The sequence below is a fragment of the Carcharodon carcharias genome, chromosome 7 (genome assembly GCF_017639515.1).
Source record: "Carcharodon carcharias isolate sCarCar2 chromosome 7, sCarCar2.pri, whole genome shotgun sequence".
Lineage (NCBI taxonomy): Eukaryota > Metazoa > Chordata > Chondrichthyes > Lamniformes > Lamnidae > Carcharodon > Carcharodon carcharias.
The window spans coordinates 74,843,916-74,904,863 of NC_054473.1; the positions used below are offsets into that span (position 1 = coordinate 74,843,916).

At 43.6% G+C, this 60,948-nt stretch overlaps 2 protein-coding genes across 2 annotated transcripts in view; both read left to right on the top strand.

Annotated features, from left to right (window-relative positions):
- Positions 1-4,234, top strand: part of tatdn2 (TatD DNase domain containing 2) — a 7,174-nt gene extending 2,940 nt beyond the window's left edge. The window contains exons 2-4 of the mRNA XM_041191634.1: positions 464-591; positions 2,279-2,462; positions 4,094-4,234. Of these exons, the coding sequence (XP_041047568.1) occupies positions 464-591; positions 2,279-2,462; positions 4,094-4,234 (453 nt within the window). The remainder of the gene's footprint in view (positions 1-463; positions 592-2,278; positions 2,463-4,093) is intronic.
- Positions 4,235-30,954: 26,720 nt separating this feature from the next.
- Positions 30,955-59,977, top strand: ccdc174 (coiled-coil domain containing 174). Its single transcript, XM_041192614.1, has 11 exons — positions 30,955-31,093; positions 43,896-44,000; positions 44,833-44,933; positions 46,679-46,737; positions 49,477-49,654; positions 50,478-50,573; positions 53,916-54,052; positions 55,200-55,294; positions 57,339-57,489; positions 59,090-59,245; positions 59,598-59,977. The coding sequence occupies exons 1-11, from the start codon at positions 31,052-31,054 to the stop codon at positions 59,876-59,878; spliced, it is 1,401 nt and encodes a 466-aa protein (XP_041048548.1). The 5' UTR covers positions 30,955-31,051; the 3' UTR covers positions 59,879-59,977.
- Positions 59,978-60,948: the final 971 nt, after the last annotated feature.

Below are 60,948 nucleotides of genomic sequence, written 5' to 3' on the forward strand. Positions count from 1 at the left end.
CATCGTATAGCTTAAACTTCAGGTTGAAATTCTGAACCAATGGTGTTTGGGTTTTTTGTCATTGAGGGAAGCAAAGAATGATCTTGCATTTATATACTGTCTTTAACTCTTCAAGATGTCCCAAAATATTTTATAACCAACTGATTGGCTGACAGCTTTGCATTTAAAATAACAGCAATTTGTGCACAACAAAGTCCCACAAATAGCAGCTGAGATTTAGTGTCTTTACTGCTGGTCGAATGATAATTGACGGCAGGAGCACTGGTACATCTCCCCTGATCTTCAAATAGTACCATGGGCACCAGTTCCATTTGCCTGAGCAGGCAGGTAAAATTGCAATTCAACATTTTGTCAAAAAACAGCCTCTCCCACAGTATGTGGTTGGGGGTGGGGTCAGAGGGACAGTGGGAAATAGATATTGGAGCTTAATGATTATCAGTAAATGCATTCTTGTTTTTTCCAGGTCTTTGAGAGACAGCTAAAGCTTGCAGTGGCATTAAAGAAACCTCTTGTGATACATTGCAGAGATGCTGACCAAGACCTCCTTGAGATAATGAAAACTAATGTCCCAAAGGACTACAGGATTCATAGGTAAAATGATGATTCTACTTGGGTTTTGACTTTGTAAGAGGGATTTTTTTAACCTCTTGTTTAAAACCATAAGTGTGTGCAGGTTCCCAGGATGTGTGAGGATTTCAAAATGATCTCTAGCCTTCCAGCCCTTGTTCTTTAAAGTGCTTTTTACGCATAGAGCCTGTGTACTGGTTGATGAGTTTTCAGTTCAAGCACAAGGGAAGTTTGTCTGAAAGGATGCTTCTGCAGTGATCTGTGTGGTCCAAGCAAACAAAGAATGAGTGATCCTCCTGTTGGAAATTAAGTCACTGAAAAATTTCCTAGCTAGCCTCCACAATGGTCAGATTGATTATTTTGTTGTTGTTGATTTCTGTGGACAATGTGTGTGGTTATTGGTACTGCCTGGTAAATGTAAGACATCTTGTACCATGTTGGGCTATTAACTATTCATCCTTTCTATTGTGGAATAATTTTTCCGAATATCTTAACTACATGAGATTCAGATAGTTTGGTTTATTTGTGTTCATGTTACAATGCTCCTGTCACACAGACAGCAAATATCTATTGTAATGCTATCCAATTGCTCATTTATCTATATGATAATAGAGGATTTTGTTTTTACTCTGCCTTACTTCACACAATGGATTTACAATTCTCGCAGAAGCTGGTATGGCACTTTTCAAGGCGTTTTTGTTCTACTGTTCAGCCTGACATTATCAGTAAATTGTGGTAATTTCATGTTACGTAGTAATCCATATACCTCCTGCATATTGTGTTCTCTGCCCAAGCCAAGAACTGGTCCAGCTACTGGGTTTGTAACCCCAAGATTGAAAGTTCAAATCTCACAATGGTAAACTATGAAACTATGTAACTTCATCTGAAACAGATGGAAACGGGTTTGTACTTGAAAGAGTTACAATTTGTGAGAACACAGGTGAGTTTGAGTTACAGAAGTACAACAGCATGCTCGAGGAACAGCATCTTAACTTTCAGTTAGGCATTTTACATCTTTCCGGATCAAGTTCAACAATTTAAGGCATTAACTTCTACCCCATTTTACTCTTTGCTGTTTTAGTTTTATTGTCTTGGTTTTTCTCTGTTTTTCTGCTTTGGGCAGTAGCTGTTCATGATTGTGACATTCACAACTCCTGTAAACACGTTTTTTTTGTTCCTTGTTCCATTGTCACTCCCTCTGATCTCGCATCATCTTCTGTTGTTTAATCTCTCCTGCCATCTGCCCACCCTATTACAGACCTTCACTTATGTTCCTTCCTCAACCAGCCCTTTTCCCTCCCCCTTGTATATATTTTTCTATTCCTGGTCATCAACCTGAAAGATTAACTCTGTTTGTCTCTCCACAGATGCTGCCACATCTGAGAATTTCCAGCATTTTCTGTTTTTATTTCAAGAACCATACTCCTGAATCAGCTGGCTATTAGCAACACTATTGTAGTATCAGTCCATCTTTCATAAAGTAAATTTTGTCCAGTAAAGTAATGGTGAGCTTGACCAAAAATAATTTGTTTTATTTTTCTTTTCCATTCGCTGGATAAACAAGTTGGCTACCTGTTCCAAGATGTCTGTGTTGCAGGTTTCCAGAAGATACAAAGAATGAACTGGCTGATTTCCTGCCATTAAATATTTTAATAAAACTAAGAGAGCATGGCATTGTTTTAATTTTAGGTTTTGATCTTTCATTCTGCAGGCATTGCTTTACAGGCCGTTATGAAGTGATTGAACCATTTCTACAGGAATTTTCAAATTTGTCAGTTGGATTCACAGCCCTGTTAACCTACCCAACTGCTGCTGTGACCAAGGAAGCAGTAAGAAGAATCTCAATAGAGAGAATTGTCGTAGAGACTGATGCACCGTACTTCTTACCTAGAGGGGTTAGTTATGTTCTGTTTCTATCATCTCCTAACATACTGATGTAGCGATAGTTCCAAGAGGATCTAAGCAACTGGCATTGTAGTATATGTAAATCACGTAATTACATTAGCTGTGTGAAAACTACGAAAGACTGTAAAATACACACCAATCGCGACTCCTCAGATACTGAAGCAGTCCATGTCCAAATGCAGCAAGACCTGGACAATATCCAGGCTTAGGCTGACAAGCGGTAAGTAACGTTTGTGCCACACAAGTGCCAAGCAATGACCATCGCCAACAAGAGAGAATCTAACCATCGCCCCTTGACGTTCAATGGCATTACCATCGCTGAATCCCTCACTATCAATAGCCTGAGGCGAGGTTACCATTGACCAGAAACTGAACTGGACTAGCCATATAAATACAGTGGTTGCAAAGAGTAGATTAGAGGCTGGGAATCCTGTGGTAAGTAACTCACCTCCTGACTCCCCAAAGCCTATCCACCACCTACAAGGTACAGGTCAGGAGTGTGATGGAATACTCTCCACTTACCTGGATGTGTGCAGCTCCAACAACACTCAAGAAGCTTGACACCATCCAGAACAAAGCAGCCCACTTGATTGACACCCCATCCACAAATATTCACTCCCTCCACCAACCGATGCACAGTAGCAGCAGTGTGTACCATCTACAAGATGCACTGCAGGAACTCACCAAGGCTTCTTAGACAGCACCTTCCAAACCCAGGACCACTACCACCTAGAAGGACAAGGGCAGCAGATGGGAACACCACCACCTGAAAGTTCCCCTCCAAGCCACTCACCATCCTGACTTGGATATATATCACCATTCCATCAATGTTGCTGGGTCAAAATCCTGCAACTCCCTCCCTAACAGCACGTGGGTGTATCCACACCACATGGACAGCAGCAGTTCAAGAAGGCAGCTCACCACCACCTCCTCGAGGGGAAATTTAGTATGGCCAATAAATGCTGGCCCAGCCAGCAATTCTTAAGAACATGAAAGAATAAGTCCCATTTAACACATTCCTTCGAACAGACCACACGGCAGTCGACTTATTGAACAATCCCCACACAACCACAGGTGTGACCTCACTTCCAGTAAGATAAAGATCTGTGAAATTCTCCCCTGCCTCCCACAAAACATCATAGATGAGCTATTGGAATTGGCAGTGGGTTGAGAAGGCTGTCTACTAACCTTTTTGCCATACCCTTAGTTGGGGTGAAGGAGAATTTAACCTAGGTCTTCCTGGTCTTTGTAATTCAGAATCTCACCAATCAGTTGACTACTTGGCCATGCTGTCCCAAGTGACAGTATTCACTTGAGTTCTAAGAAATTGCACACTTCAAAGGTGGGGAAACAGTAGGCCCATTAACCCTAAGCTACTGTACACTTTTTAATCATCTGCTAGAGTAAGATTTCTAGAAACCCACCTGAATGCCTGGAGCTGGGATATGATGCAAGTTCCAGGAAGATCAAGAGGGAGGAACTTTTGTGTCACAAAGTTGGAATTGTTTTAGAACTTGTAACTCTTCCCACCTTTTGAATGAGATACTGTTGTGCCTAGTTTACTTTGTAGTAGTGAAAGTGGGTATTTAACCTAAAAACAGTGTTTATTTGAATGTTTCAGGTCTCCAAGATGGCCTGTTGCTATTCCCATCCAGGACTTGCCTTGCACACTGTCATGGAAATTGCCCGACAGAAAACTATGAAACCGTCCACAGTTCTTTCTATACTGAGAAAAAATACCCAAGATATATATAAAATATAAATAATCAACCAAATGTAATCCCAGTTAATTGTCTTTTATAAGACTCATACAGTTTAAGATAATTGGAAACTTGATGAATGCTCAATGTTATTTTCCAGGTTAAATTTATCATGATTAACTTAGTTTACATATTTTATTGAGTACTGCATGTTTCATGTCAGCTCAATACTGGATTCTGCAATGTTTATTGGAATGGTTTCTAAATTTAAAAGATGATGGGGTTAAATCTCTGAAGCATTTATCAATTTTGCAAATCAAGATTTTAAATGTTAACAAGAAGTTGATATGAGTGACAAACCTCAAGATTTGTTTCTGGCTAAAAGTTTATCATCAGTTAATTTTAGTTGCAAACCAGTGATAAATGTTACAATTCATTCTTAAATTTCAACCCTGTCTCAGTTTTTATTGAAGAATTGGGTATGAAGAGACTTGATTGGGCTCTAGCCTGCCTTGCCACCAAGCAGTAGAGAATGACCATTCCTGCCATCTAGACCAGTGATAGGCAGTGAGTGGGCAGCATGAGTGGCCCTCCTCCATTTCAGTGAGCCGCAAAATTGAAATCAGGCACGTGCACTAATCATGACTCCATGAATAAGATTTAAATACATTTAATACATGCTGAATATTTCATTAAGTTATAGAAAATGCTTAATCACTCATGTATTAAAAGAACTGTCATCAACATCAAATGGTAAAAACAAAAGAAATATTTGCGAATCCTTTTTGGCTACTTCTTCCTCTCTACTTTTTGTGCTTGATTCTCCTTCTTTATCACGCTACTTCAACACAAAGCGACCCATTATATAATTAGGGGCAAATTAAATTACCAGCAAAAGTAACATAAAAATGTGCAGCTCCCATGCAATTGGAGTTGTAACCACGATGGCCTCCTGGGACAGGGTAATTTTGCAAACTCTGCTTGCATACCTAGAATTTACAGAGTGTGCCGTTTGAACTGTAGCACTGCTTTGGACACAGAGGGAGCGCACGATTCAGAGTCACCTCACTCCACTTTGCTTTGTGTGTATATCAGTTTAGTAATACTGGATGGAAAAGAGGTACACGGATGGAAGCCAGCGGAATCTGGCAACCCTGTTGTTGTCAGCAAAATGTTTCGTGGGCCAAACTCAGAACCCTGATGGGCTGCAGGTTTCCCACCACTGATCTAGATATTAGATGAGGATTGGTTCGAACTAGTCTCTAATGGCCTCATTATGATCAAATAGTTTACCAGTGCTTATGTCCAAGACTCCACACACACACGCGCGTAATGGGTACAAAACTGGTCCCCAGAAGTTCAAAATAATCTCACTTTTACTTTCAAAATGAGTCTGAAAGCTGCAACGAGTGTATTTCTTGCTGCTCTCCATGTGACTGGTGGATTGATACATTGTTGCTTGGCATCTGACTATAGCAGTAGATGTAGCACCGTGATTATACACTTGCATAATAGTTACGAACTCCTTACGAATATAATGATATAGCATCCTTCTTTTAATAGAATATAATGTCCCTATAATCATCATTAACTTTATATATATCTAACTCAAGATTGACAATCAAATTTTAGAATTAAACTGAACGCGTTGAGAGTTTGTTATAGCTTGTTTTCTTTTGTCAAAACGTTATTCACAGTATCTCTTAGGTGGTAGGACATTGTGCCTCATCTGATGGATTTGTTATTCATCGCCCCCAGTGATGATAGGTGTGTTGCTCCTGGTATTGTAGGAGATGTGCTTGATGTTGCTAATGCTGACATTGATGTTTCACTGCTTGTTGGTGTTGGCGATGCTGTTGAAGTTGTCTTGCTGATTAGTGATGTTGATCGTGTTATTGATGATTTTTTTTCTGCTTCAGCTCAGGTGTAGGTCGAATATGGACTGTGTTCCTTACCATTTGTTTACTGGTTTTTGTTCTCCATGACATATGACCTTGGAGTCTCAGCTTCATCAACAACTTATGCTGGATTTCAGGTTTTTGTGATTGGATCCTGTATATATACAGTTTGTCCTTTCAACAATCCAGCAGGGATTTGGCATGTTTGTTGAAGTGTTGACTTCTTTCTACCTGTGCAACAGTGAGTTGTCTTGCTTCCTCCTGGTCACTTGGAGGAAGTATCCTGCTTGGTAGAGTTATCGTATACTGTCATCCATTCAACAGCTCAAAGCGATTTCATGTCAGGCTTGAGTGGCATAGATCAGAGTGACAATAAAGCATAGTTTGGGTCTTCCTTCTGTGTCTCAGCATTTCATGAGGGTTCCCTTGATTGTCTGGACATCTCTTTCTATAAATCCGTATCCCCTTGGGTAATGAAGTGATGATGTTGAACCCATACTATTCAATTAATTCCTTAAATTCTCTAAAAGAGAATTGGGTTCCATTGTCACATTCTGTATTATTTCATGAATCTCTTGCTCAGCAAACTGAACTCTTACTGCCGAGATGATGATTGTAACTCTCAAATCGTTCACCTATTGGATAAAAGGAAACTTTGAGTAGTATCAGCAAGTATGAGGTACCATTCTTGATTATGTGTGAATAAATAGGCTCCCACAGTATTCCATGTCCTGTGTGGTGCTCCAGCAGCTATCATCTCTTTCTACTGTGTATTTTTGACCTTCTGGCATTTTATTGATGTCTTTGTAGAAGCCCATACATTATGCAGCTGATCTGGCTCTGAGCTTACACTAGTACATTCCCATGTGGCCTCCTTGTATCTTCTGGAGAAGTTCTTGCATTTTAGATATGATTATTCTGGATCCAGCTGGCAGAACACCATCTTCTAGAGAGATGTCTAGACCAATACTGCTGTATTGTTGGCTGTGTTTGCTGTATCGTATCAGACCATTGCTGGATCACTTGTTGAGAGAGCATTTATAACTCTTCATCTTTGCTGGTCTCATCTCTAATTTGACTCCATTTTGGTGGTGTTATATTCACTAGGTGATGGATCTCTATCTGGATCCTTTATCTCATGTACTAGACCAAACCAAGGAAACTCCTCAACTCTTTTTCTTATCTCTTGTGGAGCTTCCAACTCTGAGACGGCTATGACTTTTTCAGGATTTGGTTTGACTCAGGTGTGTGCACTATTCTGAAGAACAGGCATTCTGTCACCTTCGCAATACATTTGTCTGCATTTCGCTTGATCCCAGCTTTCCTGGTTCTCGCCTTAGCTTCACGTAGATGGTAGTCATGATCTTCTCCACTGACACCATTGATCTGGTGCTGACTGCTCCTTTACATCATCCATATGTCTCATCTATTTTCTGCTGGAACACATCCTGGCTCACTTTAAGGCCAAAAGGTCAATGCTGGAATTGGTATCAGCAAAGAGTTGCCAACAGCGAAGATTCCTTGTTAAGCTTCACGTTCCAGTAGCCATTTCCGGCACCAAACTTGCTGAAAACATTTGCCCCTGCCTGCACTGGCATGATTTCTTCCAGGGTTGGAATAGGGTAATGATTCCTCTTTATTGCTTGATTTAAGATATTTGGGATCCAGGCAAATTCTTGGCCATCCATTTGGTTTTTCTCGCACCATGATGGAATGCATCCAATCTGTAGGCTCTGTGACTCCGGCAATCACTTCCTTTTCTTCCATCTCTCTTGGAGCTCTCTTACAAGCTTTTCTTTCAGATCTATTGGTATTTTATTTCGAGGATGAATCACTGGTTTCAACACAGGGTCAACCGTGATGTAATACTCAAAATCTTCAGAGCATCTAACCATCTCATCAAAACACTCTGGATACATTTCTACCAGATCTTCCTTGCTTATGATCAGAGGATGCTTTCCAATGGGTGTTTTAGCTTCAACACCCAGTTCCACCGCCTTCACTTCATGTTTTACTGAGATAAGCTTCGCAGCTGCTCAACCCAAGGATAGCTGGGCCATCTTTTTCAGTGGCGTACAGTTAACATCTTTTCCTTTGTGTGTCCCTCTGATTTGGATTGTTCCTAGCTGTTGACTCTCCGTTCCTCCATTATGCAGTTAGCATGACATTTCTTGGTTTCAGAGCATCTTTTCTTAGGTAGCTGTTTTCTTTCAAATTTTCAGGAAAGATCTTTTGGGGCAGAATTTCATGCATCGTGTCTGGGCTTGCACCTGAACCAATCGGGCGTAAAATAGCATGAGAAGATGTCAGGCGAGCGTCCCGAAGTCATCCCCCCAAACGCACAATCTTCAGGTCGGCAGGTGCGCGCGTGTGTTGGAGTCGTGTCCGCCATCAATTAGAAGGCCATTAAAAACCCAATTTTTACAATGCCCGTGCGATTTCACACTCGTCGCACGGGCAGCTGGGCAGCCCACATTTTGCAAAACCTTATCCAAGGCTGGGATAAAAAGGGTCAGCAGCATTGCCAGTGTGAGTAGCGAGGAGTTTAGGAGATGGTTTGCAACTGGTTGCTTATTTGCACATGACAGCTTCATCTCTGTTCTGAGCTTTATTCTTAGCATTTCTAGGCTTCATTTCAGGACTCATTGATTTCTTTAAGGCCCCCGGAGGATTTTGACTGTGTGGACCCTTCTGGGTATCAAGCAGCCTTCTGTTACTCTCGTAATGGGGGTTGTGGTCTCTGCTGGAGGCACCTCTGAAGAGGAAGAGAGGGGCAGAAGGGAGAGGAGGCCAGGTATTCCAATCCACCCCCCAGGGAAGTTTCCTGTGGGAGGAGAGGTGCAGGCACAAGAGGTGCAGGGCAAACAAGTAGTCCAAGGCGGAAGGGGCTGCAGAAGATGCCACTATCCTGCTGCCAGGGTTTACAGGCAGCAATTCAGCTACTTCCATATGTCCAAGGTGCTGTACTGAAGGACACTCCACCTCTCCAGAGAGACTGTGACCTCCATTTGTACAAGATTGGGCCTGTGTGGGTGGAAACCCCATGCCAGCGGCTCTGAAGGTCACAGTAGCCCTCAACTTCTATGCCTCCGGCTTTTCCAGGGGTCAGTGGAGGATTTTTGTGGGGTGTCCCAATCGGCTGTTCACAATTGCATCAATTGACAGAAGCTCTGTTCAGGTGGGTAATGACATTTATTTAATTTCCGTACCAGCCAAGCTGAGCGAGCCAGTGGGTTGGCAGCGATTGCTGGGTTCCCCTGCATCTAGGGTGCAATCAACTGCACACGTGGCCATCAACACGCCAGCGGGTCAGCCGGGTGCCTTCGTCAACAGGAAGGGATTCCATCCCATGAAGGTCCAGACAATATGTGACCACAATATGCAGATTCTGCAAGTCTGTTCAAGCTACCCTGGTGCTGAAGCTATTCAGCGCTCCAGCCTGAATGGATGGATGGCTATTGGGTGACCAAGATTATCCGTTGAAAAGGTGGCTTATGACGCCTCTCCACCACCCAAGAACAGAGGCAGAGCAACGTTATAATAGGAATGATGCCTCCACAAGGGCAGTGATGGAGAGGACCATAGGTCTCCTGAAGATGAGCTTCCGATGCCTGGACCATTTAGGGGGAGCACTTCAGTACCCCTCAGAATGGGTGTCACTGATAATGGTTGCATGTTGTGCTCTCCACAATCTGGCACTGGCAAGGGGCTACCCACTGGAGGAAGAGGATCTTTTGGCAGCTCCACAGGCCACAGAGGATGAATCCAGCAGTGAGTCAGAAGAGGAGCACATTGAAGAGAATGTTGAGGGCATGGAGGCAGATCTCTGTATCCTTCAGGGAGGCAGGGATGCCTTGATCCAAGGCTCCTTCAGCTAGGTTGTCAAAGGTCTGCTTCCAACTCATGGCAGGGCTGCTGCCTCCATCCTTCATTCTGAAATGACCCTTTCATTTGAACCGAAAATCCACTCATTGCCTGTGCAATAAAGTTTAGAGCCACTCACGTCCACCATTACATTACTGGTATACACTGCACCAAAAAAATAAAAAGGAGAAGCATACTCAGGCCATTAAGACAAAAACAAAATTTGTGTCACTTTCACAATCCAAACAAATTAACATAACCACCTCTGGTCTTCATTCCCAGACCAGTAAACATAAACGAAAGATTACAGAACAGAAGATCACCTGTGAACAGTCCCTCTTGTGCTCATAGTGTCTTAAACTTGCAACTGCTACGTCTTGGTGCACCCCCCACCCCCCACCCGATACCCCTCCTGGCCTCACTGGCAGCAGCATTGGAGGCAATCTGCTGACTCTGGTGTCTTGTTGGCCTTGATAACCTTGGCAGTCGTCGTCTGGCCAGTGGAGACTATGCTGGCCCTGCCTGGGGTTGGCATCTCCCCAGTCATCACAGCCTCATTAGATGCCACGAACACTGGCGGAGGGGCTGAGAAGAGCCCACAAAGATGACAGGCAGCTCTACGCCAATGTGAGGTTGCTCTAGACCTCCCTGCTCGTCATTGATGGACAAGCACCGAACTGGGATACAGGGTACCTCATCCATCTCCCACATTGACACTGATCACCTGAGGTCATTGCTTGTGTGAGGGTTTGCAGATCCAAGTGCAACCCCAGGAACCCCCGACTCTTTCCCTGGAGCTGCATCTCCGTGAGAGTCATCATCCTCTCAATGGAGGAGGCAGTGTGCTCGGCCATGAAGGTCAACACCAGTCCTTATGCCGTGCATGGACTCCTTCACAACAGAGATCATGGCACGGGTACCCTCATGGATCTCTGCCGGGTGTCTGCCAGATCCTCCTGGACATCCAGCATCTGTCGCCAAATGGACAAATACAGAGGCTCATCATTTGTCTTCGACTCAGCATCATCCTAGTCTCCAGCAGTCCTCCAATTGCCAGCGTCCTGGGCACACTCTGCCTTTGTCTGGTCCTCAATCGAGTGTGAAGTACCCTTACCACTGTTCTCGACATTCTAGCTGAGGATCTAATGCCCACTGAGGTGCTGGTATCTGTGCTGATGCCTGGTTCAGAGAGTGAGTGACGCAGATGCAGCTGAAGACTGGCAGTCCTCTGGCGTCAGGGGTTCGCTCTTTGGGGCCCTGAGAATGAGTGCGTACTGGTGAATCTAAGGGAGGACCACGACATGTTATTAGTTTAAGTCATCACACTGTCACTGTGCATGCCAGGCACCCTGGTGAGACAATGGAGATTTGCATCATGGCGCCATCCTCTTTTAATGATCAGGCTTGAAGCTCCTATTAATGAGGAGACTACACAAGACTTTGCACCTTCCAAAACACTCACCCCTGTGTACTGCATTCTTACCTTTGTCTGAAACCCCAGCCTCTTCACGATTGGCTGACCGGGGTGCGTGGCACCTCTCCAGTTCCAAGGCACCCTGCTCAAATCCAGTTAGGATAGGAGGTTTGGGGGCCATTCGCCTGTCCTTGACCCCTCCATGTTGTTACGGCTCGTCGTCTCCTGAAAGGTCAGAGGAGCATGGATTAGTCCACCCTCTACCTGCAGCACCATTGCAACCTGGCCAACCCCAGCTGAGGAACATCTTGCAGGGCAGATCCAAGTCGTGGCCCTTGAGTCACAAGGCACTCAGTCCAAGCAGTCAGGGTTCACCCCCTTTGCCAGCTCCAGCGTCATTGACAGTTGGCACTCAGACTGTAACACCCCTGAGCTCCACAGGGGGATGGCCAGACCATGCCAACACGGTACTCACCCTTACTGAGCACAGAAGGTCGTTAAACCTTTTTGTGGCACTGCACCCAGGTGCACTGCACAACGTCGTGGCTGCTGGCTTGGGCTGCCACCTCCTCCCAAGCTCTTTTTGTCGGGTGCAATGGCCGCCTCCTTCCATCTCTGGAGACAAGGGTGTCCCTTTGGCGGCCATCTCTTCCTGGAGGATAGCAAGGCACTCGTCTGAAAACCTGGTAGGGGGGGGGGGCAGCGCTGAATGCCCACCTGACCTGTCCTCCCACCTGGCGTCTCCAGCCACATTTGAGGCCATGGCTTCGGTCTTCAGCACCAAGATACGCTTGTTCCTGACAGCCTTCAAGGAGCTATTTTAAACCGCCCGTCAGGTCGTCATTGGAACCAGTGGCAACAGGCCCCTGCCCCAGCCCCTGCCCTTCCTGACCATTGGGAAGATGCGTTTCACACTGGGCAGGCCTTAATTGGCCAGCCAGTGTGAAATCGCGGTCAGGGACCCATTTTCCAACTGGTCACGGACCCGCCGACTGCATGCACCCGCCAAGGGTAAAATTCATGCCCTGGTATAGTCTGAGTGGGAAGGACAGTATCAATTTTCAGTATCAATTTTCAGCTTCAGATTTATGGTTGCAGACTTATTTCTCACCCTCTTCCTGTTCTGAATGATTGTGTGAATTTCTTTTCTCTGGAAATTCACATCCAGCCATTTCATGCTGGATGGTTGTATGGTTCCTATGTCTGTTGTGTTGACAAACTCATCATCATCCTCCAGGTTATGGATTTTTAATTTCTTTTCCTTATAATTTTCCCTGTTGCTCTGACTCTAACTCATTTCCCACCTTTCTTTATCTACACTTTTCCCAGAGATTGGGCTTCATGCGGACTGTGCAGTTTGACCCTTTTGCAGGACATTTCCTTTTTGCTGTGAATTTGTGGTCATCCACAGCTCTTGCACATCTTTCTCTCTGGTGTGCATTTTTTGTTACTGATTCACTGTGTCAGCCCTACTGCCTTTCCCTTGACTTAACTGAAGGCTAGCCATTTGGGTAATCAGCATCTTCATCTGTCTACTCATGTCATGTGTTCTGGCATTGTCTACAGCCTGCAATATTGTGAGCTTGTCCTTTCCAATTAAATCATTTTGTACTCCAGGGTGAACAGAGCCCCAGATGAGCTGATATATCAGCCTTTCAGCTGTTTCCTTGAATTTGCATTTTCTGGCTGCATTTTTTTCAATCTTGTTAAGAAATTGTCTATAGGCTCACCTGGTTCCTACCTCAGACTTTGAAAATCATATAAGTAGATCCAATGATTTGACTTTGGCTGGAGATATGTGCTCAATTTTTCAAAAATTTTGTCTGGATTTTTAATGTCATATTCAATCAAAAAATTAACACTATATTTTCTGCCCACAAATGGATGTAACTGACCCTTTCCTCTTCGTGAGTGCCTTTTAAAAAGCTAATGAATGTCAGTCTGCACTTTTGTGAAAACTACTCAAGTGACTCTCTCATCAGCTTCCCAGTTCATTATGGGCTGTAGTTGTGTGTTCATTGCTGCAGCGGCCATTTATCTTTTGCATGATTCACTCAGTTTCCCTCTCTCCGAAACTAATTCAGGCTGATTTTTCTTGGTACTAATTCAACATTAAATCTGTTTAAAATGTTTTAGTCTTACTCGCAGACACGTGCTGCCACCATAATATATCCTCTGGTTCCCAGAAGTCTGAAATAAAGACACTTTTAGACTCAAAGAGCTTATCAAATGTATTTCATGCTGCTCTCCATGTGGCTGGAGGTTTACTGATACAGTGTTGCTCAACACCTGACTGCAGTGCAGCAGTAAATCTGGAACCCTTGGCTGTACATTCATATAACAATTAGTTTCTAACTCCTTACAAATAAAATAACAATAACAGTTTCCTTCCACACAAAATAAAATGACTTTTCAATTCATTATGTAGTATTTTCACCTCTATTTTTAGTACATGCTCATAATGTTGTATGCTACTGCTGGATGCTTTATGTGCTAAAGAGTAAACATGGATGCTGGCTTAGCATGTAAGGTATGAAGGGAATTTGCATTTTTAGATAGATGAAGGGAGATTTGGATTTCAAAGGGATTTTAGTTGGTTTACAGCTAGCCAAATAAGCAAGGCTAAGGAATATGTTTATTTTTTTCCAAAGGTTACTGACAAATAGTAGCAACATGAAAGTTTTTATACTGAGGATAATACAGTTTCAAAGACATATCAATCAATAGAATTTGCATATTAAGAAAATAGAAACATATATAAAGGAGAATGAGAATATGTGTCGTGAGAAGGCATTGTGAGATCTAACAGAAGTGAGTGAAATAGCCTTAGATGAAGCCTCCAGTATTTGGGCATAAGTCTGCTGTCTACCAAAACTGAAGCTGGAGAACAGCCATTTGAAATTCCACTGTCTAGGGTATTGTGTTAATTTTCTGGATTTGTTTAAAACCTAAAATCTACTTTTGGACCATTGCCTTATAGAGGGTGTAACTGGGAGTCAGGTTAATTAGGAATTTTAGGAGTTATTATAATAATTGTAGTCCTATGTATGTGCTTGAAATCTTTTCTTTTGCTAATAAATATTTTAATTTAGTTCTTTAAAAAAAAATTCTAACAGGGTTATTACTTCTGAATTCAGTGCAAGCATTTCGAAATAAATGCAAATTGCAAAATCATTGTGATAGCATGATCAGGTTTCTTTCATGGATTTGGTCTGCCTGGCACACATCATCTGCTGCATCATAACAGTGCTGGGCATGGCAAAAGTTCAATTGTTAGGTAATGAGTTGAATTTTTTGGGGTTACATTCGCATCTGTCTTGCATTATATCTTGAATTGTTATATTCTGTTCAAGTTAAGAACACATATGTTTCTTGCATAGTTGGAAGTGACCTCTGTGCATCTGCCCTGATGCTGCTCTTTGCACCTTATTGTTTTGTAGTGGGCCAAGAAAGTGAACCTTTTCATCGGATACATTTTTAACTTAAAAGTTGGCAGCTGTTCTATTTAGATACATCATTGTCCATTTGCTGCTTGGGTAGATGGATACAGAAGTAAAATATTGATAAGTGGGTGAGTAATATGTTAGTGTACTGAAAGTCCAATTGCACAATGTAGTTATTTACTATTCCTACATAATTGAGCTGGTGTAGGTATTGAATGGAGGCCCATTATTACTTGCAGGAAGGGAGAAAATGATCAGTAAATGTGTCAACTTTGGCAGATAGCTCTCCTATATCCCTTGGCAGCTAGAATAGTATTTGTTGTACGTGTGAATACAAATTGGCTGCTCATCCCTTGGCATAGGCAGGGAAGATGTAAAAGAAGGAAGAGAGCCACTTTATATTTCAAGCAATAGTTACTGAAGATTTATACTCCAGAACAAGCTGCACCCTTAGCCAAGCTGTTCCAATATAGCAGCAACACTGGCATCTACCCGACAATATGGAAAACTGCTCAGGTATGTCCTGTCCAGAAAAAGCAGGACCAATCCAACTCGATCAATTACCGCCCCATCAGTCTACTCTTGATCATCAGCAAAGTGATGGAAGGGGTCATTGACAGTGCTATCAAGCAGCACTTACTCAGCAATAACCTGTTCACTTACGTTCAGTTTAGGTTCCACCAGCGCCACTTAGCTCCTGACCTCATTACAGCCTTAGTCCAAACATGGACAAAAGAGCTGGACTCAAGAGGTGAGGTGAGAGTGACTGTCCTTGACATCAAAACAGCATTTGACCTAGTGTGGCATCAAGGAGCCCTAGCAAAACCGGAGTCAATGGGAATTGGGAAAAACTCTCCATTGGTTGGAATCATACCAAGCACAAAGGAGGATGGTTGTGGTTGTTGGAGGTCAATCATCACAGTCACAGAACATTGATGCAGGAGTTTCTCAGAGTAGTGCCGTAGGCCTACCAACCAGCTTCAGCTGCTTCATCAATGACCTGTCCTCCATCACAAGGTTAGAAGTGGGGGTGTTCGCTGATGATTGCACTATGTTCACCATTCGTGACTCTTCAGATACTGAAGCAATCCATGTGTATATGCAGCAAGACCTAGACAATATTCAGGCTTGGGCTGCTAAGTAGCAAGTAACATTTGGTCACAAAAGTGGCAGGCAATGACCATCTCCCCATGATATTCAAAGGCATTATCATTGCTGAATTCCCTACTGTCAACATCCTGGGGGTTACCATTGACCAGAAATTGAATTGGATGAGCCATATAAACACTGGCTACAAGAGCAGGTCAAAGGCTGGAAGTTCTGTGGAGAGTAACTCACTTCCTGACTCCCCAAAGCCTGTCCACCATCTACTGGGCACAAGTCAGGAGTGTGATGGAATATTCTCCATTTGCCTGGTTGAGTGCAGCTCCAACAACGCTCAAGCTCAATACCATCCCGGTTAAAGCAATCTACTTGATTGGCACCCCATCCGCCTCCTTCAACATCCACTCCCTCCACCACCGATGCAGAATTGCAGCAATATATACCATTTACAAGATGCATTGCAGCAACTTGCCAAGAGACCTTCAACGATACCTTCCAAACCTGTGATCTCTACCACCTAGGACAAGAATAGCAGCTGCATGGGAACACCGCCACCTGCAAGTTCAGGTTCAAGCCACACACCACCCTGACTTGAAAATATATCGCTGTTCCTTCGCTGGCTCAAAATCCTGGAACTCCCTCCCTAACAGCACTGTGGGTGTACCAATACCGCTTGTACTGCAGCCATTCAAAAAGGCAGCTCACCAACACCTTCTCAAGGGCAATGGGGGATGGGCAATTAGGGTTGGCCTAGCCAACGATGCCCACAATCCATGGAAGAATTAAAAATAAGAACAATTCTGTGTACACAGAATTTAAATGCAACAATGAAAATGGCGAGGCTTGGAGAGTTCTGAAGCAATAGTTTTTGATGCTGACGTCCTTTCATCTACAAAAGATGATGGACAAAGAGCAAACTATCCAATTTAGGTGGACTGTATTCATGTGACACACCTTTGCTGATGGCTTAATTAGGCCAACCCTTGAGAGACAGATTCTGCAACAAGTCTTACACTTGAAGTTTCCAAGTGTCATTGTGGGTTGTACCAATGGCTTTAAGGGACTGAATAATCACAAGAACACAAAGTTCCAAATAGCATCTGGCATCAGCAATCTTGAACAAACAACCACCGTTTTCTCATAACATTATTGGGATCATATAACACAGAATTAAGCTATTAAACCCATTGTGCCTGTGCCAGTTTTTTTTGGAAGAACTATCTAGTTAGTTCCATTTCCCTGTCCCTTTCTGCATATCCTTGTAATGTTTTCCTCTTCAAGTACTTATTCAACTCCTTTTTGAAATTTACTATTTGTCCACTTCCATCACTGTTTTAGTTAGTGCACTTCAGATCATAACAGTTCACTGGGGAGAAATTTCCCAGTAGCATTTTCTAGCAGTACTACGGAGACCTAGATAATTTTTTTTTTGGAAAAATATACTTTATTCATAAAATATCTGGAAGAACATACCAAACCATTTCAAAATCACTATCACAAAGGTACAATCAGGTTCAACTTTTACAACATGTATCATAAGGTGCATCAATACAATAAATGAATATTACAATCATTTGCAGACATTCATTTTGAGCTGTACAGCAGGTAGACAGCACAATCTGTTTAAACTTCACCATTTGTTTAATTGTTAGTGTTTTATCCATTCTTTATACTCATCTTTTAGGTGATACTCTACCAAGGCACAATTTTGAATAAAAGCAGGGGAGTTCTCCCTGGTGTCCTGGCCAATACTTATCTCTCAATCAACATAAAAAAATCTGGTCATTATCACATTGCTGTTTGTGTGAGTTTGCTGTATGCAAATTGGATGTTGGGTTTCCTACAGTGGCTACAGTTCAAAAATACTTCATCGGATGTAAATGTCCAATGGTCGTGAAAAATGCTTTATAATTGCAAGTCTTTCTTTTCATCTTTATTAACAGCTGATATCAATACCATCAAATGTTAAATTTCCCCATATGGATGGCGTTTTGATTTGCACCTAAGCTAAAACAAAATGGAATAAATGGTAACAATAGGTAATTATAATGACCGTTCCTACAGTCCTCTGTTGCCATTGATCTTGTGCAACTGAGAACCCAATCCCATACAGTGGTGGTGTTCCCCACGTCTGCTGGCTTGTCCTTCTATTTGTAGAGGGTCACGGGTTTGGGAGGTGCTATCGAAGGAGCATTGGTGAGTTGCTGCAATGCATCTTGTATATATGGACACATAGAAAATAGGAGCAGGAGTAGGTTATCCAGTCCTTCAAGCCTCCTCTGCCACTCAATATGATCATGGCTGATCCTCTAGCTCAATGCCGTACCCCCAAGCTCTCCCCATACCTCCTGAAGCCTTTAGAGCATGAAATTCATCTATTTCCTTCTTAAATATATTCAGTGACTTGGCCTCCACAGCCTCTGTGGTAGAGACTTCCACGGGTTCACCACCCTCTGAATGAAGACGTTTTTCTTCATCTCAGTCCTAATGGCCTACCCCGTACCCTGAGATTGTGACCACTTGCTCTAGACCCCCCATGCAGAGGAAACATCATCCCTGCATCCATTCTGTCCAGCCCTGTCAAAATTTTGTATGTTTCAATGAGATTCCCTCTCATTCTTCTAATCTCCAGTGAATACAGGCCTAGTCGGCCCAATCTCTCCTCATACAAAAATCCTGCCATCCCAGGAATCAGCCTGGTGAACTTTTGCTGCATTCTCTCTATAGCAAGTAATTCCTTTCTTAGGAAAGGAGACCAAAACTGCACACAATACTCCAGGGTCAGAACTTCCCGGTCAGCGAGCAGGGGGGTGGGAGGCAGGACCTACTTGCCAACACGTAAAATGACGTGGGATGACATTGGGCAGAAGTGATAAATGTAATTAGTGGACCTGCCCGTCCAACCTGAAGGTTGGTGGGGAGGCCAGGAGCCCTGGCAGGCATTGGAAAAAAACATGAAACCTCATCCACGGGCAGGATGAGCTTTCATGTAGGTTTTCAAAAATATAATAAAGGTGTTACTAAAAGTGATGGACATGAGGGGACATGTCAGGGAAGTTTCTTTTTCTGTTAATATTTTTTATTGTGGAGCTGAACTCCCTGAGGCAGCACTTAGCCTCAGGGAGATGAGTGCGCTCTTTCATGGGCATGCGCATAGCACTTTCTTGCAGACGTCACGCTGGGCGGGCCTTAATTGGCCCTCCCACGTAAAATTGGGGATGCCGCGCCCATTCCTGAACTCCCCCCCCCCCCCCCCCCCCCCCCACCAGATGGGGGGAAATTTCTTCCCCAGGTGTGGTCCCACCAAGGCCCTGTACAGCTGCAGTAAAATATCCTTGATCTTGTACTCAAGTCCTCTCACAATGAAGGCCAACATACCATTTGCCTTCTTAAATGCTTGCTGGATTTGCATGCTTGCTTTCAGTGATTGGTGCACAAGGATACCCAGGCCCCTTTGTACATCAACATTTCCCAATCTATCATCATTTAAATAATACTCTGCCATTCTGTTTTTCCTACCGAAGTGGATAACTCCACACTTGTCCACATTATACTGTATCTGCCATGTATTTGCCCACTCTCTCAACCTGTCTAAATCACCTTGAAGCCTCTTAACACCCTCCTTATTGCTCACATTCCCACCAAGTTTCATGTCTTCAGCAAAGTTGGAAATATTACATTTCGTTCCCTCATCCAAAACATTGATATATATTGTGAATAGCCCAAGCACTGATCCGTGCAGTACCCCATTAGTCACCACCCGCCACTCTGAAAATGACCCATTTATTCCGACTCTCTGTTTCCAGTCTGCTAACCAATTCTCAATTCATACCAATATGTTACCCCCAGTCCCATGTGCATTAATTTTACACACTAACCTCTTATGTGGGACTTTATCAAAAACTTTCTGAAAATCCAAATTCACCACATCCACTGGTTCTCTCTTATCTATTCTGCTGCCACTATGTGTCTGTGATGGAGGGAGTAAACGTTTAAGTTTATGGATGAGGTGCTGTTCAAATGGACTACTTTGTTTTGGATAGTTTCAAGCTTCTTGAGTGTTGTTGGAGTTGTACTCATCCAGGCAAGTGGAGAGTATTCCATTGCATTGCTGACTTATGCCTTCTTTATGCTGGACTAAAGGATTAAGCTAAAAATTCCCAAGTAAAAGCCTCAAAATTCCCAGTCTCCGACTTGTCCTTGTAGACGCATTATTTATATGGCTGGTCCAGTTCAGTTTCTGGTCATTGGTAACCCACCCTGGATGTTGACAGTGGAGGGCGGTGAGGGAAAGGGGCGGGGCGAGGAATTCAGCCATTAAATGTCAAGAGGAGATTTTTTTTTTTATTCATTCATGGGACGTGGGCTTCGCTGGCTGGGCCAGCATTTATTGCCCATCCCTAGTTGCCCTTGAGAAGGTGGTGGTGAGTTGCCTTCTTGAACTGCTGCAGTTCATGTGGTGTAGGTACACCCACAGTGATGTTAGGAAGGGAGTTCCAGGATTTTGACTTAGCGATGGTTAGATTCTCATTGCTAGACATGATCATTGCCAGATTTCTCCTAGCCTTTCTCTTTTACACAACTTCCTTTGAGTGAGGTTTTTTTAAATATATTCGCTCATGGGGCGTGGGCATCTCTGGCTAAGCCAGCATTTATTGCCTTTGTTCAGAGGGCATTTTTTTAAAAGAGTCAACCACATTGCTGTGGATCTGGAGTCACATGTAGGCCAGACCAGCAGACGTCTTTCTTAAAGGACATTAGTGAACCAGGTGGGTTTTTACAACAATTGGCAATGGTTTCATGGTCATCATTAGACTTTTAATTCTAGATATTTATTGAATTCAAATCTGTGGTGAGATTCAAACCCAGTTCCCCAGCACATTACCCTGGGTCTCTGGATTACCAGTCCAGTAGCAATACTACTAAGTATGCCACCACCTCCTGCATCAAATTTGCACTATCACATGCTGTGATTCATATTAGCTCAACATTCAAAGTGACAGAATTCTTTTCCCTCAAGGTTTTAAGCATTTGTGCAGCCAAATGTGGGATTAGTTGCTTTATGCAGCTAATGCAAACTGAATTTTTCATTAAATAGATATAGCTGCACTGCAATAATGTAGATTGAAGCTGAACATGAGATGGCAAGGGCTCTGACAAGATCGTCCCATGTTCTGTGCTACTTTCTAAAATAATACTTGTTACTTTGTGTCTGAATCCATTTTTAGGATTAATTTCTTAGTATAGAAAATAGAGAAACCAAGCTCAGTTGTAATAGCACTGTTTTCTGAATTAAGTTTAGATCCCATTGTTACGGACTTGGGGCTTTTTCTAATTTGTTTGTAACTATAAATAGATCCTGGTTTTGAACATTTAAAATTGGCCTCCCAGCTAAATTTTCTGAGTTTTGTCATGATGCCTAGGGTGCAGCATAACACAGTTTACAGAGAGAACCAGGGTTTCTCTGTGTTTCTCTCTCCACAGATGCTGCCAGACCTGCTGAGTTGTCCAGCATTTTCTGTTTTTACTTCAGATTTGCAGCCTCCACAGTATTTTGCTTTCATGACACAATGTTTGGAGATTTACTTCAGAGAATTGCCTCTGTTATTGGGAATGGTTAATCAATGTGATCAGATCAAATTTAGGTGGCCATTACCTTTGAGATAATAACCAGATAATGACCAGAATTTTCCTGTTGGCATGGGGTGGTGGTGGTGATGGTGGTGGTGGGTTGGGGGACGGGATTGGGGCGGGGGCGGCTTGCACGCCCAGGCGTAAAATGATGCACGGTAATGTTGGGCGAATGTCACCACGAGCCATCGCAATGTTTGGGAAGGTGGGCGTGCTGTAAGTTCGGATGCGCGTTCGTCATCAATTAACAGGCCAGTTAAGGCCCTTGAGGCGCCAACTGATCTCAATTTTTCGCAGCCCATGCGATCTTCAGGATGTCGCATGGGCGCAACAGGCATGCGGGTAGGAGACATTTGTATAAACCTCATCTTCAGACGGGATAAGAGGAGTGGGGTAGCGAAAGTGATGTTTGAGGTACTTAAGCATGAAAGTAACTTTTACTTGCCTGAGTGAGCAGGAAGACTTCAAAATTCATACCAGCTGCAGGGACAAGAGTAAAAGCCTTGGTCAGGACTTGACAGCAGAGATCATTTCTGGGGCCTGCAGCTTTCAGGAAGCCTTCCCTTAGCCTGGGAATGGGAGTTATGCTCCCCACCGGTGGCACCTCCTCTGAGGAGGAAGGGAGGGCTAGAAGGGGGAGGAGGCCAGGAGTCTGCATTCAGCCTCCAGGGGAGCCATCTTTGGGAGGAGAAGCGCAGGTACAAGGGGTGCAGGGCCAACAGGATGTCCATGGCGGAAGGGGCCACAGAAGATGCCAATATCCTGTTGCCAGGGTTTAAAGATGGCAACGCAGCTACCTCCATATGTCTGAGGTCCAATGCCAAAGGAGGCTCCGTCTCTCAAGGGAGACAGTCACCTCCATCTGTCAGATGATTGGTGCTGAGATCTGTGTGGGTGGGCACCCCATGCCAGTGGCTCTAAAGGTCACAGCTGCCCTCAACTTCTATGCCTCCAGCTCTTTCCAGAGGTTGGTGGGTGAGCTCTGCGGAGTCTCCCAATCAGCTGTCCACACTTGTGTCAAGCAGGTTACAGACGGTCTGTTCAGGCGTGCGTTGACCTACATCTACTACCGATGGAATGATACCAGTCAGGCAGAGCGAGCCAGAGGCTTTGCAGTGATTGCTGGCTTCCCCCACATCCAGGGTGCAATAGACTGTACACATGTGGCCATCAAGGTGCCAGCAGGTGAGCCCGGTGCCTTCGTCAACAGGAAGGGCTTCCACTCCGTGAACGTGCAGATAGTGTGTGATCACAGGATGCTGATTCTACAAGTCTGTGCAAGGTACCCAAGCAGCTCCCACGACGCTTACATATTCAGACACTGCCAGGTGCCGAGGCTCTTCAGTGCTCCAACCCGGCTGAATGGATGGCTGCTGGGTGACAAAGGCTATCCCCTCAATTTCAGAAGCTGAGCAGTGGTATAATAGGAGCCATGTTTCCACAAGGGCTGTGATGGAGAGAACAATTGGTCTTCTCAAGATGTGCTTCCGATGCCTGGACCGCTCAGGGGATGCACTCCAGTACCCCTCAGATCGTGTGTCGCTGATAGTGGTTGCATGCTGCACTCTCCACAATCTGGCACTGAAAAAGGGCGATGCAGTGGACGAGGGAGACATGGACACAGTTGCTCCGGATGCACACGATGAAACCAGCAATGAGTCCGAGGATGAGCGTGCACAGGAGAACGCTGAGGGGGTAGACACTGACCTGGGCATCCTCCAAGGAAGCAGGGACACTTGGGAGACTTTAATCCAAAGAATCTTCAACTAGCCCACCACAGATGGACCTTCAACACACACCAGGGCTGCAGGCTCCACGCTCAATACCTGAGTGCTAAATCAGCCTGGATAATAACATTAACTAAGGCCCTTGTCAATAAAGCTCAGTGTCAAACAACTCACTCATAACATCCTAGCTTCCCATACACATGCAGAAGTAAGGAATCACCCTGAGGCATAGCAACATATCAAAATTTATTGAGTAAACACAAGTAAATTCATGAAGTAAAGCAAAACAAAAACGGTGTTGGACATCATACCAAGGCTTCAAGTAAGTACTATGGGCCAACACAAAAGCACCAGTGAGAAACCCGTGGTGTGCCTAAGGTGCCTTAAGTTTATGCTTATGGGTGCTATGTCTAGGTGCTGTCCCCTCGCTGGCACTGGCATCTGAGACAGCCTGCTCACTCTGCTTTTCTGTTGGCTTCAATGACCTTAGAAACATAGAAAATAGGAACAAGAGAAGGCCATTTGGCCCGTCGAACCTGCTCCGTCATTCATTATGGTCATGGCTGATCATCCAATTCAATAGCCTGCTCCCGCTTTCTCCCCATACCCTTTGATCCCTTTCCCCCCAAGAGCTATATCTAACTCCTTCTTGATCCCTGCAGTACCCCACTAGTCATTGCCTGTCATTCGGAAAAAGACACGTTTATTCCCACTCTTTGTTTCCTGTCTGCCAACCAGTTTTCTATCCATCTCAATACACTACCCCCAATCCCATTCATGTAAAATTTTACACGACGTCCTCTGGCCTGCGGAGCCTTTGATGGCCCTGCCTGGGAGGGAGCGGCCAGTTCCATAGCTGGCTTCTCCCCAGTCGTTGCAGCCTCATCAGCTGCCACGGTCACTGGTAGAGGGGCGGAGGAGCTGCTGCCCTCATCCAAATTGCCCTGAAAGGAGCCCGCAGAGACAACAGGCAGCTGCTGTGCTGACGTGTGGCCACTTTGGACCTCCCTGCTCACCCTAGGTGGATGGGCACCGAGCTGGGATACTTGGTGCCCAGACCATCTCCCTCACTGACCAACTGTGGTCAATGTCGCTGTGAGGGCTTGCAGGTCTGAGCACAACCTGAGGAGGACCTGATTGTTCTCCTGGAGGTGCCTCTCCACAAGAGTCGCCACTCTCTCCATGGAGGAAGCATGGCGCTCAGTCATGAGGCTCATTGCATCAGTGATGCTCCGTGTGGAGTCCTCCAGCACAGGCACCATGTCACGCATAGCCTCATGTATCTCTGCCAGATCATCCCGCATACCCTGCTGCACGTCCAGCGTTTGCTGCCTCAGGGACGACTCCAGAGGCTCATCATCAGCCACCGACCGAGCAAGTACCCGGACCCCAGCAGTCCTCTCACTGACGGGACCCTGGGCACCCTATGTTCAAACCTTAAGTTTGAACCTCAAACATCTGCCTGCACCTCAAGTGAGTGCGGAGTGCCCTCACCTCCGTGCCTCGGGACACTAGCCGAAGATCGATTTCCCACCAAGATGCTAATCTGCACTGATGCTTGCCTGGCTGAGATGGTGTGATGCTGAAGAGTGCATTTATTCGGGGCTTGAGGGGTGAGAGGTGGGCCCTCTGCTTCCTCTTCCTGGCTCTGCTCTGGTGATGCTGAAAGGAAGAGAAAGGACACTTGATTAGTTACAGTAAGACAATGTCAACTTGCATGCCACTCCCCCACATCATTATGCGTTCATGCTTCCATAATCAATGGTAAACCCATGTTGCTAACTTCAATCACAGAGCATTCAGCAGTGCCATGGCTTCTGTGACACACATGGTGACCTGACTGCTCCTCATGGCACCCCAGCCTCACCGCCACCAGTGGACCTGGGGGCATGGTGCCTCTCATGGTCCATGGCCTGCTGCTCGTAAGCCAGGATGGCCAACTGGGCCTGCCCTCCGCTAGCCCACATTTGTTCCGACGCATTGTGCGCAGCCTTTTCCTGAAAAGGAGAGGGGAGCATTGATTAGTCCAGCCTAAACCTGAATTCCGATCGCATCCCTGCCAACCCAGCCAGAGTGGGACATTGCAGGACTCCAGTTCTTCGTCACCCCACAGCTGCCGCACACTCACACAAACAAGCCAGGGCTGACCCCACCCCCATTGGCCAAATGCTGCCTTGTGCTAAGCAAGGAGGCACAAGCATGTGGAGTGCAAACACCAGAAGATGGATTGGTGCCCCGTCACCTGCAAGCTCCCCTCCCAGCATGAGAGCACCCTGACTTCGACATGCTTCCCAGTTCCAGCACTCTGCTTAGGTGCAGACCCTTGACTTTCACCCACATTCTATACTCTGGGTGTCAGTGTCACACATGCTGCGGATGCAGAACCCATCCTTGCTCAACCCTCTCAGGGTGAACTGGGCATGGGCAATCTCTGCTGTCACACCCTGCGAGGGATCCATGCCATGAGGGACTCAATGATGTTACCGTACTCAGAGTTGGTGGGGGCATGTGGGTGTGGGGGTGGTCGGGGGAAAGGCTGACGGCTGCATTAAGTGACTTGAGGCAACATGGTACTCACCCTTCCCAAGCACAGGAGATCATTGAATCTTTTGGGGCACTGGAGCCATGTGGGCCGCACAACATCACAGGAGCTCACACTCTCAGCCACCTCCTCCCACGCACGTTTGGTCAGGTGTGGGGGGAAGCCTTTGCCTCCCGTCCCTCGGAAGAGGGACCTCCCACCGCACTGCCACCTCCAAGAGGGCAGCTAGGCACTCGGAGAAACGAGGGCCACACTGTCCTGCTAGCCTACCTTCTGGCCTGACCTGCCCCAATGTCCTACCTTCTGGCCCTGTGTTACCTCCATTGCCCCTCTGCAGAGCCCTTTGCCCAACCATTGTGAGCAGCCTTTCTAAAGCTGCCAGGCCTTCATTTATACAGGCTGCCGGGCCACCATTGGACCCAGTGGGCTGAGCATGCCCTCCGCCGCCTGCCCACTCTCGCTATGCATAGGAGTCGTGAAGTACGCTGGGCTGGCCTTAATTGGCCCGCCCACATAAAATGGCAGCACAGACCCAATCACAGGCGGCAATCAGGTCCATGCCCTCCCGCGCCAGCTCCCGACCGGCCTGCCTGATATGGGGAAAATTCTCCCCAATGTGGTTTTGGGTGTTGTAGGAAAAACCCATCTATTTTGTTTCATTAAAAAGAATTATAAATTATATATTGCACAAAGGGCATCACAATTAATGTACTTTGTTGTTGTATGATAGGGAAATAAAGCAGCTAATTTGCCCACATCAAGGTCCAGCAATAAGTGTCGATGACCGGTTCATCTGTTTTAGTGTTTTTTTTTATTCATTCACAGGTTGTGGGCTTCACTGGCAGGAATAGCATCTATTGTCCATACCTAGTTGCTCTTGAGGTGGTGGTGATCTGCCTTCTTGAATTGCTGCAGTCCATGTGGTGTAGGTACACTCGCAGTGCTGTTAGGAAGGGAGTTGCAGGATTTTCCAGGAAGGTGCTGTCGAAGGAGTCTTGGTGAATTCCTACAGTGCATCTTGTAGATGGAGCACACTGCTGCTACTGTGCGTTGGTGGTGGAGGGAGTGAATGTTTGTGGATGTGGTGCCAATCAAGCGGGCTGCTTTGTCCGGGAATTCTTGAGTGTTGTGGAAGTTGCATTCATCCAGGTAAATGGAGAGTATTCCATCACACTCCTGACTTGTGCCATGTAGATGGTGGACAGGCTTTGGGGAATCAGGAGGTGAGTTACTCGTCACATTATTCCTAGCCTCTGACCTGCTCATGTAGCTACAGCATTTATATGATTATTCTAGTTCAGTTTCTGGTCAATGGTAACCCCAGGATGTTGTTAGTAGGGGATTCAGTGATGGTAATGCCATTGAATATCAAAGGGAAATGGTTGGATTCTGTCTTGTTGAAGATGGCCGTTGCCTGACACTTGTGTGGCGCGAATGTTACTTGCCACTTGTCAGCCCAAGTCTGGATATTTTCCAGGTCTTGCTGCATTTGGACATGGACTGCTTCAGTATCTGATTGGTGCTGAACATTATGCAATCATCAGCGAATATCTCCACTTCTGACCTTATGATGGAAGGAAGGTCATTGATGAAGCAGCTGAAGATGGTTGGGCCAAGGACACTACCCAGAGGAACCCCTACAGTGACGTCCTGGACCTGAGATTGATCAAGCAATAAGTGTTGGCCAATACCTGTTCTTTTTTTGAACAATGCTATTGGATCTTTTAAATCCACCTGAGAGGGCAAGACAGGGCCTAGCTTTCCCTCTGTAGTGTACTTAAACGTTAGTCTAGATTCTGTTTTCAGGTCTCTGCAGTGAGACTTGAACTCCACAATCTCTGGACACAGGTGAGAGTGCTATCACTAAGCCTCTTCAAACAGTACACTGGTCACACATTTATCAAATTAAGCCACAGTCTTTGAACAAACATTTTTTAAATTCATTCTTGGAAATGGTTGTCACCAATAACACCAGCATCTATTACCCATCCTTATTTAACTTTAAGAAAGTAGAAAGTCACCACCTTGAAATTCTAAGGACCATGTGATGAAGGTACTTCCACAGTGTTGTTAATTAGGGAGTTCCAGGACCTTCACTCAGCAACAATGAAGGAATAATGATGCATGTCCAAATCTTGGAGGTCTGCGACTTTGAGGGGAACTTGCAGGTGGCAATGTTCTCATGCACTTGTTGCCTTTGTGCTTTTAACTGGTAGAGGTCAGAGGATTGGGAGGTGTTGTGGAAGAAGCCTTGGTGAGTTACTTCAGTGCATCCTGTAGATGATACACACTGCAGACATGGTATGCCACTGGTGCAGCAAGTGAATGTTTAAGATGGTGGATGGGCTACCGATCAAACAGACTGCTTTGTCCTGGATGGTCAAGCTTGTTGAGTACTGTTACAACTGCACCCATCCAAGCAACTGGGAAGTATTCCAATACACTCCTGACTTCTGCCTTATTGGAGAGGTTTTGGGGAATAAAGATGTGAGCCACTCACTGCACAATACCCAGCCTCTAACTTCCTCTTGCACCACAGCATATGTGGCTGGTCCAGTTCAGTTTCTGCCCATAGTGACATCAATTTTGATGGTGGTGAATTTAATGATGTCAGTGCCATTGAACGTGATGGCTCAACTTTTGTTGAAGATCATACTTATGTGGTGTGAATGTCACTTGCCATTTTTACATAAATTTTTACATTTACATTAAGTTAATGAATAAACAGTATTACAGTGAAATATATCTTGCAATGAATGTGCTACTTACTTTCTCTCTAAACATTGAGATCAAACAGAAGTCCACATACAGCAAACTGAATCTAGTTTACCTTCTTGGCTAGGATGTCATTGACTTTTAAAATCACAGCCCTGTTATTCTTAGCTACAAAATTCACACATTGCCTATTGTCTATCATTATAATTCTGTAAGGAACAAAAGAACCAGAATGAATTTTATCTAAGTTATACTTTGGAATGCACTACCTGAAAGGGTGTGAAAGCAGATTTAATAGTAAACTTCAAAAGATATGGTTGTGTACACTTGAAAAGGAAAAATTTGCAGGGCTATGAAGAAAGAGGGGGAGAGTGCAAATAATTGAGTAGCTCTTTCTAACTACAAGCATGTTTGGCCCAATGGCCTCCTGCTTTGTACAATTTGGTGAGATGCTCTCTGAACCCAGGGTTTCTCTCAAAGAGCCCTGCACAAGAAGCGGAGTTGTTCCTTTCTCAAAAGGCCTTAGACAACCATCAAAATCACTATACCTCAGGCTGAGGTATGTTCTTCAACCTATGAACAGGTGTCTTAATTGCCCCCTTGCGGCCATGCCTATAGTTATGCTGACACAAAGCAACAGAAGCATTTCTTATGATCGCATCAGATAGGCAATCATTCACAAGTTATCAAACTTTGTAGACTGACAGTCTGTGTGCCATCCTGCAAAAATGAATACAGTAACTCCTTAAGCAGCAGGGTGTCTCAAAGTACTTAGGAATTATGTGCACAGTCTGTGATATATATATAAGGTTGCAAATAAGATTCCTTACAAATAAGATAAAAGTAAAATACTGCAGATGCTGGAAATCTGAAACAAAAACAGAACATGCTGGAAAATACTCAATAGGTCTAACAGCATCTGTGCAGTGAAAAACAGCATTAACTTTTCAAGTCCGTATGACTCTTCTTCAGAGCTAAAGAGAAGCAAAAATGTTATGAAATTTATACTGTTTAAGTGGGGTGGAGCAGATGAAGCTGGATAGAAGGCCAGCGATAGGTGGGGGCAAAGGAGAGATTGACAAAGATGTCATGGACAAAAGGACCAGCTGATAGTGGCATTATGGTAGGAAAGCAGAATGTGATAATAGCAGGACAATGGTAGGCACTCTGGAAAGAACAACATGAACAAGTAACAGATGGCCCTAGTTGTGGTGGGGTGAGGGGAGTGGACGGTGGTGGGGAAAAAAGATCGAAAATAGGATAAAAGGTGGGGATAAAACAATGAATAAAAATGAAAATAAATAGGCATAAAAATAAGTGGCTAAAAAATAAAAATTCATTTTGAAAAAGGATAAAAAAGGGGTGAGGATAGGGAAGAGAGTTCATAGTCTGAACATTGTTGAACTCAATGTTAAGTCCAGAAGGCTGTAAAGTGCCTAATCGGAAGATGAGTTGCTGTTCCTCCAGTTTGCGTTGGGCTTCACTGGAATATTGCAGCAGACCAAGGACGGACATGTGGGCATGAGAGCAAGATGGTGGTTTGAAATGGCAAACAACAGAAAGGTCTGGGTCTTTATTGCAGACAGACCGAAGGTGTTCCACTGCTATCAGCACTTCATTTATCCCTAACCACCACCATTAACTCCCCCTTTGTCCTTTTGTTCATGACATCATTGTCAATCTCTCCTTTATCCCCACCTATTGCTCGCCTTCTATCCAGCTTCACCTGCTCCACCGCCCTTAAACAGTATAAATTCCATCATGTTTTTACTTCTCTTTAGCTCTGAAGAAGTCATATGGACTTGAAACGTTAACTCTGTTTTCTCTCCATAGCTGCGGTTAGATCTGCTGAGTTTTTCCAGCATTTTCTGTTTATGTTCCTTACAAATAAGGTTGCCAACTGTGATTAAGTGTATTCCTGGAGGTTTCATCACATGACTTGCTCTGATGCAGCAGCCAACACATCCATCTATCTTTGTGACATACTGCCTTCCTTGTCAATTAGAAAGCAAAAGGACTTGCCCAATTGGACGATGCTTGCACTGTCAGCCAGCCTTTCCCCTCATTTTCAATATTTTTATATCTGGCAGAGAGAAATGTTCAAAGAAATTTTTAAAAATCCAATCTTTTTTAATGTCTTGATGACTTTTCTCCAGGGTTGCACACACCAATGTCCTGGAAATTGATCTTCAATTCCTGGAGCCTCCAGGCCAATCCTGGTGGACTGTGGCAACCCTTTACAGAGAGATCAAATCATGGCATGTTATCCTAAAACAATCATCAAAAGAATTTTACTGAATTATGGACACAGATTACATGGCGGTGGTTACATATTACCCTCCCTCGTCGGGGGAGCAATCTGACCTCATTAAGATGGCGGATAGACCGTTAGTCGGTTTAACCTTGGCCCTCAATAGACCTTACTAAAATGGCCGCTTGTCTTACCTGCCAAAAGTTACTTCAACCTCACCAAGATGGCCGCTGCGCTAGGCAACTCAGTTCCCTTGTAGTTTTGTCGGAATTAAGTTAATCCTTTTCGTTATGGACAAGAAAAAGAAAACGTTCGACGTGACGGTAGCGTCGGTGAGTCGCTCTCAGAGCTTGTGGAAAGCGATGCTTCTGGATTGTGTAAATACTAGAGCAGGCCCCATGTCAGTCCCCGGGCTTTCCTGGCTGCTCTGCCTGCTATCTATGTCAGTCTCTGGGTATTGAGACAGCAGAGGGGTCGGTGACTGTTGGAGTACTTTTGGTGCATTTAGCCGGTTTCTATGGCTCATAATGGGAAAAAAATGACTTTTATTCCTTTGATTATCTGAAATATTTCATAAGCTTGGGCTCGTCGAAAACGCTGCTAATTGTACCCTATTTCGCACCATATCCTGTTTCTCTATCCCTGTACTCACTGACCTACACTGGATCCCGCTCTGGCAACACTTTGATTTAAAAATTCTCATCCTTGTTTTCAAGCCCATCCTGGGCCTTGCTCTTTCCTATCTCTGCAATCTTAACCCTTTGAGATATATCTGCTCCTCTAATTCTGGTCCTGTGTGCATCCCCCACTTCTCTTCACCACCATCCCCACCCCCCATTAGCGGCTAAATTCAGCCATCCAGGCCCCAAGCTCAACAATTCACTCATGAAAGTTCCCTGTCTCTCTTCCCCTTAAAGACCCTTTTTACCTGAAGAGCCAGTCTTTTCACCTGTCCTGATCCAGATTTTGCAGTCAGCAGGAAATAAATTGTACATGCTATTCATTATGTTTAGCCCACAATTTTATGGTGGGCTCTTAGAATAATCAGAGAGCTATTTCAGTGCAGTGTCCTTTTACAGGGATTTGTGACCTGTGTGAACAGGGCAAGCAACTGCTTGCCTCTTTGTCAGTCAGATTGAAGAATTCGCACTGAGACATGAAGAGCCTAAACCAGGATGTGTCAGTTAAAATACTTAAATCAATGTAAAATCATGTACAAAGAGTGAAACAAATAGAGGGAAAGAAAGGTAGAACTGAGAGAGGATATAAGAGACAGAAAAAGTTAAAAGAAGTTTTTACATTTCCAAAAATAATTGAAATATGGATGAATAAGATTCCACAATTGTGTAAAAGGAAATTTTCAGTGTTGGAGAGGTTTGGACATAACAGATATCCCTGCTTGTTCTTCTTGACCTGTCTACAACCTTTGACACAGTTGACCACATTATCCTCTCCGACACCTCTCTACTGTCATTCAGCTTGGTAGGATTTGCTCTCATCTGGTTCCATTCTTAGCTATCTAATTATAGCAAGAGAATCACCTGTAATGGCATCTCTTTCCACTCTGGAGTTCTTTAAAGATCTATCCTTGGCTTGTTCCTATTTCTCACCTAGCTGCTGCCTCTATGGGGCTTAAGGTTCTACATACACACTAATGACACCAAGCTCTATTTCACTGCCACTGTCTGTAAATTGTCAGACCGTTGTCAGGCATCCACTACTGCATAACAGAAATTTCCTTCAATTTAAATAGTGGGAAGATCAAAACTATTGTCTTTAATACCTTGCTACTGACTCCATTCTACACCCTTCCAAATGTCTGAACTAGATTGATTGCAAGCTTGGTGTCAAATTGATTCAGAATTGAGCTTCTGACCGCATATCTGCACCATCACTAGACCACCTATTTCCATCTCCATAACATTGTCCGCCTCTGTTACTGCCTCAGCTCATTTGCTGCTGAAACTCTCACCATGCCTTTGTCACATCTTGACTTGACTCTTCCAACGCACTTCTGGTTGGCAAGCTGTAACGAGTGGTGTGTCACAGGGATCAGTCCTGGAAGCACAACTTTTTACAATTTATATAAATGACTTGGATGAAGGAACCAAAGGTATGGTTGCTAAATTTGCTGATGACACAAAGCTAGGTAGGATAGTAAGATGTGAAGAGGACACAGAGGCTACAAAGGGATGTAGATAGATTAAGTGAATGGGTAAAGACCTGGAAAATGGAGTATAATGTGGGAAAGTGTGAATTTGTTTATTTTGACAAGAAAAATTAAAAAGAAGCATATTATTTAAATGGGGAGAGTTTGCAAAGCTCTGAGATGTGGAGGGATCTGGGTGCCCTAGTGCACAATCGCAAAAGGTTAGTATGCAAGTAAAGCAAGTAATTAGGAAAGCTAATAGAATGTTATAATTTATTGCGAGGGGAATTGACTATAAAAGTAGGGAGGTTGTGCTTCAGTTGTGCAGAGCATGGGTGAGACCACATCTGGAGTACTGTATACGGTATCGTTCTCCTTATTTAAGGAAGGAGTAAATACTTTAGAAGCAGTTCAGAGAAGGTTTACTAAACTAATACCTGAATTGAAACAGAATTACCTGGAAAAACTCGGCAGGTCTGGCAGCATCGGCGGAGAAGAAAAGAGTTGACGTTTCGAGTCCTCATGACCCTTCGACAGAACTTGCGTTCGAGTCCAAGAAAGAGTTGAAATATAAGCTGGTTTAAGGTGTGTGTGTGGGGGGCGGAGAGATAGAGAGACAAAGAGGTGGAGGGGGGGGTGGGGGGGTGTGGTTGTAGGGACAAACAAGCAGTGATAGAAGCAGATCATCAAAAGATGTCAACGACAATAGTACAATAGAACACATAGGTGTTAAAATTAAAGTTGGTGATATTATCTAAACGAATGTGCTAATTAAGAATGGATGGTAGGGCACTCAAGGTATAGCTCTAGTGGGTTTTTTTTTATATAATGGAAATAGGTGGGAAAAGGAAAATCTTTATAATTTATTGGAAAAAAAAGGGGAAGGGGGAAACAGAAAGGGGGTGGGGATGGGGGAGGGAGCTTACGACCTAAAGTTGTTGAATTCAATATTCAGTCCAGAAGGCTGTAAAGTCCCTAGTCGGAAGATGAGGTGTTGTTCCTCCAGTTTGCGTTGGGCTTCACTGGAACAATGCAGCAAGCCAAGGACAGACATGTGGGCAAGAGAGCAGGGTGGAGTGTTGAAATGGCAAGCGACAGGGAGGTTTGGGTCATTCTTGCGGACAGACCGCAGGTGTTCTGCAAAGCGGTCGCCCAGTTTACGTTTGGTCTCTCCAATGTAGAGGAGACCACATTGGGAGCAACGGATGCAGTAGACTAAGTTGGGGGAAATGCAAGTGAAATGCTGCTTCACTTGAAAGGAGTGTTTGGGTCCTTGGACGGTGAGGAGAGAGGAAGTGAAGGGGCAGGTATTGCATTTTTTGCATGGGCATGGGGTGGTGCCATAGGAGGGGGTTGAGGAGTAGGGGGTGATGGAGGAGTGGACCAGGGTGTCCCGGAGGGAGCGATCCCTACGGAATGCCGATAAGGGGGGTGAAGGGAAGATGTGTTTGGTGGTGGCATCATGCTGGAGTTGGCGGAAATGGCGGAGGATGATCCTTTGAATGCGGAGGCTGGTGGGGTGATAAGTGAGGACAAGGGGGACCCTATCATGTTTCTGGGAGTGAGGAGAAGGCGTGAGGGCGGATGCGCGGGAGATGGGCCGGACACGGTTGAGGGCCCTGTCAACGACCGTGGGTGGAAAACCTCGGTTAAGGAAGAAGGAGGACATGTCAGAGGAACTGTTTTTGAATGTAGCATCATCGGAACAGATGCGACGGAGGCGAAGGAACTGAGAGAATGGGATGGAGTCCTTACAGGAAGCAGGGTGTGAGGAGCTGTAGTCGAGATAGCTGTGGGAGTCGGTGGGTTTGTAATGGATATTGGTGGACAGTCTATCACCAGAGATTGAGACAGAGAGGTCAAGGAAGGGAAGGGAAGTGTCAGAGATGGACCACGTGAAAATGATGGAGGGGTGGAGATTGGAAGCAAAATTAATAAACTTTTCCAAGTCCTGACGAGAGCATGAAGCGGCACCGAAGTAATCATCGATGTACCGGAGAAAGAGTTGTGGAAGGGGGCCGGAGTAGGACTGCAACAAGGAATGTTCCACATACCCCATAAAAAGACAGGCATAGCTGGGGCCCATGCGGGTACCCATAGCCACACCTTTTATTTGGAGGAAGTGAGAGGAGTTGAAGGAGAAATTGTTCAGTGTGAGAACAAGTTCAGCCAGACGGAGGAGAGTAGTGGTGAATGGGGATTGTTCGGGCCTCTGTTCGAGGAAGAAGCTAAGGGCCCTCAGACCATCCTGGTGGGGGATGGAGGTGGAGAGGGATTGGACGTCCATGGTGAAGAGTAAGCGGTTGGGGCCAGGGAACTGGAAATTGTTGATGTGACGTAAGGTGTCAGAGGAATCACGGATGTAGGTGGGAAGGGACTGGACAAGGGGAGAGAGAAGGGAGTCAAGATAACGAGAAATGAGTTCTGTGGGGCAGGAGCAAGCTGAGACGATCGGTCTACCGGGGCAGTTCTGTTTGTGGATTTTGAGTAGGAGATAGAAGCGGGCGTTCCGAGGTTGGGCGACTATCAGCTTGGAAGCTGTGGGAGGGAGATCCCCAGAGGAGATGAGGTCACTGACAGTCCTGGAAACAATGGCTTGATGTTCAGTGGTGGGGTCATGGTCCAGGGAGAGGTAGGAGGAAGTGTCTGCCAGTTGACGCTCAGCCTCCGCGAGGTAGTGGTCAGTGCGCCAGACAACAACAGCACCACCCTTGTCAGCGGGTTTGATGACAATGTCAGGGTTGGACCTGAGAGAATGGAGTGCAGTAAGTTCAGAGAGAGACAGGTTAGAATGGGTGAGAGGAGCAGAGAAATTACCCGCTGACCTTCCCCTCTCCGATGCTGAACGTTCAGTGCTCAGCAAAGGACTTAGTTTCATACCCTTACGCCCTCACCTAAATGAATTTCGGGCTCGGCATGATACTGAACTCTTCTTCCGCCGTCTTCGTCTCTGGGCTCACTTCTTTGGGCAGGAGTCCTCTCCCAGTTCAACGGATCCTTTTACCCATCTCCAATATTCTCCCTCCACCTGGACCCCTCCCTCTGGATTCTTACCTTCTCTCGATCTTTTCATTGAGAACTGTCGGCGCGACATTAGTCGTCTCAATTTCTCTGCTCCTCTCACCCATTCTAACCTGTCTCTCTCTGAACTTACTGCACTCCATTCTCTCAGGTCCAACCCTGACATTGTCATCAAACCCGCTGACAAGGGTGGTGCTGTTGTCTGGCGCACTGACCTCTACCTCGCGGAGGCTGAGCGTCAACTGGCAGACACTTCCTCCTACCTCTCCCTGGACCATGACCCCACCACTGAACATCAAGCCATTGTTTCCAGGACTGTCAGTGACCTCATCTCCTCTGGGGATCTCCCTCCCACAGCTTCCAAGCTGATAGTCGCCCAACCTCGGACGGCCCGCTTCTATCTCCTACCCAAAATCCACAAACAGAACTGCCCCGGTAGACCGATCGTCTCAGCTTGCTCCTGCCCCACAGAACTCATTTCTCGTTATCTTGACTCCCTTCTCTCTCCCCTTGTCCAGTCCCTTCCCACCTACATCCGTGATTCCTCTGACACCTTACGTCACATCAACAATTTCCAGTTCCCTGGCCCCAACCACTTACTCTTCACCGTGGACGTCCAATCCCTCTACACCTCCATCCCCCACCAGGATGGTCTGAGGGCCCTTAGCTTCTTCCTCGAACAGAGGCCCGAACAATCCCCATCCACCACTACTCTCCTCCATCTGGCTGAACTTGTTCTCACACTAAACAATTTCTCCTTCAACTCCTCTCACTTCCTCCAAATAAAAGGTGTGGCTATGGGTACCCGCATGGGCCCCAGCCAAGCCTGTCTCTTTATGGGGTATGTGGAACATTCCTTGTTGCAGTCCTACTCCGGCCCCCTTCCACAACTCTTTCTCCGGTACATCGATGATTACTTCGGTGCCGCTTCATGCTCTCGTCAGGACTTGGAAAAGTTTATTAATTTTGCTTCCAATCTCCACCCCTCCATCATTTTCACGTGGTCCATCTCTGACACTTCCCTTCCCTTCCTTGACCTCTCTGTCTCAATCTCTGGTGATAGACTGTCCACCAATATCCATTACAAACCCACCGACTCCCACAGCTATCTCGACTACAGCTCCTCACACCCTGCTTCCTGTAAGGACTCCATCCCATTCTCTCAGTTCCTTCTCCTCCGTCGCATCTGTTCCGATGATGCTACATTCAAAAACAGTTCCTCTGACATGTCCTCCTTCTTCCTTAACCGAGGTTTTCCACCCACGGTCGTTGACAGGGCCCTCAACCGTGTCCGGCCCATCTCCCGCGCATCCGCCCTCACGCCTTCTCCTCACTCCCAGAAACATGATAGGGTCCCCCTTGTCCTCACTTATCACCCCACCAGCCTCCGCATTCAAAGGATCATCCTCCGCCATTTCCGCCAACTCCAGCATGATGCCACCACCAAACACATCTTCCCTTCACCCCCCTTATCGGCATTCCGTAGGGATCGCTCCCTCCGGGACACCCTGGTCCACTCCTCCATCACCCCCTACTCCTCAACCCCCTCCTATGGCACCACCCCATGCCCACGCAAAAAATGCAATACCTGCCCCTTCAATTCCTCTCTCCTCACCGTCCAAGGACCCAAACACTCCTTTCAAGTGAAGCAGCATTTCACTTGCATTTCCCCCAACTTAGTCTACTGCATCCGTTGCTCCCAATGTGGTCTCCTCTACATTGGAGAGACCAAACGTAAACTGGGCGACCGCTTTGCAGAACACCTGTGGTCTGTCCGCAAGAATGACCCAAACCTCCCTGTCGCTTGCCATTTCAACACTCCACCCTGCTCTCTTTCCCACATGTCTGTCCTTGGCTTGCTGCATTGTTCCAGTGAAGCCCAACGCAAACTGGAGGAACAACACCTCATCATCTGACTAGGGACTTTACAGCCTTCTGGACTGAATATTGAATTCAACAACTTTAGGTCGTAAGCTCCCTCCCCCATCCCCACCCCCTTTCTGTTTCCCCCTTCCCCTTTTTTTTCCAATAAATTATAAAGATTTTCCTTTTCCCACCTATTTCCATTATATAAAAAAAAACCCACTAGAGCTATACCTTGAGTGCCCTACCATCCATTCTTAATTAGCACATTCGTTTAGATAATATCACCAACTTTAATTTTAACACCTATGTGTTCTATTGTACTATTGTCGTTGACATCTTTTGATGATCTGCTTCTATCACTGCTTGTTTGTCCCTACAACCACACCCCCCCACCCCCCCCCCCCCACCTCTTTGTCTCTCTATCTCTCCGCCCCCCACACACACACCTTAAACCAGCTTATATTTCAACTCTTTCTTGGACTCGAACGCAAGTTCTGTCGAAGGGTCATGAGGACTCGAAACGTCAACTCTTTTCTTCTCCGCCGATGCTGCCAGACCTGCTGAGTTTTTCCAGGTAATTCTGTTTTTGTTTTGGATTTCCAGCATCCGCAGTTTTTTTGTTAATACCTGAATTGGGTGGGTTGTCTTATGAGGAAAGGTTGGACAGGTTAGGCTTGTATCCACTGGAGTTTAGAAGAAGGAGAGGCGACTTGATTGAAATATGTAAGATCCTGATGGGTCTTGACAGGGTGGATGTGGAGAGGATGTTTCCTCTTGTGGGCGAATCTAGTGCTAGAGGCCACTGTTTAAAATTAAGGAGTCGCTCATTTAGGACAAAGATGAGAAATTTTTTCTGGGCGTTGTGAATCTTTGGAACTCTCTTTCTCAAAAGGCGGTGGAAACAGAGTCTTTGAATATTTTTAAGGCAGAGGTAAATAGATTCTTGAAAAGCAAGGGGGGTGAAAGATTATCAGGGGTAGGTGGGGCTGAGACTTTGAGGTTACGATCAGATCAGTCATGATCTCATTGAATGGCAGAGCAGGCTCAATGGGTCAAGTGGCCTATTCCTACTTCATATGTTCTGACCAACCCCTAGGGTTCTGCCCTCCGTTAACTTGAGGTCATCCAAAACTCTTGCCTGTGTCGTAATTTGCTCCATTTTCAGTTCCTTAACCCCTGTGCTTGCTGACCTACATTGACTCCCAGGGAAGCAATGTCTTGAATTTAGAATTCTCATCCTTATTTTCACATCCCTCCATGGCCTTGCTCCTTTCCTATCTCTAATCTCCTTTAGCCCGGAACCCTCGGAGATCTGCGCTCTTCTAATTCTGGCCTCTTATGCATCCCCAGTTTTAATTGCTCCAGCATTGGTGGGCTGTGCCTTGTGTTGCCTCCGCTCCATGCTCTGGAATTTACTCCTTACAACTCTTCATCTCTCTACCTTGCTTCCTCCTTTAAGACAGCCCTTAAAACCCCCTTTTTTGACTAAGTTTTTGGTCATCTACCTTAATATCTCCTTTGGTGTCTCGGTATCAAATTTTGTTTTATAATGCTCCTTTGAAGTGCCTTGGGACTTTTATTACATTATGAGTGCTGTATCAATATAAGCTGTTGTAGTAATTAGGATTTATCACACCAGTCAAAATTCACTTGCAGTTGAATGGACAAGCTGGTGTCTTTTTTTGAGTATCTAGTGAGTATGTACCACAACTTCAGCCCTTTCACATGTTTTAGAAGCGAGTCTATCAGCAAAGTACCAGTGTGATGAAGCTTGTGGAGGACCAGGGAAAATTAGACATTAGCTTTGATTTCTGGATTATGTGCTTAAGTCCTGAAGTAGGGCTTGAACGTTCACTCATGGGAAAGAGTGCTACGATTGAGCCAGGGGTGACACTAAGTCAGTGTAATGCGTTCCTGATTGTTATCCAGTGAATTCTGCTAGAAAATGTATCTGTGTGACTGTACAAGTTTTGGCTTAGCTGTGATGCCTCTCTGTCAGTTGAGTAGGTTGCAGTTGGTCATTGTTTTGACTTTCACGCAAAGAATGGCCACTATAGCTAAGTTATATATAGAGTGGCATTACCCAACGTCAAGCAATACTTTTGTGAAGGGAAAATTGAAATGGTTGGGAAAATTTGGACTTTTTTTGTAGAGCAAATAACTTTACATTTGCCTTTCCCACATCAGCCAACCTTATGGTTTCTCTGAGTAAGATTGTCAATTTAATAGCAGCTGGCATTTTTCTGCTGATAGGCTAAGGCATGAGGCATTTCAATCCTCCTCACCTACTGACAGTTGTCTAGTCTGAGTAACCATGAAGGCTGTTTTTCTGAGATGAAAAATTAAGTCGCTTTCATGATCTATAAATAACTATATAACGAAATGTCTTCCACTATTAGGTAGCTGTCATATCCAGTTGCATCACACTGTCCCATCATACTCGAATTGTCACATTTGGAAAGTATCTGCCACGCCTTGGGTGTCACACTTGTCACTGGAGCCAACATTGTGACTGAAATAAATGATTATTAACCAGATTATTAACTGACCAACAACTGATTGGTTTAAGTTTCAGCGCACAGGTTGCAAGGCTGCCAGCAAACCACTATGAAGCAGCAAAGTAAAACAGCAATTAAAAGGGAGATAGAACAAACCTGGGAACTACAGATCAGTCAGCTTACTGTCATTGATAGGAAAGATACTGGAATCTATACTAAAAGAAGCGATCAAAGGGCATCTAGTGACAGAAAATATGATGACAATAGTGTAGAATTTTGAAAGGCTAAGTCATGGTTTAACTAACTACTCTTTCCATTACCACATAAAGTAGACAAGGGTAATGCAGTAAATGTCAAATGCATAGATTTTGAAAAATCTTTGATAAGGTACCACATGATAGAGTTGTAGCAAAGACTAGGACTTGACTTCAGGAGACAAATACCTGAGCAGACAGCAAATTGGCTTAAAAAGTAGAAAGCAGAGTAGTTACAAAAGGTAGTTACTCAAATGGGAGAAAGGTAGAAAGTATTGTTCAACAAAAATCAGTGCTGGAACCACTTAAACATAATCTGCATTAACACTTTGGATTTAAAAGTAAGAGACACAATATCAACATTTGTGGATGATACTAAACTGGGGCTATGGCTCACACTGAGGAAGAATGCAATCTAATATGCAATTAAAAACTTGTAGATTGAGTAGTTAATTGGCAAATGAGCATTAACATAGATAAATGTGAGGTGATACATGCTGGTAGGAAAAATAGAACCATCGCCTATAGCTTAGAAAATATAAAAACGTGTAAGGTAGAGGAACAATGGATTCGAGGGATACTGGTAAATAAATGATTAAAAGCAGCATTGCAGGTCAGCAAAGCAATTAAAAATTATAATAGGCACTGGGGTTTATTTATAAGAATATGGATTTCTAAAGTTGTGGAGTTATGTTAACCTTGTATAGGACCCTGGTCAGGCTGCACTTGGAGTACTGTGCACAGTTCTGAACTCCATATTGTTCATTCACTGTTGCTGGGGTAAAATCCTGGAACTTCCTCCCTAACAGCACTGTGGGTGTACCTACACCACATGGACTGCAGCAGTTCAAGAAGGCAGCTCACCACCACCTTCTCAAGGGCAATTAGGGATGGGCAGTAAATGCTGGCCTAGTCAGCAAAGACCACATCCCGTGAATACATTTTTTAAAAAAGGCACTAGAGAAAGTGCAAAAAATATTTACAAAGATGATACCAGGGCTGAGAGTTTATGGCTATCAAGAAAGATTTCTTTAGAAGAAAGAAGATATAGAGGTGACCTAATTAAATATTTAATATTTCAAGTCTGTACCACTCCTCTTCAGAATCTTTAAAATTAATAATGGGTTGGATAGGATAGTTTGGAGAGAATGTTTCCACTTTGGGAGAATCCAAAATTAGGGCCATAAATACAAGATAGTCACAAATAAATTCAATAGGAAAATAAAAATACACCTCTGTACTGAGAATGGTTAGAATGTGGAGCTCACGATCACAAGTCATGTTTGAAGCACATAGCTTAGATACTTTCAAAAGGAAACTAGACAAGTACATGAAAGAAAAGGGAATAGAAAGATCTGCTAAGGCTAAGCTGAGGCAGATCGAATGGGTGAAGACTCTAAATACACAGACACGTGGACCCTGTAAGCTGTTGTGCTGTATGTAAGAACCATATAGCAAACAGAGAGTTACAGTTGAATAAACCAGCCCTTTGATTTCCTATTAGCAGCCACATTGCTTCCAATTATGTCACATTTACAGTAAGCAAAAAAAAAATAATTCTGGAAAAAGTTACTAAACTTCCCTGTAAAAGTTCCTTTACTGCCATAGAAATGCATTCCAGCAACTTTCCAAGCAGGCCAGCCACTTTCCTGGGCTTTGGTTGGCTTTTGTTTCATTTCCAGAGATGAGGTTTATCTAGTGCTTCCCTCCTGATCTTTTGCAAAGTTAAGGTTTCCCTAACAAACTTTTTTGCTATTGCATACTTGCCTCAGAGCTGTTTCTTCTGGGCTCTTGTGCACAAACACAAGCTCTGCTTAGTGGCGATTTTTACGTTACCTGTTGCCCTAGAATGACTACATTTTGCTTCCTTGCACTCAGCTCTCTGTAATTGCCTCCCCAGCTTGCTGTCACCTCTTGCTCTGTGCGAGCGCCATTTGGTTCCCTGCAGCTTCTTCGAGAAAAAATGGTACTTATGAAGCACCTTTCATGACCTCAAAGTGTGACAAAGTGCTTTACAGTCAATTAAGTACTTTTTAAAGTGCAATCACTATTGTAATGCAGTACAGAGCAGCCAGCTCCCACAAACATCAATCAGATAATGAGCAGATAATCTGTTATAGTGATGTTGAAAGGGTCTTGTGCAGCAGTTCCCCAAGGTTTGCAGGGTAACGTGGTAGGCAGCTGATCGAATGTGAGTAACCCACCACCCCACTTATAAAGGCACAATAGGAGAGTTCAATCCAGACCAGTTATAGAGCAGTTCACAGGGGTAGGTCACCAGTCAACTTGACATTTAATGTTGAGCAAGGAACCCACTGTCCTATTGATTCAAATCTTCTGTCAGATGCAAGAGAATAATAAAGTGGAAACAAATAAAATAACCTGTTTTTAGAAAATATCAATTACAATAATCATTCAAAATTGAACAAAATCTTGTTAAGCCGAGCAAAATGAATGAAAGTAAGGAAGATAGATATTTGTGTAGCACCTTTTGTAGCCTTGGGATGTTCCAAAGCTCTTTAAAACCAACAAACTGCCTACCTTGAAATGTAGACGGTGTTGTTGCTGACAAGCATACATCCAATTGGTATACAAATATTGGCCACGATATTGGGTAAGCTCCCTGTTGTTTTTGAATGGTGCCAGTGGATCTTTTGCATCCACCTGAAGAGGCCTCAATTTAAGCTGTCATCTAAAACATGGTACCTCCGAGGGTGCAGTTGTCCCTGAGTACTACGTCTCTAGATTGTGTTTTACAGTCCTGGTGTGGGGTGTAAACTCACAGCCTTCACAAGCTCAAAGGCAGGAGTGCTTCCACTTAGCCATATGAATAGGAGTAGGCTATTCAGTTCCTTGAGCCTGTTCCACTATTCAATATGATCATGGTTGATCCATATGTCAACTTGAGGTTTCATTCAGAGCACCACCAGGTGGCACTCACATCAAATATTTAATGTGCCTCCTTAAACACTTTGGGCAATATTATTCAGTTTTCATTTTAACCTAACGGTGCTTTGCAACTCATCTAACAATAAAGATAAAGTTACAGTGTATTTATTACTATTATGTATAGAGTTCTGGGGAGAAAGAAAATTATTTCCTCATAACCAGCAATCTGTCATGTTTGGTTTTAATAAGCCAAAGGTTTGGCCTTTCCAAAACGATATCTGTGATAAAAACATGCCTATCACATTGGTTGGCATCAAAACATGAGGTCCACTGTCTTTGAGGGCAATACAAAATTCTTCTCTGTCCTCATGTATTCTGCAATTGTCAGGTTTTTAATTTCTGAATTGTTTCAACAATCTCATCTCATGATCTATTTTTAAACAATTGTGTGTTGTAGTTGGTGGATCTGAAGGCAGAACTTTATCGGAAACAGGAGGAGTTCAAGCAGGATAAACTACTGAAAGAAGCAGGGGCGCCATTTAAAGCCAAGCCAGTCAACAAGGTATGAGAGCTCTCTGTCACTATTGCTAATTGAGGTCTTGCTATTAATGGTAATTAACCTGACTTGCTGAGCTAGGGAAAGCACCCAGCAGTACAATTTTCTCCTTTCAGTTCCATTTGGAGAGGGCACAGTAGCTAAATTGAGAATATCAATCAAGATATTTTCATATTGAGGTGCATTGGCTTATGTGTGATTTTCATTTTCCTTTCATAGTATTTGTGCCAGTATTTGACAGGAACCTGGTGATCGCATTGCAAAATATAGTTCCTGGATGATGCGCTTCATGGTGACCTTAAATTCTTCTGGAAAAACGTTGCACTTTGGGCTTTCTCAGTCAGCTAGGTTTTATTTAGTTTTTCTGTTGCTGTATGACAAGCATCTTCCCTCTCACCAAATGGACAAGGAGGGATTTGCTCCCAGGTTTGTGTCCTTCTCACTATATAGCTGTAGTATGGGAGATTTCATCCTTCAATTGCTGCTTGTAAGCCAATCCTGGCTAACCATTGTCCCATATCCAAACCATTTGAGGTTGCAGCTGAGGTACATTGCTAGTGCAGCCCAGAGGATCTTTATTCTGCATCTAACCTGTGCTGTACCTGACCCAGGTGTATTTGATAGTGGCAACCTGATTACAGGTCTCTCCAACTAACACCCCTCGCCTTGATGAGCAGAAATAAACTTCTCAAAATAAATAATCATCACTCTCTGTACATTCTCTGACACAAAAGTTGCCTTATGCTCCTCCATAATTTAACAGTCATTGCCTTACAACGTGTTCTATACTTTTTGAGATGCAGAGAAATGTTAAACTGATGATCTATAAATTTAACAGAAGCCGAGTATCTGGATCAAGCAAAATGCAGGTGTTTTAGATCGGGCTGAGAAGGATATAGAAGAAAGTATTGAAGAACAGAAGACTCTCGATAAATCAAAGTAAGAGTTTTAACTGGAATTGATCTTTATTGTGAGTCAAAGTCCCAGGAAGGCATATTGTCAATAACTATTCAGTGACACTTAGGCAATTGAATGTGACATCTTTTGATTATCTGCTCCTATCACTGCTTGCTTGTCCCTACAACCACACCACCCCCCTCCACTTCTCTCTCTCTCTCTCCCCCCCCCCCCCTCCCCCCCAACCTTAAACCAGCCTATATTTCACCCCTCTCCTTGGATTCACCCAGTTCTGCTGAAGGGTCATGAGGACTCGAAACATCAACTCTTTTCTTCTCCGCTGATGCTGCCTGACCTGCTGAGTTTTTCCAGGTAATTCTGTTTTTGAATTGAATGTTATATCCCATTCCAGTTACCTACTAAAATGCACTGGTATTGAAAGGGGAGGATTGTCAAGGGCTTCTGACTGAAGTGGAGTACACTGCAATTTACCATGACATGGTCAGGCATGTATTCATTCTTGCGATTTTCTCTCCTTTCGAGGGAGGCGGGCAGAGGTAGAGAACTTGGAAGAGTGGATCTAGCAGCAGAAGAGCATATAATAAAATAATATGACTGAAACTCATAAAGGTGCAAAATTATCAATTAGTGTTGTTAATAGACCACCTCTGCAATGCGAGCAGGCAATGATCTGATGATGTTTGAACAGATGAGGAACAATGTTGGTTGTGGGAGATTTCAACATTTGGCCAAGGAATGGACAAATATATTCAAACCTGGCCGCTGCTTATTGAGTCCCACAGCAGCATGGATAAGATCAGTAACTTAATGGAGCAGGATTTAAATCTGTCTGTTTCTTCATTGACACTGGGCTGTGCCACTCTACAGATGTTAGCCTCAAAAAGTCCAATGTTTGAAAACTGCTCCCTTATCTCGGTGTTGCTTCCCGCATTGTTGCCTGATAGTCAATTCCTCTCATGTCTTTAACTTCCAGCCTCTATCTCTCTCGCTGACACAACCTTTCTTTTCCTCATTATTATAAAGCATTCTGACATGTCATCCTGTCTGTGAGGAGTGCTTTATAATGTAAGTGGGTAACTCTCTTACTTTGTTGATGCTGTTTTCTGGGCTTCTCAGATATTCTTCTTATTCTCTCCAAATACTCTTCCTCCTCACGCCATCTTCATCTTTTAACTCCTTTCTTTCAACCTCTGTGGTGTCCTGCATTTTAGACTGTGGCTCTTCACTTTGGTTCCTTAATTTAAAAAGAACCAATTGAAAGACTTGCATTTACACAGCACCTTTCACACTTTATAGGCAATTAAATGCATTTTTAAAAATTGTTGTCTTATACTTTATAAGTGTTATACTTTAGGAAATGTGGCAGCTAATTTGTGCACAGCAAGATCTCACAAGCAGCAATGTGATGCTGACCAGATAATCTATATTTTTAATAATGTTGGTTGTGGGACAAATATTAGCTATTGTACCAGAGAGAACGTTATCTTTGACATAATGCCATGTGATTTTTAATGTTCACCTGAGAAAGCAAATGGAGTCTTGGGTTAAGGTCCCATCCAAAAAACAGTACCTCCAACTCCTTCAGCAGCCAAATGGAATGGTAAGCCTGGATTTTGTGCTCACGGTTCCGAACTGCGGCTCTTTCAAAAAAGGGATTTCCTTTCAAAAGAATGCTCTGTGATAGAGTGTTTATGCTGTGTTGTAAAATGCTATGCTGATGCCTTGTGTTAACTACTGTAGACTAAATTAATTTGTGCTTTCTTTAGGCAGAGATTGGAGGAAAAAGCAAAACTTTATGAACAAATGACAAAAGGGAACTTGCCAGGTAATTTGGATTGTGGTTTCTAAGTTTTGTTCAAATACTTCCATTTAACTCTTGATTTTAAAAAAAGCAAACACATCTTTAGTTGTGACATGATTTTGGAAGGTCTCAATCTAAAGTTTGAAACTCATCTGGGTCTGCCTGATAATAGGAGCCTGAAATTGAAAGTGTTCTATTCTCCAGTGCCATCTCTCATTTTGATGAGTGCAAAGTCACATAAAATACTGAAAAACAAGGAGCCTTCGTTGCTTAATCTCTTATAACATGCTGCAGAATGATGTCAGTTAGGCTATTGATAGTTCTGGTTGTCTGCTTCTATTGGTTGGGTTCTCACTGTGTTGGCCATTTTGTCAGTGCATGCCAGTGTTGCGAATCTGCGCTAAGCATGTACTTTTTTTTTCCTATTTTTTTTTTTCACGTTCTGCAGTTCTCCCTCTGCCAGCTCCATGAGCTACAGTTTGTTGACTTGTTCCCACTGAGTGGCATTCCAGACAGTCTGCGAGCAGGAGTGAACAAGGCTGCCTCATTGTGCCTCCTATAGGCAAAGAACCTTGTTCCCATGTGACTGTGATTTTTACAACAACAACTTGAATTTATGCACCACCTTTAACATACTATATCAGGCTTGCCCAACCTTTTCAAGCAGGGGGCCACATTTCAAAGTTTTTCTCACTCAAGTGGCTGATGAGCAAATTTTGGAAAGAGAAAGTTTGGCACAATGTTAAACATGAACTTCAAAAGAGCTGAGGTGTGAAAATAATGAGTAACAAATACAGGTGAGTACTAGAGCGTAATAAGCTTTGTGTGGCGGGATTGACATAAGAGGAGAGATTGAGTTGGTTAGGATTATATTCGCTGGAGTTCAGAAGAATGAGGGGGGATCTTATAGAAACCTATAAAATTTTAACAGGACTAGACAGGGTAGATGCAGGAAGGATGTTCCCGATGGTGGGGTAGTCCTGAACCAGGGGTCACAGTTTGAGGATACGTGATAGATCATTTGAGACTGAGATGAGGAGAAATTTCTTCACCCAGAGAATGGTGAGCCTGTGGAATTTGCTACCACAGAAGGTAGTTGAGACCAAAACATTGTATATTTTCAAGAAGGAGTTAGATATAGTTCTTGGGGCGAAAGGGATCAAAGGATATGGGGAGAAAGCGGGAGCAGGCTATGGAGTTGGATGATCAGCCATGATCATAATGAATGGTGGAGCAGGCTCGAAGGGCTGAAAAGCCTGCTCCTGTTTTCTATGTTTCTATGTGTCAGGCTCACTCCTAGTCTCGGGGAATGAGCTGGACATCCGCTCTATATGACAGAGCCCTGCCCCGCCAGCGCATCCGCTCCCTGGGCCCTGCCCCGCCAGCGCCTCCGCTCCCTGGGCCCCACCTCGCTGGCGCCTCCGCTCCCTGGGCCCCGCTCCACCTAGTGAACCTACCAGCAGTAAACGTGGGAGAGAAACGGCCTGTGAGTGGAGGAGTGACTCCATGCAGAATCTTCCATTCAAACTTATTTCTTTGGCTGGCATTTTGAAAACTGGCTCGGAGGGTGCATAGTGGGGCGTCACTGGCTGTATGTTAGACAAGCCTGTACTACATGGTCTATCCCAAGGCATTTCACAGGAGAGTTATCAAACAAAGTTTTAAGCCGAGCCCCACAGGGAAGTAATAGGAATGGAGGAGAGGTTTAAGAAGGGAAATTCAGATCTTAGGGTCTAGGCAGCTGAAAACTGGCCACGAGTGGTGGAGCAGTGAAAATCTGCAATGCACAAGAGGTCAGTATTGGAGTGGTGCAGAGATCAGTAATATAATTTGCAATTCATGTGCTCTTAATGGAATTGATAGGGTAAATAGAGAGAAACCAATTCCTCTGCTGGAGGAGGCCAGAACAATTGGACATGATCTTAAAATTAGAGCTCGGCCCTTTAGGAGTGAAGTCAGGATATGCTTCTTCACACAAAGGACAGTGGAAATCTGAGAACTCTCTTTTAAGACTCCAGAAAGCAGTTGGTGAAAGATAAGAATTAGAGTCAGTTTTTACACACTTTATTTTTTATTTATAGAATTACACTTACAAGGATCACCTCCTAACCCAACAATCACAATTTCAGTCTGTTTCTATTGATAGGTACGCAAGTGAATCCCTAGTTAATGCCCACCGCATGCATACAATTAATATACAATTACCATTCTCACCAAAAAGCTGTTGAGGCTAGTTCATTTTAACATTTCAAAACTGAAATTGCGTTTTGATGATATCTTCTTGAAATATTAACTCTGTTTCTCTCTCCACAGATTTTGCCTAACCTGCTGAGTATTCCCACCATTTTCTGTTTTTATTTCAGATTTCCAACGTCTGTGGTGTTTTGCTTTTGACCAGTTTTTGTTTGGCAGGGATGTTAAATGGGTAAATGGAGTTAAGACACAGATCAGCAATAATCTGATTGCCAGAATGGGCTCAAGGTGTTGAATTGACCTATCCTTTCTGCATCTGGGGCTGCCATTCTGTACAGAATTTAAAGAAAGATGGAATGCAGTCTGAATTGGAGTTTTTTTTAAAGAAACTGCCATGTAAAAAGAAAACGTAAAACCAAATGGTGTTGGCTTTATTTTGACCAGAGCTAATTGCTCCTAATGTATAGTAAAGTATGACTTTTTAAATCTCAAATTACCAATAATTGTTTTTTTAAAAATTTATCTCTGCCCTTCTTAATACAAAACGGACACCCCACTATCCTGTACCAGATGAAGAAACAGAAAGCATGTACTTAGTAGATTTCACACAGAAGATTTTTGACAAGCAGAAACAGTTGCAGGCTCTACGTGAGAGCGAGGCAGCAAAGAAGACAGCGAAGAGTGAGAAAGATGAGGATGCAGTGCCTGAGTCTGAACTTCCACCACCACCGAACCCTGATGAGGAATGGTGAGAATCTAGAATATGGGGGAGAAATCTATAGTATCCTAAAATTTCAATTTGCAAATGTTTATACTTGAAGCTGCAAGAAACATTCTAAATCCCTGGCACTGTTAATCTTGTAGGAATGCATTAAGAGTCTTCAGTCAGCTACATTTCATTTTGTTGGGTTTATAATGCCCCAAGGAAGTGATACTGAAAGTGTGAATGTGCAGAGAGCTCATAGGGACATGGCTAAGCCTGTCTGGAAAACCCCCAATAGCCTGACACACTCTGTCTAGGATTACATCTTAACAATGGTCCATCCATCGAGATACTGAAATACTAACAATGCCTGTTTTAATGTGTGTATGGTCACTTCAGGAGAGAGCTTAAAGATTCTCTTTAAATTTTGGTGTTCAGATAGCATCCATTTTAAAACTTTTCTTTTGTGCTTTGTCATTTTAAGGCCTGGCTTAAATTATGTTCTTGATTTCCCCTGCCAGACATCCAGGGAGTTCTATATTGTTATAATTATTAATTAGATATATTATCCAATTTAATATTTATCTTAAAAGTGTACACATGACTTACATTTGTGTCAGCTTTTATTTTGGGTAGGAGACCATAAGACATAGGAGCAGAAATTAGGCCATTCGGCCCATCGAGTCTGCTCCGCTATTCAATCATGGGTGATAAGTTTCTCAACCCCATTCTCACGCCTTCTCCCCGTAACCTTTGATCCCCTTATCAATCAATTAAATAGCAGTTTGAACTAAAAGCTGTACTTTTCTGTGTGCTTCCCTCTACACACCTCCCCATCCCCTCCTCCCCCCACCACCCCCATCCCCAGGATTGACTATGTGGATTCTTTAGGCCGATCCAGAAGATGCATGAAGAAAGATTTGTCAGGACTACTTGCTATGGATAAAGATCTAAAAGGATCAAGGTAACATGAGTAAATAAAATTGAAATTATTCTTTTATTTCAGAGTTCCAGCATCCACAGTATTTTGCATTTGTAGCCATGAATAATGTGCCTTTAGGAAGAACGAGCTACAGGAATGGAGGCAGTGATAGATACTTCGAGTTTTTTTTTATCTTTTCATGGGATGTGGGCTAGGCCAGCATTTTGTTGCCCATCCCTGGTTGTCCTTGAGAATAGGGTAAGGGTGCTGCACCTTGTAGGAATAGCCAGGTATTTGGATTGATTATTCAGAACATACATACACCTTTATAATCTTTCTTTCTAAGCAAAATGTTTGTGCCTGAATGATCAGTATTGGTGTCGGAAATTGGAACGTTTCTCCACTTTAGTACCTGTTAATGCATGTGCTGTGTGTTCCTAGTTCTATGACAAAGCTTTCTGTGCAATCCTTCAGGCAGTGTCCCATTTGTAGTTATATTAATGGAGAGATACATTGTTGAAGGCTCGGTCCTTTGAATGAAATGTTGAACCAGCAATCTCGTTTGCTTCCTCTAGTGTGCTCTAAAGGTTCCATGTTACGTGAGGAACAGGAAATTTTCCTGGTTCCCTGGTCAAAATTCCTCCCAAATCACATCACCAAAAGCAGATTGGTTAATTATTTGGATCTTGGCTGTTTGTGGGATGCAGAATATCTGACATATTTCCCTATGTAACAGTCCTTGCTCTTCAGAAATTATCCACATGTAAGCACTATGGAGAGCTTTGACCTGATAGGGTGCATTATGGATTTGAGTTTTTTTTGTTAACCTTAACCTGAAAAACATTCTTTATTTGTACCTAGAGTGACATTTACATTTCAGTAATCTAGTGGCCTCTTGAATAAGACTACCAATTTACTGCTAAATTCTGGGCAGTTGTATCTGTGGATTCATGCTCACAAGCTACTGGGTTGAAACAGTTGCAGAATCATTCACTGGGACCTTTCCAGCTGATAAAAAGGGGAGATTGTTAATTCATCAGTCTGGACTTGAATGCCATTCCTGATGGTGGGTTATGACAATGTCCTTTCATCCCTAAGGGTGATTGTTAACAGTATGTTAATTATATTTGCATTAGGGTACTTGGGTGAAGGGCATTGTTTAATTAAGTACTATGATCACATATAAATAGGAGACAGTTGGGACACTGGGTGGAAGGAGAGCTATGAGACTGAACAAAGTCAATAAACCCTGAACAAAGTCAATAAACCCTCTCAGTAAAGAAAAACTCTGTATCTTGGGTTTTGACTTCACCAACCAGCTTGGATTCTATTAACAAGTTAGAACCACCAGAACCCAACTTCTCATGCATTTCTGTTTAGACTTGCTCAGTATTTAAACTATATGATCTCTCCAATATCCTAAATAAATTGTTGCCTTGAAGTAAACTTGTCACTTGTCGTTTCACGCTATATTTCTGTTGAACTGAAAACAAGGCTCAACCAACAACAAAAAAAAACTACCTTGCAGAAGTTCACTCCACTGTGGATATGATCCTTCCTACAGCACAGAGTCATTTTAAGGACTTGTGAAAACTTTTTGTTATGAATTATTTCTGGCTTTCCCAGGAAGTTCACTTGTTTGTAAGGTCCTTTGCATCTTGCACACTAGATACCCTTCTCGCCGTCTTCCCTTGCTGCATTATCTATGACTCTATTGTTTCCTATTCTAACTTATTCTATTTCGGGAGTTCACTTGCTGCACAAATACCTGTTAGGATCCAAATGCTTTCCAATACTCTTTACTCATGCTTAGCTCGAAATGAAACCTTCATAGGCAGCTCACACTGTTAAAGAGTTTCACTTTGTGTGAGGTATGTTGGATAGCATGCCACAGGTGAAGAGTGAATCCCTATACCGTTGAGCTTGCAATGGAACTGGCATAGGTTACTCACTGAGGCATACTGAACTCGTTGATAGACGGGAAAACACCAGAATATGTAGTTCAGACTAAAACCTAAATTTGTGTTTATTTAAAATAAAATAGGTCAGCAGATTAAAATGACAATATAGTTCTTAATTTTCACCAATGCATTAAAACTTTTTTGAATATCAAAATAATAAAACCGTTGCCTTTTGCATAAGCACATGCCTTTTGTACACAGTAGTTCTGCCTTATTTTAGCACACCCTTTTGAAGTGACTGAACTAGGCCTGTGACTTAGGTAACCTGTTAAGTCACTTATTGTGTCTCCAGAAGAAAGGTGACCTGTCAATATAGGTAAGTGTCTTCATGTGGAGGTAGATGTGGTGAATCAGCCATTACAGATAACTGTTCTCTTTCTTCCCCAATGGCCAAGTAAATAATTATCTCTAGAGTAAAAGCAAAAAGCTGCAAATGCTGGAAATATTAAAAATGAAGGTGCTGGAAAGCTCTTAGCAGATCAGACAGCATCTGTGAAGAGAGGAATAGATCTAACATTTCTTCTGGTCCTGAGGTTCATTGACCTGAAACGTGAACTCTTGTTTCTCCCTCCAGAGTTGCTCCCTGACCTGCTGAGTGCTTCCCAACGTTTTCTGTTTTAATTTTAATTGGGCGGGGTATAGGAGAGCTGTACTGGTTCTTTGATTACCTGGCTATGCTGCAGACAAAGTCTAATGGAATTTTATCATACTAATGCTCATACTTACACAAAATACCACTTGTACTTTGTGTGAAGTTCCCAAGCAATCCATGCACTCAATCAGCAAGTCAAAATAAATCACACAATACAGCCTCATGGCTAATATTTTAAACAATTCAGTGCCTTGATCTTGCATAAAAATGCATGGTATAGGAAACCTTAGAACTTGAAACCAGGCAGATCACATTCCATCATACTCTTTGGATTCCTCAGTCTTGACTGGTAATCTTCAAATCCAAAGCAACTCTGGAGGGAGAAACAAGGGTTCACGTTTCAGGTCAATGAACCTCAGGACCAAAAGAAATGTTAGATCTATTCCTCTCTTCACAGATGCTGTCTGATCTGCTAAGAGCTTTCCAGCACCTTCATTTTTAATATTTCCAGCATTTGCAGCTTTTTGCTTTTACTCTAGAGATAATTATTTACTTGGCCATTGGGGAAGAAAGAGAACAGTTATCTGTAATGGTTGATTCACCACATCTACCTCCACATGAAGACACTTACCTATATTGACAGGTCACCTTGGTATCCACTTATCACTATTTCTGGATTTGCCTGACCATCATTTCTAACTTGGTAATTAATAATAATTAATAATCAAAAATGAAGTTCTGCTCCTTGTTGGGAAGTAAGTACTCCTGTCCTGTGACAGTAGGTGTTGACATGGGTCTGTACGACATGTCTTTGGCTTGAACTGTTCACAGGCAAGAAGTGGGAGAAAAGACGTTGCTTTCCGAAGACATGAGAAGGGAGCTTCAGCGGCAGCAGTGGGAAAGAGAGGAAGAGGAGGCCCTGAACAAACCAATCGGACCCATGCACTACGAAGACATCCGGCAAAATGGTATTAATTTTAGTGTGTGCCGCACCCTTCATTAAGAAGTTTCTTCAAAGTGCCCTCAGTTGATTTACCAGGGTTAAGTTGGTCTCTTGCAGGACATTCTTTTCTTCCCTATTTAATTTTCTTCTCTTATTTTCTCTTTTTCTCTGTTTTTGGTGCATACTCGTGATTCCAAGTGTAACAGTTGCCTCCTGTACCTTACCCAAAAAGACTATTCTTGGTGTGTGTATCTGCGCAATGATTATTGACAGGCTGTTCCACTGTGGACAGCATCACAGTTGAACATCACCCTGTTCTCAGCTGTCAGGCATGCCTTGAAAACTTGTCAAAGGCTGGAACAGTAAAACCCTCATTACCTCCTGGATGAAGTAGCAATGAAGAGGCTGAATTTGCAATTCAGTCTTCAGCCTGCTTGGTGTCTCCCATAGGGTTCTTAGTCAAATTCTAACAATAACAGCTGCAAAGTTAGATCTCTACTATTTTAGCTTGTTCCAAAGTTCATGTTTGTCTTAATAGTGGGGGAGCTGGAGTGAAAGGAGCTCTTTGGTCTGTGAGATACCCTTGTGCCTGGAACTGCAGATAACTTTGGCCTTCCCAGATGTCTGCTATTATCTGCCATTGACCCAGAGGTTCCAAGGCTGCTCGATTGGTTTTCTTGATTCTTTTTCTAAGCTGTTTCACATCTCGTTCTCTGGTCAAAAGCTGTCACACCCTGTCCTCAACCTTCAGCAAGCTGGGAGCTGCACCACAGTCAGCTACCAGAATTTGTGTGGGAGGGAGGGGAGGCAGAGGGCCCTAACCCCTTCCTGAAAGTAGTTGGGGTATAATACCAGATAAAGGTTGATCTGCAGCTCCTTCATTTAATCCATTGGAGGAGCCTCCAATGTAAATGTTATTTTGGAAAACTGTTCTCATCGTTAAAACAGACATGGTGCAAAATTGTGTAGTGTACTGTTCGCAGCTAGAGTTTGTATCGCCTTGGCGTTGCTGGTAGTCAAAGCAACGTCTTCAGAGGCCTGGCATTGTGTTGCTGGCCAAATCTGCCAGCTGAAAAGTGAGGTGCCAGAGCCCAAAGTGTACGGGGAAAATAATCTTGAAAACTGATAGCTGGTAGAAGCTGTTCTGATAGAATGACCTTACTGTATTACAGAGGCTCGAGAACTGGGTGTAGGTTATTTTGCCTTTGCTCGTGATGAAAGTGCCAGGAAGAAGCAGATCGAGACCCTCGACATGCTGAGAGAACAGGTACGTTCCAGATGTGTTGATGTACTGCCGCCATTTGAATTAAATGGTTACAGTGGGGACACTGGGCTCTCCCAGTTGCTCAGCTGGTTAAGGCTCTGAGTAGCTGAGCCATATGGACCAGGAGCCTGGACTTGTCTGGGACAGTCCACGTGAATCTGTAAAGTGGCAGGTTGTGCAATAAGAGGCTTTTACATGACCATTCACCACGTGGATACAGGAATGGTTTTGAGTCGGGGCTGGGGGAGAAGGAAGAATAAAATAGAGATAAGTAAGCAGGATGTGGAGGGTGGAATGCTCCATGGATCTATGTTACAATGCCTTAACATTTAGATAAATGATTTGGACACACAACTATTGAGGAAAGGCATAGACTGATTAGAAGAGTCGGCAGTTCTGTGGAGTAGAATGTGAATAAGTACATCCTGGGGAAAAGGAAGACTGAAAGGAGGTTGATCCCAAATGAATGGAAGGAGAGATCTGGGCGTGTAGATACCTTAATCTTAAAAGATAGAAGTGCAGGTAGAAATAGCTATGAAATGGCCAAAATAAGACAAATTAGGTGTCTGCTTTTTAGTATTTTTATATAATTTCACTGAATAAAAAAACAAAGAGGTGCTAAATTTATAGAAGACATTGGTGAGGCTAAAGTTGGAGAACTATTATAGAAGAATGATAAAGCCGTGGAGAAGGTAGAATGAAAATTCAGTATACCAGGAACGAAGGTCCCAAGCTCAGTTGCCAGTCTACACTGAACTAACTGATACTACATAGAGCAATATTTTGGGTTGCTACTATTAGCCTTCTTGGCCATGGGCCAAGGAGGGGGCATCCTAACCCTGGTTGCCCACTCATGATTCCTATTAAGTGCCATGCAGTGGGGAGTAAGCATGTGTGGGTGAGACCAAGCTCTGTAGACAAGAACAAGTAATCTGTGTACATGAAGATCTGACTTGGTAAAAGCTTTGTTGCACTGTCTTGTTTAAGAGTACCGTACTCGACTTGTACTCCTGAGGCCTGAGAATTCAAGTGAGCTCAAGTCCCACCATGGCAGTTTGAGAATTTGAATTCAATTTTTGAAAAATAAAATTATATCTGGAAATAGTAAGCTAGTGTCAGTAAACGTGACCATGAAGCTGTCAGATGGGGTTCACTGATATCTTTTTAGGTTTGGAAAATTTGTCATCCTTCCCTGCTGTGGCTTATAAATGACTGAAGTCCCGCACGAACATGTTTAATTTTTAACTGCTCTGAGGCGGCCTGGGAAGCAGTTTTACAGGGGAACTCCTGGATGGTGCCTGGGCTGTGGGGGAAATATAATTGTATTTTAACTGAAATTTTAAAATTAATTATGAAGAAAAACAGCTTAGAAGCTGGAAATGTGTTTCTTGAAGCTTGGTTACATTCATCTACCAGAAATGGGCAATAAATACCAGCAATGCCACAACGAAATTAGTTTTTATAATGCTGAGTTACTGTCGGAGAGAGGATTTGGGAGAAAGGAATACATTTTCAAAAAATGAGGCATTCAGATCCATCCCTGTCCAGATGCTCAGACTCAGGATTGCCTCAACTAGGCACTTCTTTGGTGTCTTACCAGCAGTACAGTGTTTCTTTGCTACAATTGGAGCTCAACCATAAATTTCTGGAAAACCAAAGGTAGACCATGCAATTGACTGGCCATATGAAGGAATTGTCCAGTACAGCAGCTGAAAGGTTTACACTGCAGTTAGCATGCTTATCCTCAATTCCTAGTATAGCACAGCCAGTCACTGCTATTAAGTATAAATAAAAGCTGGTGAGAAGTAATCTTGCTTTGATCTTTTCCATCCCTGTAAAGAATTGCTATATTGTGTCACATGAGGTCAGCAATGAGGATTGACAGTTTCTGTTCTATTGAGAATCCCTAGAGATGGTGTTTGGGAGCTCCTGAGCTGGGGGATATCAGTCTCACCTGAGTGCACAAGAGTTCTGATTTGGCTCTTTCAGTTGCCATCCCTAAATTCCAGTGAGTGTTGCAGTGGCTGAGCTTTGCTTTCTGTTGCAGACAATGGATCAAAGAACCAAACGAGAGAAGCTGAAGGAGAAGCGCAAAGCCATGTTGAATGCTAGATTGGCGAAGGTTCGTCAGAGGAAGATGAAGAAACTGAAAGGCGATGGAATTGAAGATACTGCAGAGCTGCCAGAGCAGAATGAAGGTGTGAGCAAATCTTTGTGCTGGGTGAGGCCTAGAAAATGGGACATGTGGAAGAGCACTAGAATAGAAGCAAGGATTTTCACCTTTCCATCTTTGTTTCATATACATGGTGTGACAATGTATCCCTACATTGTCAGGTGTGTGATGCAATATTCTCCATTTGCCTGTAGGCATGCAGCTCCAACAACATTCAAGAAGCTCAACACCATCCAGGTCAAAGCAGTCTGCTTGATTGGCACCCCTTCCACAAACATTCACTCCCTCCACCACCAACACAGTGACAGCAGTGTCCGCCATCCATGAGATGCACTGCAGCAAGGCACTAAGGTTCCTTCAACAGCACCTTCCAAACCTGCAACCTCTACCACCTAGAAGGACAAGGGCAGCCGTAAGGGGAAACCACCATCTACAAATTTCCTTCCAAGTGACACAGCATCCTGACTTGGAAATATATCACTGTTCCTTCACTGCCGTTGGGTCAAAATCCTGGAATTCCCTCTCTAACAGCACCGTGGTTGTACCCACACATAGACTGTAGCGGTTCAATAAGGCAGCTCACCCCAACCACCTTCCCAAGGGCAATTAGGGATGGGCAATAAATGCTGGTCGAGTCAGTGATGCCCACATCCTGGTGAATGAATAAAAAATATATATGGAGGGTTTGTTACAACAATCCCAGAAAGAATGAGAGAATACATGTTCCCTTTCATAGCATGACTAGGAGAATCGGGAAGAGTGGATGCTTTATTTTTCCCTGGAAATTTGAGAGTGAGCCACTTTTCTTTGGGCATTTCAAGGGTTGTATTGTCAGATATTTGTATGACCAGTCAGCTGGTGAATGGTGCTTCAACTAGGGAGAAATATAATTGCATTTTAATTTCAATTTTAAAATTATAACATATGCAGCTTAAAAACTGGAAAAGGTTTCCTGAAGTTTGGTTACATTCATTTAATGATATAAAATCTCTATGGAAGATACCAGACTGGTGATGGACATCAGTTAAATGCCTTTTCTATACAATGAGTAGATTCGATTATGTGTAGGCAATAAAATTACAGATGTATTTCTGATCATGCTCCAGCTGCCTCACCTAAAACTTTAGTTATTTGAACCTTTCAATTTTTCATTGGTTTGCTTCCATCATTTTATTCCATGTACTAGCTCAGCCATGGGCAATGGACTGAAATCCTTCAGACCCTCTCAGAAACTCCATGAGAAGCCATGTAAGCGTGAGTTGAGGGTGACAGGCTTTTTGATCCATTTCTTTTTTCCTCCCTCTCACCTTTTGGTAAACCAGTTTTCCCTGACTCTTATGGAAAGATTTTGTGAAGAATGGGGCAGTTCCATGTTCTGTAGCTCTGAGGCAGGGTGTCAAAACTGCATATTATTCAGGCCCACACAATATATTTTTTAAAGTATGTAGCGTGCTTTATAATCCACCTTAGGAAGGATATTTTAAAGTGCTGTAAAGGTATGATGCACAGCACTAAAAATAAAGTCCACCATAAGCAAGGTTCTCCCCTTTATAAGTTATGATAAAATTAATCGAGACCTTTACAATACAACTCATGTTATCCATGCAATCTTTGTTCACATGCAGATGAAGAGATTAAGGAATTGATATCCACAGCAGCAGAACCAGAGGTAATGCAGAACGAAGCTACCTGCCTGAGAAATAAGGTGGAGGTTGTAACACAGGAGCGGAAGGACACAAAACCTGGCATACCTCACATCAGGGAATGGGACAGAGGAAAAGGTAAGTAGATTGGTATCTAATGAAAGGAGAATTGTAGATTGGAACGATGAATAGTATGCTTGGTTTTCTTTTTCAGATGTAGGAGATTGAATTGGTGTTCTTTGAAACAGAAATCAACATGAGGGTAGTTTCCTATTGTTATGCGTGGATTTTCTGGCTTTGCATTCTGTGACATAGATTCTGTGACCATGACAAACGTTGAGAGACCTGGTGTATATTACCCCCTTCCAATATATACACTTTCTCTATGCATTGCTGTTGACATGAGTAAAATGCATGTTCTGTTTATTTTGAGGAAGCAGGTAATGCACCATTTTAACTGATTGTGTGTTTTATTTTTAAATCATTCCAGAGCAACTATTCGGACACTGGTCCAGGAATTGCCTGGATCCCAGGGATGAGAGGCCATCAGAGTTTGCACCCCCTTCAGAGTATTATAGTGATCTCAAGAGGTCAAATAACTACGGAGGCTGGAAGAAGGGCCAACCCAGATATTCCTATCAGCAGACTGAACAAACTAGAGGACAGCAGTACACAAATGTGGGGAAGTCTCAAGCAAATTTGGAACAGGATCAATCTGCAAGATTAAACTCCCTGGATGATATGCTGTCTTATTACAAACATTCAACCTAAGCAGTGATAAGCTGCAGGACAAGGCAACATGAAAGGACCATTCTACCCTTATCCTAGCTGTCACAGGTTGCAGATCAGATTAAAAACCTTCTCCATGTACATTGATTGTCTTTGTTGAAATTATCAGTCCTCATTTCATACTCTTGTACTTACAATTATGGATCTTATCCCCACTTGAGCACATTTAATCTTCTGTTCATAACAGCAACGTGGGAGGCAGAGACACGTTCTGGGGACAAGGGTTCAAATCCCCTGGCAGATGGTGGAAGTTGAATTCAATAAAACTCAAATTAGAAGTCTAATGATGACCATGAAACCATTGTCAATTGTTGTTAAAACCCACCTGGTTCACCAATGTTCTTTTAGGAAAAGAAATCTGCTGTCCTTACCTGGTCTGGCCTACATGTGACTCCAGATCCACAGCATTGTGGTTGACTCTTAAGTGCCCTCTAAACAAGGGCAATAAGGGATCGGCAATAAATACTGGCCTAGCCAGTGATACCTACATCACAAATTTTTTTAAAAATTGTATTGCTGTAGCACCAGAGCTTCTTATTTGCAGGATATATTAGTAAAGATCTCACCTTGTGCCCTGCAGTTGGACTGTGGAAATTGCTTGAAAGATAAAGTGGTATTAAAAATGTCTAAAAACTTGCACAACTCAAATGGAAAATTTTTCCATAAGCTACCTTTGTCTGAAACCTTCCTAACCCATCCAGCCCCTAACCTTGGGCATGGTGGTATGGTTGCCCCCATTCCCCCTAATTTACTGGTCCTCAAATTGACAGCTGTAGACTTGGGGCTGAGTAAGTGAATGAGTGGTAGCCAAAGGCAGGCTTGGTGTGAGGTAAGAGTGCAGCAGCTACATATGCAGCACAGTAGGTTAGCTGTCTCACCTAGGAGGGGTATCACACATTGTGTAGTGTGGCACAAAGATTGCAAGGCACAGAGCTTGGCCTTATTGAATAATTTAAAAAAAATATTTAAGTAGCTATACCCCCCCCTCCCACCTTCAGATATCCAAGTAAATACGTTTGGTTGAAAGCATTATTAAACATTTCACATGCAAC

What these genes read in the sequence shown, in the direction of transcription:
- ccdc174 (XM_041192614.1), top strand. Translation starts at nt 31,052, where the DNA reads ATGGACAAGAAAAAGAAAACGTTCGACGTGACGGTAGCGTCG. An exon ending in AAGACTCTCGATAAATCAAA is followed by an intron (nt 44,934 to 46,678) that starts GTAAGAGTTTTA and finishes TGCTTTCTTTAG; the next exon opens with GCAGAGATTGGAGGAAAAAG. An exon ending in CGAAGACATCCGGCAAAATG is followed by an intron (nt 54,053 to 55,199) that starts GTATTAATTTTA and finishes ACTGTATTACAG; the next exon opens with AGGCTCGAGAACTGGGTGTA.